The sequence below is a fragment of the Thamnophis elegans genome, chromosome Z (assembly GCF_009769535.1).
Source record: "Thamnophis elegans isolate rThaEle1 chromosome Z, rThaEle1.pri, whole genome shotgun sequence".
NCBI lineage: Eukaryota > Metazoa > Chordata > Lepidosauria > Squamata > Colubridae > Thamnophis > Thamnophis elegans.
The window spans coordinates 85,180,558-85,252,646 of record NC_045558.1 but is presented as its reverse complement, the minus strand read 5'-3'; the positions used below and the strand labels follow the sequence as shown (position 1 = coordinate 85,252,646).

The following is a 72,089-nucleotide window of genomic DNA, read 5'->3' as shown; positions in this document are numbered from 1 at the left end:
AAGTCTTTCTCTCTCAGAGATGGCAGTGGCTGCCTCAGCTGCGGAGGCTGCCACTTTTGCTCCTCCTGTAGGTTCCGGGCAGCCGTTTGCCACAAGTGCAGAAAAAAGGGCCACATTGCAGCCGTCTGCTGCTCCGGTCCTCCTGAAGTGAGTGCGACTAGATTTCCTGCTTCTAACTGCCGGCCTGCCTCAAAATCCTCAACTGCGAGGCAAGGGTGTTACGCCATCGCGGAACCTGGGGGGCCAAACCCTGACAGAATGGTGGACTCTGCCTCTACTGCTTTGGGGGATCGTGGTAAGATGCACCTCCGCATCTTCATTGAAGGCCAGCCCTGCACCATGGAGCCATGGCTCGGCCCGCTCCATTATGTCATGGGACACGCTTAAGACTTTACTTCCACGTCTCCGCCAGCATCAACTGTTCCCCTCCAAGTGTCACCTCCGCGGTTATCAAGAGAACCCTATCCCCATTGTGTGCTGTGGCATCTTTATTGTACAGTATGGCCGTTTTAAGGGTCCCCTGCCCCTCATTGTGGTCCGCAACCCTTTGGCTTCCTTGTTAGGGCTCGACTAGTTCCGAGCCCTGGGTCTATCTAGTGCCGGCATAAATTCCCTTCGCCTGGCCTCTGACCTTGACTCCTTACTAGCCAAATTTGTCAATGTATTTGATCCAGCTTTAGGCTGTTACAACGGCAACCCTATCTCCCTTAATTTGGATCCCTTGGTGGCGCCTATCCACCTTAAGGCCAGGAGAGTGCCTTTTTGCGCTTCGGGAAAGGGTCGACGCGGAGCTAGACAAGCTGATAGCACTTGCGGCTGTCAAGGCCCTTTTGACAGCTGCCCCGTGCTAATTGAATACAATGAGCGCCTTCCCCTTCTCCTTGTTTGTGATGTCTCGCCCTTCGGTGTCAGGGCCGTCTTGAGCCACTCCCTTCCCGACGTCTCAGAGGCCACGATCGCATTCTACTCCTGCACCTTGTCCAAGACTGAGCGCAATTATACCAGCTGGACAAGGAGGCCCTGGAGGCCGTGGCGGGAGTAAAACATTTCCACCACTGCCTCTATGGTCGCCTTTTCACCCTTCTCACCTACCACAATCCCCTGTTGGGCCTTTTGGTGGGAGACAAGCCAACTCCTCCCATTATCTCCCCTCACGTGTCTGAATTCCTAGCTTCCTACTCATACACCCTACTCTACCGGCCTGGCAAGCACATGGGCCACGCGGACACATTGAGCCGCTGTCCCCTGCCCCAGCTTGTTTCGGACCCGGCTTCCACCGTTTGCCTTATTGATGATCTGCGCCTGCTGCTATCCGTGGCTGACATTGTGCAGTCCTCCCTTAAGGACCCTGTCCTCCATAGGGTTATGGACGCAGTTTGCAGGGGCTGGGCGACGGACACTCGCTCTGCCATGTTCCTGCCATACTTCCGACGCCGTGATAAGTTATCAGTTTTACAGGAAGCCTTTTGTGGGGCTCTAGGGTTGTTATTCCCTCTGTGCTCCGCCATCAAGTCCTCACCCGCCTCCACGAGGGCCATCCAGGCATTTTGTGGATGAAATGCCTAGGCTGCAGTTATGCCTGGTGGCCCTCTATGGACGCAGACATTCCTGGCTGGGTTCAGCGGTGCCCTCCGTGCCAAAGTGTTCATCCTGCCCCACCCACTGCCCCTGCCCAGGAGTGAGACACCCCCTCTGCCCCGTGGAGTCGTCTCCACATGAACTTCATGGGCCCCGTGAAGGGACATACCTTCTTCATAGTAGTTGATGCTCTATCCAAATGGGTCGAACTTTTCCTGATGCGCTCGACCACATCTGGCGCAACCATCCAAATTTTAGACGCCCATTTCACAATGCACGGCCTTCCGGACATCATTGTTTCTGACAACGGGCTGCAATTCACATCTGAAACATTCCAGACGTATCTGGCCTGTCTAGGCATCCGCCATGCCCAGGTTGCTCCGTACCACCCCACAGGGAATCGGTTGGCCAAACGAGCTCTCTGCTCGGCCAAGGAGGCCCTCGCACAAATGCATCACCTTCCCTGGCCAGCCAGAGTCCAAACGTATCTCAGGGGCCAACACACCACTCCTTGCCAGGCCACGGGCAAAAGTCCTACCGAGATACTCATGGGCCATCACCTCCATACCACACTTGATTGTCTCCATCCTTCTTACTCCCTTTCTGCTTCCCCGTTACAGGGGCCCCTAAGGTCTTTTCTTGGGCGGTTATGGATGGGCGAGCTATGGATGGGTGAGCGGAGGGGATGCAGGAATGTAGGGCGCCTGACCTCCCGCTTTGGACCTGCTTCTTCCTCTCCCAGTTCTCTCTGCATGCCCATTTTTATTTCCGCAAAACATGGCATCAACCATGAGGAAGAGAAACAGGGTGGGCGAGAGCAATCGCAGGTCCAACCTCGAGAGGCAGCTGAAGGGGACGCTCACTTAGGCAATCTGGCTTGTTTTCCCATCTCTCTAGCAGAAGGTTGACCTTCTTTTCCCCTTCCCTCTGATTTCTCCCCAGCCACGCTCACCTCATGCCGCAGCAGGTGTGTGTGTTTGTGTGTGTGTATATGTGTCTAGGGTGGCACGAACCGTTCAGCGTTGTAGAAGCAGTGGTGGCGGGAAGAGTGAGGCTTCTTTGTTAGCCTCCCAGCTGGCAAAGCAGAAATTTTCACTGACTTGTTGGGTGTGGGTAGGTGGGGCGGCATTCGACTGAGTGGGCGTGGGCGTGAGTGATGTCACGTTGGCCATGCCCACTCGACCACATGCCTATCCATGCCCACTGAACCAGTAGTAAAAAAAATTGAAGCCAGCCTGACACACAGATACATATACATACACACACACACACACACACACACACACACCTTGGCGTCATCCAAATGAAGTAGGAAATTGTAGTTTGGTGAGAGTATTATCGCAGAGAGTTTCCTGAGAAAAATTAGACAATTTAAGTCAAACCAGATTAAGAACTAGCATGCATAAATACTAGATCTCTATTTATTAATGTGAATTAGCAGCTCAGTGCAGTTAGAACAAAACAATCCTATTTATTTAATTTAATTTTCATTTTCCCTGAGTAGCCTTGGAAAACTCAAGCAGTATATTAAATAGGAATCCAGATTTTTGGCTCTTGCGAACGAAAAAGAATAGTTTTCAACTCCAAAAGATAATTGACTTTCAATGCAAGATAATCATGTTTTCTCCAAACAGGAGGAAGATGATTTGTTTATTGAAGCTGAGGTACAGACATCTAATGTGGAAATTCCAGAAGGAAATAGATGGCGGTGGTCACGACTACATAAAGAAGTTGAGTTGCAAACTTCGATTATTTCAATACCAATTGTAGAAGCAGAATCATCATCTGAGGCTGATGTTCAGATCCAGACTACATTTTCAAGCATACCCGTAGAAGCTAATGCTCGTGCACAAACTTCATTTGTCCCCCTGCGGAGCACAACCCCAGTTGATACTGATGCCCAAATCCAAACTTCATTCGCAGAATTAAGAAGACTCTGTGATGCTGAAGCTCATGTGCGAAGATTGCTTCTTTCTTTACCAGAAGAAAAGAAAGTGCAGGTGCAAACATCTTTGTTATCGTTACATGGAGAAACGGAAGCGCAGGTGCAAACTTCGCTGATAACGGTACCTGAAGAAAAGGAAGCCCAGGTGCAAACGTCGCTGTCTTCTTTACCTGAAGAAAAAGAGGTCCAGGTGCAAACATCGCTGCTGTGTTTACCTGAAGAAAAAGAGGCCCAGGTGCAAACATCACTGTCGTCTTTACCTGAAGAAAAGGAAACCCAGGTGCAAACATCACTGCTGTCATTACCAGAAAGAATGGAGGCTCAAGTACAGACATCACTATTGTCGCTACCTGAAGAAAAGGAAGTCGAGGTACAAACCTCATTTACTTCCATATTAGATAGGGAGCCTGCAGAATTTTTGTCAGAGTTTATCCAGACCCAACCTTTGTATCTAGAATTGTTAGAGAAGATTGCATCTTTGCCAATATTAGTTGAGGCTAAAGTGCAGACTTCACCTACTGATTTGTGCATTCCTTCACAGACAGACATGCAAGTACAGACTTCATTTTCAGATTATATGTTAGAAAAGGAGGATGCATCCTCTATTGTGAATGAGCTCCAGAATGAGCTCCAGAATAAGTTGTCATTTTCCCAGTCATCACTGATGAAACCAAGCAACTTATACCCTGCATATATTAATGCTGAAGTCCAGACTTTACCTGTGGAAGCACCTCCTGGGAATGATTGGCGTACTGCTCGATTGAATGCTGAAGCCCAGGTTCAGACCTCATTTACTTCAGTGATAGAGTCACCTGAATTCCAGATACAGCCATCAGAGCTTGAATTAGAAAAAAAAGAGTGGGGAGCTCCTTTGCTCACAGAAAAGAAATCTCTCCCATTTCAATTGACTGAAGCTTCTGCACAGACATCTGACACTTTGATTCGGCAGTGGGACAAGTGGCGTTTATTACACCCACAAGCTAGTGTACAGGTCCAAACCTCAGCTATTGAATTGTTAAAGAAGCTTTCTTTACTAGCACAGCTTGAGACCATGGAACCATTTTCTGATGCTGAATTTCTAAAGAAAATGTCTTCACTATCAGTGGCTGAACCCCAGTTGCAAACGTCAAGTCATGAACTAATGCGGAAGGCTTCCTCTTGGTCAGATATTGAAACCCAAGACAGAATTTTCAGTGATGAGCATTTGAAGAAGCGTCCCTTTTCAGCACAAGAGTTACCAACCTCAGACTATGAATCTGCAACACCATCATTCAAAAAAGAAGCTCAAGTGCAAACATCCGATTTGGAACTAATGAAAAAGCTCTCTTCTTTGTCACAGACCAAACTCCAGGAGCAGTTCTCCTCTTTATCTTTGGTTGAGGCTGAGGATGAAAACCAAGAGATAACAGAAGGAAAGGAGTACCTTATTACCCCACAAGTAATAGAAGCTCAGATTCGAAAATGGTATCAAGAGCTTCCAGAATTTCAAACATCAGCTTCCCAGACTCCTTTCCAAAAAGACCATCTTTGGTCTCCAGGAGTTGACAATGAGGTACAAACATCAGATGTTGAAATTCCATTTGGAAATAGGTGGCGGGCATCGCGCCTGCAAGCTGAAACTGAAATTCAAACTCCAGGACTTGAATTGACCACAGAAGAAATAGAATCTCTTTCTCCAAAACAATCAGAACCTCGGAGACAAGCATCCTTGCTTGAAATATGGCAAGCAAGAGACTTAGCTGATGCCCAGATGCATACTTCAGTATCAGACTCACCCAAGACAGTGGACTTAACTCCTCCATTAGTAGTTGATAGTGAGGCACAAACATCACTGTTTGACATCTGGAAAGTAAAAGAACAAATGGATGCTCAAGTGCAAACTTCTGCAAGTGAATTGTCAAAGCAAGGAATTACATCTCCTTCTGCAGAACACGTAGACAATTTGACTCAGACCTCTTTTATTGATATATGGAAAGCTAAAGAATTAGTTAACATGCAGCAGCAGACATCTGAAACTAAATTAGAGGAGGCAAAAGTGGCACATTCTCAGCAGCTGAAATCTGATTTTGAAATGCAGACATCTTTGACAGATATATGGAGGAAAAAAGAACAACTGGACACCCAAGCACAAACTTCCTTTGTTGATATACTAGAGGGAAAGGAAGAATGCTCTCTTGTATCTCAGACTGGTGACGCTCAAGTGCAAACATCAGAAGCTGATATTCCTTCAAATTTGCATGCTGACTTTCAGCAGCAGACTTCACTTGAACTAGATGTGTCAGCCCCACCATCACAAATGGATATCCTGCCACAAGCCTCTCTACTTGACCTATGGAAAGCAAAAGAAGAGGCTCATCTAGTGTCACAAATGGATGCTCAGATGCAGACCTCAGATGCTGACATGGCTCAGGAGGATTTGTGGCCTCCATTTCATAGGTATGCGGATGTTCAGCAACAGACCTCACTTGAACTAGAAGAGGCAAAAATTGAAGCACCACAAACGGACACCCAAATACAAACCTCTCTCCTTGACATATGGAAAGCAAAGGAACTGAATCATGCGCAGTTGCAAACATCTTGGATTGATTTGCCAGGATCTGCAGAAAAAATTTCTTTCCCCTCTGAATCTGAGATCCCAGTTTACCCATCCCTGGTTGTAAAGGCAGAATCTCTTCCTCCAGGCCAAGTCACTACCCAAGTGCAGACCTCCTCTGACGATATATGGAAGACAAAAAATCTAACAGACACTGAAATTCAAACTTCCCTATCCTATTTGACACCAACTACTGAGGTATTTCCTGCCTCACAACAGACTGAAAACTTAAAACAATCATCTACTCCTGAAATATTGAAGGTGACAGAGCCAGTGGAAGACCAAATAAAAACCACTATTACTGAATTTCCAGATATCAGTGCTAAAATCTTCCTGACTGATAAGCATGCTCCAGAGGACCTTCCAAATGCCCAGAAACAATCTCCTGGGAGCCCTCTACTAAGTTCCCCATCAGTCATAGATGAGTCATCCACCCAATCACATATGGATGCATCGCATCATCTTTCACACACAGAGGTGTCTTCTCTATTGCACATGGAGTTACCTCTTGTTCCATCACACATGGCGGTATCTCCAGCTCCTGTACACAGAGATATATCTCCTGCCCCTTTGAGTACTAAAGTGTCTCCTGCACCTTTGAGCATTGAAGAGTTTCCTACTGGGTCACACATAACTGAGTCTCCCTTTATTCCATGCATAGCTGAGTCTCGGGTTCCATCACGAACTTCCAGTCCGAGGAGACCATCAACTCCTGCATCAGGATTCACAAAAACTGAGACTTTCCGCCTAGAACACAGTAGGGCTCTGATGCAAAAATCATTGCTCGAATTATGGACCATGAGAGAGGAAGCAGTGCTTCAAATGCAAAGTACCAGTTTTGGCCTGTCTTTTGAAGAAGATTTGAGATTATTTCCAAAGCTAGTAGAGGGTCCAATGAAATTTGCAGATGTTAAAATACAAGAAAGGGAAAAATTAGATCAAATTTCTACAGTGGAAAGGAAGCCAAAACCTCCTCTATTTACTGAAGCTCAAGTTCAGACCTCATATGTTGATATACCACGAGGAAAAAAATGGCGTTCATCTCGCATATGTACAGAGGCACAGGTGCAAACCTCTTCACACGAAATCCGTGTGAAAGACAGGATTTCAACTATACGTGATCATACAGTAGCCAAAAGGTTAGGAAAGGGAGACTGTTTTATTATAACTTTATGCCATGCATTACATTTTTAAAACATTTTTCTAGGACTAACAGATACATAGATGAACAGAAGCCATAGTATGGCTTGATTAAATGATTTGAGATTGCAGATCAAATATTTAATGTTAAGGCACTTCTATAAAAATTACTCTTAGTGCACACCAAGCTAAAGAGAAAGATTTTAGATACACTTCTGATTTTTGTTTTGAATGTGCAGACAGTTTTATATGAGCTGTAAAAGAATTTATAAGAAAATAGGGGTTCTTACATTTTATATGGCATTGGATTTTTCCACTCCCATTCAGTCAAGTCCTGTTCTTGGAGATTGCCTGGATAATCCTCTGCAGTATTTTGGCAAGATTTTTCAGAAGTGGTTTGACATTACTTCCTTCCTGAGAAGATGGTTAGAATGCAGTACTGTTGGCTACTTCTGCTGATCACCAGCTGCCAGCAGTTTGGCAGTTCTGGTCTTACTGGCTCAAGGTTGACTCAGCCTTCCATCCTTTCAAGGGCGGTAAAATGAGGACCCATGTTGGGGGCCATATGCTGACTCTGTAAACTGCTTAGAGAGTAAAGCACTGTGAACAGTATATAAGTGCTATTGCTAAGACACAGAGACAGTGACTGACCCAAGGTCACCCAGCTGGCTCCGTGTGCCTAAGGTGGAACTAGAGAGTATAGTTTCTAGCTTGATGCCTTCACTACACCTGATTCTCTATGGTTTGGGTGGATAGGAAAGAATTCTGGATCACTGAATGTGGCCCTTAACTGAGTGATGAAGTTTTCAAACACAGGTATGATACTCTATTTTCCTACCCAGTTGCAAACTCCTTATCTTAATTTCTCTGAAATCAAAGCACAGTGAGGGAAAACACATATACTTTTATCTTCTGGAGAAAAGTAATAATCTTCCCAGTAGCTCTGTATTACTGTGCGGTTGGGATACCACATATTTTCAGAAGTCTCATGAGAACATGTTAGCTGTTAAGTAGATTGTATAATCCCTGATTCCCTTTCCTGCAGATTTAAATTATGCAACCCAGAATCATATTCAGATGTTGATCAATGCTACATGTTGATGTAACAAAAAAGTAGTGTGAAAAATTCCTGTGAAGTTGTTTTCTCGATTCATATGTTAGAGCTGACCCAACATTTCATAGTCCATAGTCACTAGATCAGAATTATGAATAATTTGAAATTTAATTCAGATCTTCCTGGCCTCAGTTTAGTATTCATTAACTATGGGCTATTTAATATGTCTGCTGAATTACTTTTGAAAATCTCAGTTTGTTTTTGTCCAGCAAAATCCTCATAGGGTAAACAAAAGTAGTATTGAGCTAAGTGTAGATCTTTATATTTATTGTGAAATTATCTCAATATGAAAGATAGTAAAGATGCTAAGAAAGCATATTATAGTTCAGTGATGGCGAACACTTTTGTAAATGCATGCCAAAATTGTATGTGTGCGTGCAATAGCGTGCACGTTCCCCACACCCACAATGCAGGGCACCCTGCCCACCTGTGCATGCACGCACGACTCCCCTTGCATGCATGCATGACCCCTCCGCTGCACAGAGGGGGAGTTTTCAGACTTCAGGAAAGCCTCTGGAGCCTGGATCCATTTCTAACTTCCAGAGGGCTGGAGAGGCCTTTTTCGCCCTTCCCAGGTTTCAGGAAAGTCTCCAGAGCCTGGAGAGGGCAAAAAATAGGCCCAACAGGCCAACCAGAAGTTTGGAAGAGGGATCTAGTACAATAATGTAATCTTTACTCAGACTAATAATTTATTCTTAGATTTCAATGCAGTATGATAAATGAGACACTTATATTATACATAGGAAAGTTTTGTTCAGAAACAGGTTTGTTGAGTGTGGTATTGTTTCAAAGCAGACAAAGCTTGTTTGATTGAAGATGAGAAATGAGCATAGAACATAGAAAGTAGATTCGTTCTAATCTAATTTTAGATTTACTAAGAAGTGGTTTTTTTTCATTCTAAGACATGAAGGGGACTAAACAATTTCTTTTTACCCCCCCCCCCCCCCCCAATTTCTGGAACAGCAGAGTACCTAAAGGACCAAGGCAAGCACCACCACTGTCTGTGCACCTACACATAAAGATGGCGTCAAAGCATTAACCTAACAGTGAAAAAAATAGTGAATACTTAAATTTAAAGAAATAAAAGATTACCAAATACTACAAGCGTAAGCAGTGATTTTGTCTGTAGGCAATGTGCAAGCTTACATTTTTGTGATGCATGTGAAAAAACATGAATGTTTGAAATTTTTAAAAAAATCATATTTGGTGATCAATATGTGAAACAAAGTTGCCAGTAGAAAACTGAAGTAGCATAACAATCTCTGATTCCCTGCTGACTGCTTTACATCACACTTTATACAGGAGACAGTGCAGAATTGTCATTTTATATTACCTGAGGACGAAGATCGAACAGTTTGCAGTTGGTCGACTTTGTCTGATAAGAAAGCCAGTTACATTTTCATTCTTTCAGTTTATCACGTTATTATTCCCATCACTTTGATGGGCTGTGTAGGTGCATTAGCTGATCTCAAACAGTGGGTCATTGGTTTAAAACTGTAACCAGACTTTCTACTCTACCTAGAAACACTTTCTTGAGCCACTGTGCACATAATCTCCAACCAGCTAAGCTACTTCTGCATCCCAAAATTAAGGACCGTATCCTTACCCATATTCAATGCCAACAGTCATTACTAAAGGAAGATGCCAACAAAATCCAGAGACTGGGTCCATGTGATGGAGGAATAATCAAATTGATAAAACATATTCTGTATCACCCTTTCTATTCACATTCAAGGAATTATTTTCATTCTTTACTAAATATCTTGGTCATTTTAATTTGTTTATCTTAAAATGTTGTCATTTTTATAAGATCAATCTGATTTTATCTCCTTAATTATTGTTATATAGTCTTACATAATATTCACAGAATATTAACACTATTAATTATTAGCATTAATAATATTAATAGTAATTTTTTTAGATATATTATTTTTCCTTTCATCTTAATTAATTGTGATTCTTGTGTTTTATAAACTGGTCTATGATAGCCAGATACCTTGATTGCTATGCTGAAAATATTCAGGACAAAAATAGTCCCAATGCTGACCTACAATGCAGAATTGTAGATTAATGAATCTACCCCACTTGAACAAATTCAGACCTATTTTTTAAGATGCATGCTGGGAATGGATAAGAACATATCTGTTCTTGCAGTTAGTGTAGAAACAGGTAATTCCTTACATAGTAATCTAATAAAGTTTTCACATATTGACAGAAAACATTTGATCTATTTCTGAAAACATGCTTAAAAGAACAGATAAGTATGGCCCAGGCCAATTCCGAGTCAACCAACTTTTTAAAGTTATTTTACAACATAGATTTTCCAATCAGCATCTACATCCAATGGCCTCCCTACTCAAGAGGAAGATCTGAATTCTTGGGCTCCATGGCCAGCTATAGGCTCCTTTCATCACTTGTCATATATTGAGAGAACTTGCATCTGCAGTTCAGTCCAATTCATTCCATATCTTTTAATTCATCATATGCCTCCATTAGACTTAAATATTTATTACCCCTTTCAGAAGAAACAGTCCACTGGGATCTCAACTAGAAATTGTCATATTTTCCAGTAGAATCGAGGGAGGGGTTATGCGTGGGTTTTGTCACAGCGTGATTAGTCCATAAACTGAGGGAAATTTCTTTAATATTCTGCCTTTTCCCACTGGCTCCCAGTTTCCTCTCAGGCTTTTGGTCCAAGCACTGCTTTGGCTCTTAGGTAGGAAAATTACTGTTAATTGACTATATTTAATTAATTGATTCGATAGATTGGATACTCTAAATTTTAAATTTATCTCAGCTGCGGCCCTAGGGGCAGTCTTTTCTTCCTTGTGCAGGATAGGAGAGCCCCTTGGGGCACCTTCCTCCTACTGTGCGGGCCAGAGCCCTGTCTGATTCCCGGGCCAGTGGGGGTGATGGGCTTCAAAGCACAGCTTACTGGGAGCTTGCTGTGAGCCCAAGGGAATAAGCCGCATATTTAAAAGTAGCAAACCGCGGCTTTTTTTCTGGTGCTGACAGCCTCCTCATGGCGAACGGCACTTCTTTGATCATTCCGTTCCCCTATTACTCCACGTACTCACTGCCTTCTGCTGCACCGACCCCGCTCAGCATAGGAGCCACAGTGATTAAAAAGACAAGCCGCGGCTGTTCCGATCCTCCCGGCAGCGTGATCAGAGGCTCCGGTGGCCATTTTGAAAGTGCCACGTGGAGGCGGCCATTTTCTGAACCACGTGGTCATCTTTAGCCCACTGCATTGCGGCCACTGATCGAGGCTGGCAGGACTTTAAACTGAACGCAGGCTCACAGCTCCCACGGGCCCAGGCACCGGTGGAATCTATAGTGTCCTTGATACCGGACACGTGAGTGAATAAGATGGCAGCAAGATCTGAGCTTCCTCAGGCCCCATTAGAGGACCCTAATGGAGGCAGGGAAGACCAATTAGAGAGGCCCAGAACCAGGGCCGCAGTTTCAACCCCATGGCTGATCAACGCCCTTCCAGAGCCGCAACAAGAGATGAGCTTAGACAGAGGGCTATGGAGAAAACTATGCCCGGGCAGAAAAGCAGGCCCAGGTCACTATGTCCAACTTGGCCAGCAGTTCTAGATCCCCTATCAGGCCCTCATCCCTTCACTCAGGCTCCCCCAGAGGTTTCAGCCCTTCTTCCCCTTCAGTCTCCTCTACTAGATCCCACAGGTACTCAAGCCAAGGAGCTTCTCCTTTCCCTTCTATCTCCGGCCTTCCATCTTTTCAAATCCCTGCAACAGCGATTGCCACTTCTACGATGTAGAGCAGACCTTTGCTCAAGCTCTATAATTGCCAGCTATCGATACCTCAGTAGCAGCTCTGGTTTCTTCCTCCTCCATAATCTCTGGGGACGCAGCTGATAAGATGAAGCCAGAGGACAAGCATGCGGAACTTACCTTACATAAGAACTTTAATGCTTCCACCTGGGCATCAAATCGGTGGCAGCAGCTTCTTACTTTAACCACATGACGGTCATGTGGCTCTGTCAACTCCAGAACTGTATTCAGATCCAGGATGAGCGACTGCATCAAGATATAACTAAAATCATAGCAGCCTCTCAATTCTTGGCCAATGCAACCTTAGATGCCATTAAATATTCCTCCAGTGCTCTAGCCACATCATTAACCCCCCCGACAGTTGTTATGGTTGCGCAGTTGATAGATGGAAAACAAGGCCAAATGGAATCTGGTGGCGGCCCCTTACACAGGCAATCTTTTTGGGGAAGCACTAGATCCTATCTTAATAGAGAACAAGGATAAGAAAAAGGTTCTTCCCTGCAGAGTCTCTGAAACCGGCGTAGGTGTGCTCAGTGACGGCGGGTCGCCTGGCTTGGGATTTCTGCAGCCGGTGTGGGTGTGCCCAGCAGCAGCTTCCCACTACTCCCCTTGAACACTGTCGGCTCCCCCCCCCCCGGTGAACATGTCATCTTGTTCCATCTCCACGTGATGTCACCCCGTTTGGTTGATGCTACACTCTCCTCTATGCTATACTTAGACAGAACTTTATTCCCTTTGGGAACTCCCCCTTTCCCGGAGATGGCCTTTTTGCCTATCAAGACACTTCCTTAATGATAGATCTTGGGATCCCAAGAGGTGGCATGCGCAGAAAAGACTTCTTAGGGTTTTTTTTTTACAGGAGTTTTTAAATCAGATTTTAAAGGGGGCGGGGGGGGGGTTTGATATGGATTGCTCAGACAGGCTTGGCGGGGGGGAGTCTGCCAGGGCACAGGCCAAAGCTAAATAATGAGCGTGGGTCAGGAGTGCTGGGAAGGGTTGGGATTCCGGGGGAGACATTAAGCTATTCCATTGGGGGGGGGGGTGTTTCACCATCTCTACTGTTTGTGGGGGCCGAGGGCCAAATTATGTTCGGGGTACATGGGTCCGCTGTTTAAGAGCGATCGCGCATTCTGACCCTCATCACCCTTCTCACACCCCTGGGTGCTCGGGATTACAGGACCCTGGTCTCCGGCTGGTGTCGCTTAATGCCAGGTCCATGGCACATAAGGCTCCCCTCATTTACGACCTCATACAGAGGGTAGAGCGGACCTGGCGTGCATTACGGAGACCTGGTTGGGCCATGAGGGGGGTATTCCCCTTAGTGAATTATGCCCACCAGGCTTCCAGGTGTTTCACCAGCCGAGAGCCCAGGGCAGGGGAGGGGGGAGTGGTGGTGGTTATTAGGGAAAGTCTCAGACCTCAGGAGGTCACTGTGCCTCAGATAGGTGGGTGTTAGTCCCTTTTTGTGAAATGGGGCCTTGGAGTTCAGGTGGGCCTTTTTGTTATGTACCTGTCTCCCTGCTACGTCTCATCAGCTCTGCCGGAGCTGCTGAATGTGTTAGCTGGATTGGCGGTTGATTTCCCCAGGCTTATGATCCTGGGGGATTTCAATCTGCCTTCCATTGGCGAGACATCCGAGTCACCTCCAGAGTTCATGGCTTCCATGATGGCTATGGACCTAACTCAGTTAATTCAAGATCCCACCCATAATGGGGGACACACGGTCGACCTGATTTTTGTCTCTGGGCAGTAGATGAATGATCTAGATTTAGGGGATATTTCTATCCAACTCTTGTCATGGTCGGATCATCTCCTCATCAGGCTTGACTTCCATACTGCTACCCCTCACCACAGGGAGGCGGAACCAACTAGATGGTTCCGCCCCAGGCACCTGATGGACCCTGAAAGGTTCCTGATGGAGCTTGGGACTTTTCCTGAATCCCTTGCTCACAACTCGACCGAAGCCCTAGTGGAAGCCTGGGATAGGGCGGCCACTGGAGCTTTGGATCGTGTTGTGCCTTTGTGGCCTCTGACCCGGTGTCGATCCTGGGTAGCTCCCTGGTTTACCGAGCAGCTCTGGGAGATGAAACGCCGGAAAAGACACCTAGAGAGTGGTTGGAGTGCCAGCCGGTCCAAATCTGATCGAATACTAATAAGAATTCATATTAAATCCTACTTAGTGGCAATAAAAGCGGCAAAATTGCAACATTTTTCTGCTCTTATCGCGTCTGCAGATAACTGCCCAGCCGCCCTGTTTAGGGTGACCCGCTCCTTACTTAACCAAGGAGCTGGGAAAGACCCCTTGCAGGGTAGGGCTGAAGAATTTGTTCAATATCTGCAGGATAAAATCGCTCAGATCCGGACAGGCTTGGACTCTGACTGGGTAGATTCGGGTGAGTCGACGGGGATGAATCTTGTGGAGATCATCTGGGATGAGTTTGACCCTGTGACCCCCGTGGGCATGGACAGGATTATGGGGAGACTCAGTGCTGCCACTTGTGTGCTGGACCCGTGTCCCTCTTGGTTAGTCTCGGCTTCCTGGGAGGTGACAGGAGACTGGCTCCAAGCGATTACCAATGCTTTGTTGAGAGAGGGGTTCTTTCCCACTGCCTTGAAGGAGTCGGTGGTGAGGCCCCTCCTTAAGAAGCCTTCCCTGGACCCAGCTCCTTTAGCCAACTATCGTCCGGTCTCCAACCTTCGCTTTGTAGCGAAGGTTGTCGAGAGTGCGGTAGCCTGTCAGCTTCCTCAGTCCCTGGATGAAGCTGTCTACCTGGATCCGTTTCAAGTTGGGTTTCAGACCCAGATATAGCATGGAAACGGCATTGGTCGCGTTGGTCGATGATCTCTGGCGGGCCCGGGACAGGAGTTGCTCCTCTGTCCTGGTCCTATTAGACCTCTCAGTGGCTTTCGATAACATCAACCATGGTATCCTACTGCGACGACTCGGGGGGAGTGGAGAGCACCGTTTTATGGTGGTTCTCCTCCTACCTGTTGGATCGGTCGCAGTTTGTGTTGACTGGAGGGCAGGGATCGACCCCAAGGCACATCACTTGTGGGGTGCCCCAGGGGTCGGTTCTCTCACCCCTCCTGTTCAACATATATATGAAACCACTGGGTGAGATCATCCGTGATTTGGGGGTACAGTATAATCAATATGCTGATGATACCCAACTTTTCATCTCTATCCCAAACTACCCAAATGATGCCCTCAACGTGATGTCCCAATGCCTGGAGGCTGTGCAGATCTGGATGGGGCGGAACAGGCTCAAGTTCAATCCCTCCAAGACTGAGTGGCCGTGGTTTCCGTCATCCTGATTTGTGCATCCTGTTCAATCTTTGATGATAGGGGGAGAAATTTTAGCCCCCTCAGAGAGGGCCCGCAATCTGGGCGTCCTACTGGATACGCGGCTTAGTTTAGAAGAACACCTGACGGCCGTGACCGAGGGGGGGACTTTTACCAGGTTCACCTGGTACGTCAGTTGCGCCCCTTCCTGGATCGGGATGCTCTGTGCACAGTCACTCATGCTCTCGTCCTTTCTCGCCTGGACTACTGTAACGGTCTCTACATGGGGCTGCTCTTGAAGAGCTCCCGGAAGCTTCAACTCGTCTCTGGCTAGAGGCCCTGAAGATTGGTTCATGAGCAGAGAGACACTTGGCATCACTGGTGTTGGAACACATCTTGGGCAAGTCCAATCATCAGGCCGACTGGCTGAGCCGAGCAACCCTCAACAATGGCAAGTGGCAACAACTCCTGCTCAAGTTGTTCCAGAAAATCTGCCGGCAGTTAGGCACCCTGCGAGTGGGTTTATTTGCTACCCCGGCGAACTCTCAGCTGCCGAGGTTCTTCTCCTGCTTCCATACTTGAACTGAGGAGGGTGCAGACGCCCTCAGGAGCAGATAGCCGCCAAGCCTACTTTATTCCTTTCCCCCTATTCCGCTTATCCCCGGGACCCTCAGGAAGGTAGTGACAGAGAGGGCGTACATCATCATTCTGGCCCCCAATTGGCCCAGGAGGTCCTGGTTTGCGGACCTAGTCCAACTATCAGTTTCCCTTCCATGGAGGATTCCTCGGGAGGAGATTGTCTTGTGCCAGGGGGTCCTGATCCCCCCGGAGCCCCAGTGGCTCCACTTGACTACCTGGCACTTGAGCAGTGACTTCTGAAGAATGCTAACCTGTTCTCCAAGGTCATAGCAACCATTGAGGCCTCAAGATGCCCGTCGACCACTCGGATCTACAACTCCATGTGGTTGGCATTTGTCAAGTGGTGTACACCGCTAGTTATCTGCCCCACCGAAGCCTTGGTGGTCCAGATTCTCGAGTTCTTACAGAAGTGGTTAGATGGAGGCCTCTCCCATAACACCCTGCATCACCAGGTGGCTGCATTGTCATCTGTTCTTGGGGGGGGAGGGTAACTCCACTTTCTCTCACCTCCCCTTGATTAAGTGGTTCCTAAAGGCAGTGGCAAACCTCAGGCCTCCCCCAATACACAGATTTCCCACCTGGGACCTCCCCCTTGTGCTCAAGGCCCTGACAGGAGCACCATTTGAACCCCTGCGAACGGTCCACCTTAGATTACTATCCCTCAAAGTGGCTTTCCTAGTCGCAGTTATGTCGGCCAGATGCATTTCAGAACTGGGCGCCCTATCATCCAGGGATGATCTTTGCCAATTCCATCAGGACAGGGTGGAACCCACATTTCTCCCAAAGGTAAACGCTCCATTCCACAGGGCACAAGAAATCATTTAACCTAATTTTTGTCCGGCTCCTTCTCACAAAAGGGAGTGCCTCCAGCACCGACTGGACATTCACTGCGCCTTGCACATCTATCTTAGGCAAACGTCGGGGGTATGCAAATCCAAGGCTCTCTTTATCTCTTTTCAGCCCAGGTCCTTAGGAGCCAAAGTGTTCTCGGCCACCATTGGCAGGTGGCTGAGGGTGGCCATTGTAACAGCTTATGAGGCATCTGGTCAGGCCCCTCCCATAGGGATCATGGCCCATTCCACCCGGAGTGCCGTCACCACGGCGGCGTGGGCCACCAGGGCCCCATTCGAAGACATTTGCCAGGCAGCCACTTGGTCATCTCTGACTCCTTTTATCCGTCACTACCGACTGGATGCATTCGCCTCCGTGGAGGCGTCCTTTGGCCGCAGGATCTTGCAGCGGGTGGCAGCTGCCCCTCCCCCTGTATCCTAGTTTTCCCCTCCCTGGGACTAAGTTTGGGTATGTCCCACGAATAACCCCTCCCTCGATTCTATTGGAAAAAGAATGTTGGTCCTTACCTGAACGTGTCTTTTCAGTAGAATAGAGGGAGGGGTTACAACCCACCCTAATTAGTGTTAGAGATAGGACAGGTGGAGGGTCTGGAGGTCCCTTGGCCTTCTTGTGTTTTTGCAGGTGCAGTCCATCGACATCGAGGAAACTGGGATCCAATGGGAAATGGCGGAATATTATAGAAATTTCCCTCAGTCTATGGACCAATCAGGCTGTGACAAAACCCATGCGTAACCCCTCCCTCTATTCTACTGAAAAGACAGGTTCAGGGCTGCAATGCATAGATTTACATAGAATTGCTAAGTTTATAACTAAGAGAGTGGTTCTATGAAGCTGATACAAAGAACAAGTTGAGGTACACAGTAAGGGAGATTTATTTATCCAATTACTGTCTCTGCATTAACTCTCTTAGTTATAAACATTTGTATAACTCTCTTAGTTATAAACATTTGTATTTTATCAATTAATTTCATCCTATCTTATTCCAAAAATAGACTATGCATTTTATTTTATTAACACTACAACACTAATCAATAACTGGTCTTTGATCAAGTAAAGAGTAATTTGATATGAATGCTGTAAATGCTTCAATTTGCTGGATCATTTTTTTTTAATTTTTTTTTATTTGAGAAAAACTATAATTTCAATTGCTGCAATATTTCCTGATAATTCTACTATGGTAGTTAATATATGTTTCAAAATAGAGATGGAATATTGCATTACATCAATACATCTTAATTAAATTGTAACATTTGCCATTTACTTATAATTGAACATGTGCTCCAGACAAAAATAAAAGAGTAGTGAAAGAGATGAAGTAAATTGAAATGTGTAGCATACTTATTTTAGATAAACATATCTAGAAAAAAGTTACAATCTTCTTTCATTGAGTTTAAGAGAGATTACCATTAATTAAATAATGAATGAAACAATCCATAATACACAGTTTATGATTTTTAGTGCTTAATTTTTTATTTTGAGGGGTGGTGGTCATCTTTTGTGCTCTAGTTCTTACAGTGTTGATTCATCTGTAGCTCAGTGATTTTTTTTTGCCAAACTCCTCTCTACCCATTGGTATTTGTCATTGCATGTCTATTTAACACACTTAAAGGAAATTTTTACTCTAGAAAACTGTGTTGGGTTTCCTGGGTTTCTGCAGGGTGAGGTGGAAAAAAATGCACTTTATTTATTTAATTTTAAATTGTTTGCCACCCATCTTGCTGCAAGTATGATATGCAAATGCCATAACTTAATATATTTGTATTGAATGGGCATGAGTTTATGACCATGTTATCAATGCATGAATCCCTTGCTAGAAGAAGTGACTTTACTAAGTCAATTTGTGCATACAGTAATATACAATGAATATAAAATTCCTATATGGATGCCTTTGGTATTTGTTCCCATTTATGGTTATCAGAAACATGTGAGGTTTATTTTGTTCTTCTAATCATGCTAATCCAATCCACTTTAAGAATGTAATCGCAGTCACTAAATCAATGAAGCATAGCATATCATTATATCCTGGTGAATATTCTTTTGTCCAGTTCTCACATTTCTCATTTTCCATTTAAGACCTCTATTCATAACAAATCTTACTTAAGTTTCTTTTTTCCTCTGCACTGTGGGAAAAAAACTGTCAGAGAGGAAAGAAGCAAGGAGGACAATGAAGAATAGGTAAATTTAAAACTTTTGTTTTAAAAAGAGTTATTGTTTGTTAATATGGTTTCAATTAAAGTAAAAACTAGCTACTTAAAATTTTGTACTAGTATTTTAAAAGAAAAATATATATCTTGTATATATGTACTTGATAACAAATATTCACATCCTGGCTTTTTGTCTTTGTCTCTGGATTTGTGAATTTGGATGGGGAAAGAACATCAATTGAGGGAATAAAACTATAGATGGATTGATGCAGATCATGGAAAATAGCTCTGGAACTTCAGCCTTTCAGAAGGTGAAATTCACTAATATTTTAGCTAGATCCCGAAGATTAAGAATTATTCTATAAATTAAACTAAACTAACCTGAAATGTTTTTATCTAATCTGAGCCATGTCTAATGTCTAATCAAAGCCACCTCATTCCAAATGTTTAGCATAGCAAAGAAAATTTTAGGAATGTGGATTCTGATAGACATCAAATATTTAATATGTGTGTTATTTATGTATCTATATAGTCTTGCTTATTTGTCTTCTTAATAAAACTAAAGTCTCCTGTTTCTATATAGCAAGAAGCCAATCTGTAGACATGATTGAATTTATTCTGGTTATTCTTATGGTGCAAATTTGGCACATTCAGTTTGTTATACTGGGGTTCCCCCCCCCCCCGCCCCAGCTGTCATTGTATGTACTTTGGAATACATTTCTCCAGATGGGCATTTTTGTTTGCAAGTTACATTTTGTCTAATTTAATTCATAAGTTTATACTCCATTTTTAAACATTAAAACATTTTTGTATAGATTTTTCCTAGCTGGGTAATCGGATTTTGGTAGAATGCAAGTTTGGTGAATTTTGGATATGACTGATAATTAAACATCAATTTCCATTAAATAATTAGACAGATTTGCATTTCCAAATGTATAAAATACTTCCCCCTCCATCCCTATATCTTTCTACAGTTTTTTTTTTTAAGAATAAGCAATCTTGATTAATTCTTCCCACCCCTTCCCCAGTTTTCATAAGCAAGTAATTCAAATAGTCAGTTGCTCTGTGCTTTCCCAGCTAAGGGTTACACTCATTACATGCATGGGGATGCTTTTTCATTGCCAATGCTTGAGGCAGGAATGTCCCCATCCATAATTTTTGCAATTCAAAAGTTTGTACAGCTTCAACATGTTAGCTTTAGTAGACAATCTTGTTTTTTTCATGTTCATAAATTATTAACTTCTTTCACATTTCAGACTAAAGCCAAGGATACTATTAGACACATTTATTTTCAGACAATATTTCTTTAATATCTGCTGTTATTTTATAAAACAAAAACAATTTTTTGAAAAAAAAACCTTCAAACATTCATAAAAATTCTTATTAGGTTTAGGTTAGATAATCACGATTCTTCTGATGAATTGGGATTTGTTTGCCATTTATTAAAACCCCTTGAGCCCACTGCTGGGCCATGGCCTGTTGGCAATCAGGCTGTGCAAGCGGCAGGTAAGTGTGTAAGAACACAAAGGTGCATTTGCGTGAGCAGCATATACACAAAACCATCTTCTCTCCCCCCCTCTACTCCCCCAGCGGCTGCTGCTGCCAGGTCACAAAGACAGAAAGGTTGGAGACCGCTGATTAATAATACTATTAAATAAGGTAGTTGTGGGTCAAGATGATAGCTTCCATCTTCTTGTAAAATCTATAAATCAAACTTCCATTGATTTTTTTCTTCTTTTTTTCATGTTGTACTTTTTTTATTTGTATTACTTTACATTTCCAACAAACAGTGTGAGATCTAGGTACAATTATTTAAACAATCATAATCTACATATTGGTTATTATATTCATCACAATAATATTAATAGTATAACTATATATCAATATAGTTTCAATAATACATAACATCTTCATCATCAAATTCTCTCCACATTAACATTTCCTTTTTTTAATATCTCGTCCTTTCTAACTTCTGTTTCTATTGTCTAATCATTGTAAAGTACCTCCTATGTCAACAATATTCAGTTTCTTCTTTATTCTTAATAATGAGAGTTAATCTGTCCATTTATGCACATTCTAATATTTTCTTAATTACACTCTCATTTGACGATATCTCATCATTTTTCCATTGTTGCGCACATACAATTCTAGCTGCAGTTAATATTTGTAAGACCAGATATATAGTTTTTTAATCATATTTTTCCAGTAGAATCACCCAACAGAAATATCTCATGTTTCAAATCAATATGCTGCTTTATCATTTTTTCCAACCAAGTATGTATTTTTATCCAATATTTTTTAGCTTTTGGGCAAGTCCATCACATGATAGAATGATCTGAGTGGTTGATTACACTTCCAACATTTGGTAGATTTATTTTTATGCATTTTAGCCAATCTTGCCGGTGTAAAGTACCATCTATAAAGCATTTTGTACAAATTTTCTTTGTATGCAGTGACATAGTCAATTTAACATTTCTATCCCATAGTTTCTGCCATTTGTCTAATACTATTGCATATCCAAAGTTTTTGGCCCAGGTAATAATTGTCTCTTTTACCTGCTCGCTTTCAAGTTTAATACTGAGTATATAACCATATAATTTCTTTATCAGTTTATCATCTGTTCCATTTCAATAGTAACTATCTAATTCTGTTAAGTTTATTAAAACCATACATTTTAGCATTTTTCTCATAGTGCGATTGTATCTGCATTTGTGGCCACCCTGCGATATCTATCCCTTGAGTACTAAGTTCTTGTTTAGTTTTTAATTCCTCTTCATTATTCAAAATGTCTCTGTATCTTACAATTTTTTCTATATTAATAACATTAGGATGTACCAATGCCTCCATAGTGGAAAGCCAGATTGGTATTTTCGAATAGTGTAGTTCTTTTATTTTAATCCAGACTTATAACAATACATTTCTAACATGTCTCTGTAAATAGCTATGTATCTTATTCTTCCCATACCATAAAAAGACGTGCCAACCTAGTTGAAGATCATGCCTTCTAATGTTAATAATATTGTATGCCTCAAACTAATCCATTCTTTCACCCATGTGAATATCAAGGCCTGGTAGTATAATTCCCAATCTGATAGTCAAAAACCCCCTCTTGTTTTGGTTTCTTGCAGTATTTTCAAGCCTATTCTTGCTTGCTTTCTTAGCCAAACAAACCTTAATATTATTTTATTTAATTCTTCAAAATATTTTTTCTCCATCTTTATTGGTATCATTTGAAACAAGTATAGTATTCTTGGCAAAATGTCAGCTCAGACACAAGGAGAGAAATGAGATACACGACAAGAGAAAGAAACACTCTCTAATGGCCATCTATATAGACCTCTTAAAAGGGTAAATGACTTGTGTGGACCCCATCAGAGTCTTAAAGAGATGATACATGTATTGCAGGGATGGGTTTCAAATTTTTTAATAACGGTTCTGTAGACGTGCCTTGTTTGGTGGGTGTGGCTTGATGGTCATGTGATTGGTTGGTTATGTGACTGATTGGTCATGTGACTCGGTGGGCATAGCTGATTGGTCATGTGACTGGGTGGGTGTGGTCAACTTGATGTCATTCCCATCAAGGAGCACCTTGCCTCGCCTCAACGAGACCCCAACGAGATACAGTTTCTCTGTCTATTTATTTACTACTAAACATCCAAAATACACTATTTAATCCTATGTATATATGCCATATGTGTACATACATATTATATAGTATAGAGTGTATATTATAGGCAAACAAAAAGATACATTATCTACTATATATACTGTTTGTGTATGTACACACACAAACACAGACACACACAGAGAGCTCTTCTAAAACTATACACATTGAACCTCACTTGCTGCATTTGGAAAAAAAACACCCAAAGTCCACTTTCTGCCACAAATTTAACTATAACTTCTGTACATTAGAACATTACACACACCTTCAGATGTTATTCCCTAGCTTGTACATGACTGATATGTGGTGAAAATGTGAAAACTTACTTAACAACACTCTTGCTTAGCAACCAACATTTTGGACTCAATTGTGGTCATAACTCAAGGACTATCTCTGCCTTTCTCTGCACGGCAGCCTTGTCCTAGTAAACTCTTTCCCCTTTCTGGCAATTTTCCTCTCTGTTAGAGGCACAAAAATAATCCTGATGATATAAGGTTTCCTGCTGGGGCAGGAAGTTGGACTAAATGACCTCCGAAATCCCTTCCAGCCCTGGATTGCTGTGCTGTTTCAAAGTGTCTTCTAAAGCCAGGTCTAGTGCCAAGGTTAGCAGTACTTCCTTCCTCTCCTTTCTCTCTCTCTCTCTCTCATCCTTCCTTCCTCTTTCTTCCTCTTTCTTCCTCTTTCTTTTTTTTCTCTTCCTTTCTTCCCCCATTCCTTTCTTTCTTTTCTCTCTCTTTTTATTTCTTTTCTCTCTCTCTCGCTCACATTTTAGGAATCACATCTAAAGGCCCTCTAGAAGTCTTATTCAAAATTGATTACACGCCAGGCTGCCATTACTACCGGTTCAGAGAGGTATGCCGAACTGGGCCGAACAGATAGGAACTCATCTCTGATGTATTGCTAAATCATCCTCATTGTATCAGCTTACAGTTTACAGCTTACAACATTACATCATCAGGCAGCTATTAAATCCTTATTACCTGATACAAACAAATCTTAATATTATTTTATTTAATTCTTCAAAATATTTTTTTCTCCAATTTTATTGGTATCATTTGAAACAAGTACAGTATTCTTGGCAAAATGCTCATTTTTATAATTGCTATTCTTCCTGATGGTGACAGTTGTAAGTCTTCCCATTTCTCATCAATTTCATCACAATTTTTATCTTTTGATTAACTATTTTATTCTATTGGTTTCTTATTTCCCCTGTTTGTCTGTTTACATTTTTAGAAATGTAAAACTACCTCATTGTCCCTCACTGAATTAGTAATCCTAAAATTCAGGATGTTTGCAATCCAAAAAGCTATTCCCCTGGCCTTAGAGCTATTGCTTAAAAATATTCTCCACAGACAGTGTGTATGGGATTTTTAACATAATTTCTTTTTTTTATGTTTCCTGTATCCTTATGCTATCTGATTTATTAGACTTTTACTATTTCTCTTGCACATAATTATTGATCTAGTCCCCTTAAGATTCCCTTTGGTAGTATTCAAATTAGCCATATTTCAAAAATCCATAAATATAAAACAAAGAATATGTTTGAGAGAGTATAATGCTTACTCTGGAATTCTGTGGAGAGTAAACAAAAATTTCAAAAGAAAAGCATACATATTATAACAATGAATTAATAAAAATAAAAAGAAAGTAATTTTTGTTTTTTTCTAATTTAAAAATGTTTCTTATTTTTATTAATCATTAAAACAAATATCTCTGTCTAATCTCTCTGTAATTTCGCAGTCTCTATGTAATCTCTATTTCATTATGTTTCATTATTTTATCATTTTCTTTTGTATTTAACTTTGTCCTTAAACAACAGAATTTGACTAGAAATTCTTAAAAACTGAACTCATCCACCTGGTTAAGGACAGGAAGCTTTCTGCAGAAATTATTCATTGAGGAAGAATCTGTGAAGAAAATATGACTGCCCAAGAAAAGCTTATAGTGACTTCAAAGTCAGTAAGATCAACTGCAATAAAACTTGTCATCCCCTTGTTGATGGTTCAGGTAATGCTGGTAGGAAATGTTTTGTGTGGGCATGTGCTTATTTGGCCAACAGATGCCAGCCATTGGCTAAACATTAAAATAATAATTCAGGAACTGATAAACAGAGATCATCATGTCAGCATCCTGATTCCAACAACATCTCTCTTCATCAGACCTGGAGATATTTCAGCTGCCAATTTTGAAGTATATTCTGTTCCCTTTACAAAGGAAGAGTTTAATTCTTTGATCACGGATTTCATAATGTTATGGTGGAATAACAAACCATCTATTACAACCTTTTATAGATTTTATCAGGAACTAGGGAAATTGATGGAGAAAGTAAATAAATTCAATCGGAAAATGTGTGAAGCAGTTTTAGCTAATCAAGAACTCATGTCTAAGCTGAAGAACGCTAAATATGATGTGCTTCTTTCTGATCCTGTGATGCAATGTGGTGATTTGATTGCTTTGAAGCTGAACATCCCATTCTTATATACGCTGAGGTTCTCTCCAGCCTCAACAGTGGAGAGACATTGTGGAAAAATGCCTGCCCCTCCTTCTTATGTTCCAGCTATTTTATCTGGGTTCACAGACAAATTGTCATTTGAAGAAAGGATAAAAAATATTATCTCTTACTACATTCAAGACTATATTTTCCAAAAATATTGGGGGGAATGGGATTCCTATTACAGTCAAGTTTTGGGTAAGTCATTTTTATTCATTTATTTACTTCTCAAGTATCATTGGTGTATCTTTTAGTATTGAAGGAAAACAGTTGGATTAAAAGAATTTTCATAAAACAGAATTAGAAAAGTCTCATTCTGAACATATAATTAAATATATTGCTACAGGTTAGAATAGATATGCCTGTCAATCCATATTGGCTAGGGTTGATGGAATTGTAAAAGATCTGGGAGAAAAAAAAACTGAGGTAGATAATTTTCCTACCTGACAGTAATTTCATTTGAACAAGTTTGGTATTTTATGTATTCAAAAAATAGATGAGATAGTCTTTTTCTTTCAGAGGTGCTTATGAGGTGAAGTCAAAATTGCATCTGTGCTGATATGTTCAAAGCTTCATTTGTGTTACATATGTAAAACATATAAAAACATGCAGATCCATCAACTCATTGTAGCTACCATTTTGATCTTAAACAGTTATACATCCAGCCTCCTTTTGTTCCTTTTGTTCTCTTTGTTTTTTATTCTTCCATTTATCTAGGATCTGTTTTTAGCCAAACATGGCAGCGAAGTTGTCATATTTTGTTTGCTGTTCCACAGATCTAGAGATATGATTCTTATGGAAATTCACAAGTCCTATAAATTGGATGTACCATCTCACTTTAAATTTGCATTCTGCATATTTGTTTACTGTTTAATAAATAAAAATAAACATAAAAGAGAAGGCCAGCTGAATGTAATGTATTTAGTAACAGGTATAATTTTGCTTTCCTCCTATATAAAAAGATAGCACCTTGTTATTAGCACCACTAGTTCTGTTCTGAAGTTTTCTGAAAAACTGATAAATTATGGATAATCTCATACAGAAAAACAAGGTGTCCCCATTTTCCTCAAATATTAGTTGTATTTATGTTAATAGTACTTTGCTTACAACACAAGGTGAGCCTTTAACTCCCTGTATCCCAGAATTGGGGTTGGGGTATCACTCTTCAAATACCAGTTTAATCAAAACAGCCACAGATTATTAGCAGAGTAATTGGGCAGACAAGAATTGGAATTCAAGAACAACTAAAGGACTAGAGACTATCTGCCTTTGACCTGGGGAGTTCACTTCTGCTTCTGTCTCTAGGATATTTTTCCATGGCCGTGTTGGAAATAAACTTGCTGAATCTTCTTAGGAAGGAAAAAAGAGATTTGAACCTTCAGGTCACTAAAACCTATCCAAATATGAAGATATTTAATAGGATTTTAAAAAACACATGGTACTGCTGCACCAAGAACAAATTCACCTGTAAATTGCAGGGATGAGAAGCCTTCCCAAAGAGACTCTCAACCCTTTTAAATTATTGGGATTTTTTTTTTTTTTGCTAACCACATCATAGTGCCTAACTCTTCAAACCAGCTGTTCTTTGAGCCAAACAGATATGAGAAGGATACAATATATTGAGCATATTTTGTTTTTGTGACATTAGGAATATCTAGTACTAACCTGCTATTTAAAATGATTGCATTTTCAATTGAGGGAGTAAAGCATGCCCTTCTGTTAAAAAGTAACTACATAATCTGCAACTAAATACTTTTATTGTTCTCCCTCCCCACTAATAATTATTGATATTCTTGGCCACCATTATGGTTAAGAAAGAAATGGGCTAGCACGTTAAAGAAATAGTTCAGTTTTGCTGTTGCAAGCGCCCAGTTTAACAGGATTCGGGTTTTTCCATCCATTTCCCATCCTAGTGAGAAACCTGTTTTTTTTTTGTTTTTTTTTTTGCATTCTTTGGTTGGATCCTGATCCAGAAGCAATAAAGATCTGACCTCTGTTGCCATTAATAAACTTATCCAGTTTATTCATAAATAAATAATAATTTGAAATACTTTTTTTACTTGTACTGGAATATTCAATGTAAGAAATTCTTGGTTAGATATTAAAACTTTGGCTCCATTTTTATTTTACACTTCTAAATAATACTGGAAGAATTAAATGAAACAACTTTTTCTTTATGCACAGAATACATTTTTTTCTATTAACTTGAATTTATGAATCCATATGGATCAACAGGGAAACTGGCTCATAATTTCAATTATTTCAGTTTGTACTAGCCAACTTATCTAAATAACGAAATCATTTTAAAAAGGGCAGCAACAAAGATTACACACATGTCTAGGTTTGTATAATTATTTATACCTGTGGATTTCTGGGAATAGATATACTTAAAAAAAAAATCAAAGTATAGGACCTGCATATCTTCTGTTCTATCTTGTATTGATCAAATGTTTTGATTTTTATTCGCTGCTTTCTTTTCCTCCTATGTTCCCAGATAACTGGGCAAGAACCTGACTTGGGCATCTCCACAGAACCTGCAATTTACACTACACATTCAATTCCATTGTAGCTTTATAGTTTGTATTCCATGTGATTCAGATGACTCCCTGCAGATTAACTTTCAGAACAAATATAAGTTCTAATTCACCAAATTGAATTTTTTAAAAAATGAATCCCCCCCATCCCATCCACCCCCGGGTTGGCCATCTGTTTCAGTTGCTGTTTCCTTTTTAGGTTTATCCATATGGTATGTGAATTCAGTATGCTCATCATAGCTAAAGATTGTTTTTTAAATTATTACCCAATGCTAGTGGAAGATTCCCCATCAAGAAAGTTGATCTATTTTGGCCCTCCAGTGAACAAATGCATGGTTTTGGGAAAGTTTTGCTCACCCTTGATAACATGTTTTTTAAAACTGTTGAGTAACATTCAGTTGAAAACATAAATGTATTGATTTTGAATATTTCTGAAATCAGTATCACTAAACCTATTAAGTACCAATGCAGAAAAAACAAGCAGTACATAAATATATTTGAATATAAGCAGTACATAGCTCTATTACTTTCTATCTGAAGGGAGACCCACAACACTGTGTGAAATAATGGGTAAAGCAGAAATATGGTTAATCCGAAGCTACTGGGATTTGGAATTTCCACGACCTTTTCTACCAAACTTTGAATTTGTTGGAGGTCTGCACTGCCAGCCAGCCAAGCCTTTATCTGAGGTAATTATATCCTTCGTCATTGATCTGGTAATAATAAAGCTTTTTCAAAGGAAGTACAATGGAAAAAATGCCTTAGAAGCAGCATTTTTTTGTGGATTTTCTTCTTTGTCTCAGATAGTTTGTGGAAACTGAAAATAAGGTAGCCATAGAATGAAGATGATCTGAAATTACAGTAAGATTTGGGGACAGACACGTATTCTTGAACTGTAGCTTGCATATTAATGATTGAAAAACAGAAATGGATTGGTGAAAAAAGATCTCAGTAGGGAATCAAAATGAAGGAAGGTCTTGTTCAATAAGAGTTCTGGAAGACCTCTTGAAGACCTGAAAAAACCATGTTAGGGACAGATCATCATAGAAAAAAATCTATTTATGTGATTGCTAAGAGTCAATATTGATTTGATAGTACATAATCCCCCTTTTGCTTAGATTCAAAGAATAACATATTCTCTGTGTTAGTAAATCACAATGTCCACAAGGCAAACTCTGATCATCAGTAATCCCAGGGAAGCAAATCACAAATTACCAAACAAGTATGCGGATTTTGCAGATGTATTTTGAAATGAAGAAGCGGTAGTCCTTTCATCACACAACCTGCAACAGTGCTATAGACTTAATTCAAGGAGCTAAAATACCTTCTAAGAAGCAGTTTCCCATGTCAGCTAAGGTGTTATTGGTTTTTGACCAGTGTTTGGAATCTAACTTGTAGAAGGACTTAAATAGACCTTTGACGTCACCAATTTCAGCAGCTACCCTTTTCATCCCCAAGAAGATTCTGATACCACAAACCAAGTGGTGAAGTTCCCTTGTGAATTGTTCATGACTACAAATGGTTGAATTCTGTGATGGTGAGACATTATTATCCATTACACCTAATATTGGATTTGCATCTGATGTTATTTTGTGATGCTTTATCTGAATGACATCCTAATCTACTCGAAAGACGAATCTCACATGACCACCATGAACAGGAGATTTTCAGTAAGCTAAGGGAAAATCATCTTTTAGTTAAATTAGAAAATGCCTTTGATTTAAAATAGTACTACATTTCCACAAGTAGAATTGAAATGGATCTTCAGAAAGTCCAACAGCAACCCGCCTACACAGTTAAGTATGTTCAGAACTTCTTAGGTTTTTGCAAACTTTTATAGAAAGTTTATCCCATGCTTTGCCCATAAACACAGCTATTGAAAAAAGGAGTCAAATTTGCTTGGACACACTCACAGCAAACTGAGGAGTTAAAACAACTTGTGGCATGCCAACACCTCCTTCAGTATCCTGAACCATCACTCAGACTGATGCCTCTCATGCGGCTGTCAGGGCTGTTCTCTTGCAAGAGGACTGGGAGGGGGAAAGTGCTCTTCGTCTTGAGTACTTTTCTCAAGGTCATTGACCACTCTAGAACAAAACTATGACATTTTAAACAAAGAATTATTAGCAGTCAAGCCAGCCTTCTAATAGTGGAGACAATTTTTGGAAAGCGTGCATTGGCCCATCAAAGTCAACACTGACTATAAAAACCTAGAAATGCTGCAATGATCCAAGGTAAGTGAGATGTAGTCCATTCTTCCTATTTGACTTCTATATATAGTATGTCCAAGGTTTGAAGAATTTTATTCCAGACAAGCTGTCCCATAAACCAGAGGACTCACATTATTCCAGAGCTCAATAGGTGCCAGCATCATACAGCCTTCTAATTTCAATTGCAAACCTGACGAGCGCATGCTTCATTTTCAGCACAGTGCCGAAAAGATTCGCCATTACTGTCAAAATTCTTTGATTTCTTGTCAGCTTAGCTGTCTTGAATCGCAATGAATAAATCGTTACTATATAATGGTTAAAACTGTAAATTGAAAGCCACCTTGTTTTCAGTTCAAATCTTCAATCCAATGTAAATAAATATAAATATGTGCTCTTAGTTTACCCTGCTGACAGCTGGCCATTTGCATTCTTTCAGAGAGTCATTGAGGCCACTTGGAGGTTTATCTGTGTCCTCTGGGTCACTTGCTTAGTGCAAATGGGTATGGAGTTTTCTTGGAACTGTTGAAAGGACTATATTGTAGACTACATATAGATGATGTCATATCCCTCACCTTCTGTCAAGAGAGGGTTGTTTCAATTTTGACATAGATGGTGTTTTTGACCCACCCTTTCAAATCAGCAGTCCTCTTTCCAAAATGTGAACTTTGCTGTCTTCAAAAAAGTGGTCTTTGCCTTTTAAATGTAGATGGACTACTGAATCTTGTTCTGATGGGTTTGTTCTCCTATGTTATGCCATGCGTTTATGAAACAGTTGTTTTGTTTCCCCAATGTAGAGCTCTGCATATCTCACTGCATTGTGCTCTATATACCACAATGCTGTTTGTGTCTGGGTGCTTTATCCTTGGGGTGGACACGCTTCATTAAGGCAGACACCCATTTTTCTGAAATAGTATAGAGTCCCCTGCTTGAGCAAGGGATTGGACTAGAAGCTCTCCAAGGTCCTTCCAACTTTTTATTCTGTTTCTTCTGCTTCTTTCAAATGCAAATGACTACATGCTGTTTTTTCCTGGTCCATCATCTGCTTGCATTATGATCAAAAATTATGTGATTTGAGCACACTAATCATGGCCAACCAAAGAAAATGAAAAATTTCATGCCATGATAAAGAGGTCTGATTCTTTTTTTTCTTTGCTAACAGGAAATTGAAAATTTTGTACAGAGTTCAGGTGAACATGGTATTGTAGTATTTTCCCTTGGTTCACTGGTTCAAAACTTAACAGATGAAAAAAATAATATAATTGCATCAGCACTCAGCCAGCTTCCACAGAAGGTCAGTGTCCTAGGTGTAAGTATACACACAAATTTCTATGAAGGAAAACACTTTATGGATAATCCAGAAATCTTCATTTTCTTCTCCAATAAATTTCTGACTTAGTGATTTACAAAAGATTTCATAATTTTCATTTAATTGAACTGTGTCTAATTTTTTTTTATCCTGATAACTTTTAACTTCTTTGGAGTTTGACAATTTAGAACATATGCATTTTCAATTGATTTTATGTAATTTACTTCTTTCTGAAAATTCCCACAATACTAAGGGATTGCAAATACTGTTAAAACTCATATTTTCTATTAACTTTATGATAAAAGACACAAGAAATACATTCTAACACATCTAATTCTGGTTATGCAACATGTTTTAAATGCAAGAATTTAAAACAAAAATTACTAGTACGAGTTCCCCATTTTATTGTTATAAAAAAGAATGGCATGTAATTTTATTTATTTATTGCATTTAAATTATCTTGGAATCCTTGGAATTTCAGCAATTTTACAAAAATGCAACATTAAAAGTTCCATGACCCAATTCAATCACCCAAACCCAAACAAACTCAAAAATCTAAAATTCATCAGCCAGGATAAATTCTAACATTGTTTGCAATTTGGACTACATGGAATCGTTTTCCGATTATTTTACCCTAGGTTATCTGGAGGTATAAAGGGAAAAAGCTAGAAATGCTTGGAGCCAATACCAGGACCTATGATTGGATACCACAAAATGATCTTCTTGGTGAGACACCTTATGCTTCTTTAGACTGAATACAACAGTCCCTATGTCGTATCTTAAAGGATTTTGTCAGAACATTTTCATTTTTTTATTCCAGGCCATCCAAAGACCAAAGCATTTATAACACATGGTGGAACCAATGGAATTTATGAAGCCATTTACCATGCAATTCCCATAGTAGGGATTCCCCTATTTGCAGATCAGACTGATAATATTATCCATATGAAGGTGAAAGGAATGGCTGTGGAACTAGATATCCACACAATGAAAGCAGATGATTTAGTAAATGCTGTGAATACTGTCATTCATAATGATTTGTGAGTTGTTTACAAACTCTCTTCGGAATATAGATTATGTCTAAGATATTAATAGTAATCAATTTGCTGGTTTTTTCCTTTGATGTCATGATTATTTTAGTAATTCTGGTTACTTTACCAGTTATTTTATCTCAATTAGGCCCAATTTTCATATATCTATAAGGAGGTAACAGTAGAATATGTACTTTGAGCATTTTACTGGACTGGATTCCTTTCCAATTATCTGTGCTACTTAGGACTAAATAGAATTTGGAGCATTATCCTTTCCCCCGTATAGAATGCATTTGTGCTTTGTTCAGTATACCTAAATTCATTGTTCAGAAAAGGATCTTAAAATTCTAGCTAACTTTTTGATATTTTTTATATATGAAAATGAATAGAATGCAAGTGTTATTGAAGATAAAATAGTATTTTAATGGAGTATAAATTAGCTAGCGGTTATAATAGTAATGAACTGACTTTGGGTAAGAAATTTTTAACAGGCACTAAGCTAGTTTGAATTGTTTGATGTAAAGTCTATAAGTGCTTGAAGACTGAAGTTCTTAAAAACAATAGAAAGCAGATTTCTGACTCTTTCCTAATTTATTCTTTTCCTTGTACTTTAATTTTTCCAGTTTTAAGAAAAATGCTTTAAAAATATCTCAGGTCCATCATGATCAACCGATAAAGCCGCTGGACCGGGCTATCTTTTGGATTGAATTTGTCATACGTCACAAAGGTGCCAAACATTTGCGAGTAGCTGCCTATCACTTGACTTGGTATCAGTATCACTGTCTGGATGTCATAGCCTTCTTGATTGGCTGCACAGTAGTTTTTGTATTCATCACTTTTAAATGCTGTTCATATTGCTTTGGGAAATGTGGCAACATTTTACAAAAATCAAAAACAGATTAATTTTTCTGGGACTGAGTCCCCAACACTGATTTATATTAAAATGTTTCCATATAATTAGATTCCATTCATAACATTAAATTTTATTTTTATGTGTAAAGGGTTAACAAATTTAGTTTTGATTTGATTGGTAGTTAGGTGATTGAAGTAGAAATTGAGCTCTAATGAGAAATAATTTTTTGCAAATGCTTCTCTATAATTTTCTCCAAATCAAATTGTTACTTTATTTAGAAATTCATATGTAATTTTTTCCTCAAAATCCCAATCACTTGTTTAAAATTGTTTATGGAAGTATCTAGTACAGGATAATTATATTAGACTAAGTGATGTACTTATCTTCAGCAAACACATACATGAGGAAAAGTCAGATTAAACAGTAATCTATATATAAAACTTTTGATTGTGTTGCATTGTAGCTGTTCGGATGAATACATCTTTGCTACTGTTATTAAGAGTAACAAGAGTTAATGAGCATCCAAAAGTTGCTGCTTTCACAATAGTTTTTATAACTTCTATCAGAAAATACTATGAGGCCAAAAAACCCCAAATATCTTGGAGAGACTTCACTGGAATTCACTGCTTGTCTTGTGCAATATTTTTATCAACAAATGGGCTTTACAAGCTGTAAAGGGTTAAAGGGAAAATTCCAAGATTTGTTTTCTCAAGATTTAAAACATTTTTAAATGGATTATGCATCTATCATGGCTACCATTCCCCAAGCCAAGCTTTGCACATCTGACAGCCTGACACTTGGGGTGGGAGGTGGGGAGAAAAATCTAAGCATGGCGACTAAGGAATGAAAAGCAAACACCTGCTCGCCAACATCACCCATCGGAGTGCAAAGCAGAAAAGTCCATCAAACCAAAGACCCATTACCCAAGAGATACCAGTACCTGATTAAATGTTTGCTGATAAAAAGGGGAAATGGCCAGGGAAAAGGGAATGTTAATTGTGTAGTCTGCACCAAAATGCCAGAACTAGCTTCGTTAAACTTCTGTAACCATTTAAGCTCCAGTAGAGTATACTCTTGGCAAAACAATGGCCCAGTATCTTTCTTTGCTGGGTGAATAAATGGGATGGTTGACTGCATCGTTTTCTTACAATTGTGAATAAAATGTTTAAAACAAGACACAAAATCTTTTGCCTCCAGCAACCAACTGGTTTTGAATGTAATCAATTTACAATTAATTCTCACAAAATTATCTTTTCTGTGCAGAGGAAAAAATAAAAATAGTGCATTTCTTGATATACTGTCCTTGAGAAAGGACAACCCATTTCTATCCTCTAGAATATTCTGTTGTCCTGCTAGCATGACTAGGCTCCAAGGGATGGGGTGTATGGAGAGAAAAACAGTCTGTCTATTTTCCTCTTCCAGATAGGAAATACTATATCTAGGAGAACAGTCAGTCTGTTCTCCTAGATATAGTATTTCCTACCTGGAAGAGGATCATTTTAAATTAAGGTGTCTTTTTGAGTACATGCTATATTAAAATGAGTTAACCAATGGCATTACTTATTCTAGGCACCGTTAATATAAAATTCCTCTTTTTCGCCTTTTAATGCTTTTATTCCATAAAAGAAGAAAACACCACAAAAAGTTAAAAGAAAACACTATTTTTAATAGAAATACAAGGGTTTTGAAGTCAGAATATTAACCCTTTAATTGACATCAATGCATTTTCTATATAAATTATAACTGATTTCTAATCTCTGTTTCAAAAATACCCAACCACACTTTCAAATTGGTTAATCAATTATTGTTATATTAAAATGATTTTATGAGCAATTATACATAAACTGCATTATATTCCTATGTTGACAAAATAACAAGATTGGTAAAGAACACCAGGTATTGCCATTTTTTGTTTTATTTTAGAATAGGAAAAAAGAAATGTTATTTGTAGAACCAAAATGTCCAGAAACTTTATACCTCTAGCCTTTTCATTAAAGAATGACTATAATTTACTAGAATATCAGGCTATTCCTACTATAATATCAGATAGAGAATTTGCTTCATCTCAGGTATGAACAAGCATTCTTACTGGCAGCAAATTGCAATAAATAGCATGGGAGTTGGTTAAATAAATTAACATGGAACTGTTCACTGGCCACTATTTTCCAAAAGTTTCCTTTTTCTATAACAAAACTATGCACTTTCCTGAGTCTGAGATTCCCGTACTTATATTTTTATGGAGTTATTAATAGATCTGCCACAATTTAAATATATTGGATAAGAATGGAAATTTATTTGAGTTATCATTACCTAGAACAACCCTGACAATGCCTCTTTTTCTGTCTCATGCTGAGGCCTGAATGCCTGAAATGACATTGACAAATTAATCATTAATCTTTCTTTTTTAGAAGCCAGAAAGCATCAAGTCCATGGAATTTGACTATTAGCAATTTATTATAAAAAAAGAAATGATAGCAATGTAGAATACAACAGTATTTGTGCTCACGCATATATGCACACACACATACAGTGGACATTCTAAACAGTATGGTTAATTTGGAGAAAAAAGGGTGCAAGTGAGGTGATTAGACGAGCATTAAACAAAATACAATCAGAGCACAGGTTCAATAACATATTACTATTGCTTTCATTATTGAACAAGCTTTGTCTTTACAAAAATTAAAACAGAAACAGAAAAACAAAAGGCGACGGCTTCAATACTGCCATACAGCCAACTATCACACACCCAGTATTTTTGCGTACTTGATAGCAGCATTCCACACTTACACCCCCCCCCCCCAAGAAATATTAAAAGCTACATGTAAAGAAAAACAGCAAAAATCATGGCAGCTAGTAACTTGTATTCAAAGGAACATATAATTAAATTATTAAGATAAACATGTTGGGAAAATTCATCTACATTCTTAAAATGTTTGTCTTCTAAACTGCCGCTTAAATGAAAATATCAACTGAAGAATCAAGCTTCGCATGTTTTTGGCCGAAATAAGTATTTCAGTTCACAGCTTACAGCATGCTTGGAACGGGGCAATTATAAATTCATCTACACAATCAAGTATGATGACTTAGGAAAATAAAAGTTTACTACTTGTAAACACGCAAATATACAAGCCTTTGCTTCCTTAAGTAACTCTAGTTTCACAATACATTATCTTCTGTATCTTCCTCTTTCCCCTCTGTCTCTGTCCCGATCACATATTCTTTCCCTCTCCCTCTCCCTCCCTCGTTCCCGATCTCTGTCTCTTCGGTTATCTCGGGGCCGATCTCGTTCACGATCCCGCTCTCTCTCTCTTGGCCTGCTTCTCCGGCCACTGACAACTGCTTGTGTCCGACGTAGAAAGTCATCTACCCTCATGTCATAGTCATGCTATGGAAGACAGAATAAGTTTAAATATTACTAAGTTTAAAATCACAACTTCTATCAACTTGGGAGTTACTAAAAATACTTGCATCTACCGTATATACTCGAGTATAGGCCGACCCGAATATAAGCCGAGGCACCTAATTTTACCACAAAAAAACTGGAAAAGTTATTGACTCGAGTATAAGCCTAGGGTGGGAAATGCAGCAGCTACCGGTAAATTTCAAAAATAAAAATAGATACCAATAATGTTTTTGAATATTTATTTCAAAGAAAAACAGTAAACTAGCGGTGTATTCAATGAAATACTTCACTCACCTCATGATGCTGATGTCCCGCTGTGATGATGATGTCCCGTGCAGCCGCGGGAGCGATGTCCCGCCTCCTATGACACACGGCACAGTGATTCCTATCATTGGATCACTGTACCAGAGGAGGTGGGACATCGCTATGTGGCTGCTTGCCATAACAAGGAGGAGGTGGGACATCGTTGCAGAGCGGCAGGAGGGGGAGGAAGGGGAATCGTAAGACAGCCCTGCATTACATTAGAACGTGAGGAGGGGGGATGGTGCGGTGCGCGCTGCGCAGCAAACTGACACAGAGGGAGGGGAAACTCACAGGGGCACTGGGCCATTCACGAGTGTCACCCAGCGGCATGGCCCCGCCCCTTTTTCTCCTCCATTTCGGGCAAATTTTTCACTGACTCGAGTATAAGCCGAGGCGGCTTTTTTCAGCCCAAAAAGTGGGCTGAAAAACTAGGCTTATACTCGAGTATATACAGTAAAAGGTTTCCAATTATCCAGCAATAGTTAATTGTTGTAATGTTAACGTATTTAATAAAAGTGTTAGTATATACTAAAGACCACTTTGATTTAGGTAATAATTTTGCAAATCTGAATTGTGCTACTACTCTCTTTTATAACCATGCGATTTAGGAAGATGTCTGTCAAGAGTGGTTTCCACATATTTTCTACATGTCCTAGACTTAATTTATATTTATTCTTTGGTAACTCCTCCACTCTCCCTCAGGGCCATCCTCTTTACATTCTGCAGCTTCCACGTGCTGATCTTTATTTTTTTTTTACTGAAAATTTGAAATATGCTGCCTGCAAACTTTACCTCACTGAATTCTACAAATATGTAAATACGTCCCCCCCCTTTCTTTTCAATTGTGTTTGATTATAGAAGACTGCCTGGACAGGTCCCTCAGTACTTTTGCAGTTTTTGGAAGTGGTTTGCCATTGACTCCTAACTAGAGCTGAGAGTGACTATTCCAAGTGACTATTCACTCACCTGGCTTTCTATCTAAAGTGGAATCAGAACTCATGATCTCCCACTTTCTAGCCTGATGCCTTAACCACTACATCAAATTGGTTCTTCTGTAACTATCTAGTCCTAGAGATTAGCCGTAAATATTTTATAATGAATATAGTGATTTTCAATGAAATCTGATGTGTACATTTTCCTAACTTGGAAAAACAGTGATCCAGGCTACACTTACCACTCGCTTATCCCTGTACCGTGCATCATGTGGCATGGGATGGTGTCCTGAGTAAGGAGGGTGAGCCTGTGGAGGAGGAGCATGGTGTTGGTAGTATGGGTGATGGGGAGGCTGTTCTATACCTGGGTAAGGAGGCTAAAAAAAAAAAAAATCCTTGTTATTCCAGTAACCTGCTACCCCAGAACACAGCAGCATCAACAGGAAAATATAATTCAATTTGAGCAGTACTTCAATATATATATATATATATATATATATATATATATATATATATATATATATATATATATATATATATATATATATATATATATATATATATATATATATATATATATATCTAGGATGGTATTTGAGTTCTCATCAACAAATACATTTTCATAACTGATCCCAAGAAGGCTGAAGTTATTTAGAGCATTTTCTTATAGCTACTGCTAATAAAAGATACTCTTAAAATATTTTTTTTGTAACAAGATAGAATAGGATTCAATAAATAAGATCAATTGTCCAATAAAAGTTTGAACTGAACACTCTAATCATTATTACTGCATTAGGACTGTGCATCAACCACAAATTTGATTTCAGACCAATTTGACATTCCAATCAATCAATTTTTATTATAGCCACAGACCAATATTACAAATAAAAGCATTAAGAACAATAATAATAAAAATAGAAAAGCATACAAAATAATATATTAAATTAGTGATGGATTAATGGACAGCTAGAATCTGACTAATTTTGCATGTAGTATAACAACATTTGGCTACATTTAGAGAAACTACTTTGTGCTGATCTGATAACAGTAGTTACCATATTTTTCGAAGTATAAGACACACCAGAGTATAAGACGCACCAAGGTTTTGAAAAGGCAATTTTTTTAAAAAAGTAGAGAGAGAGGGAGAGAAATTTAGTAGGTAGGAAGAGAGAGAGAGTAGGTAGGTTGGTAGGTAGAGGGATGTATGTAGAGAGAAATAGAGAGAAAAATACAGTAGATACGTAGGGAGAGAGAAATATAGTAGGTGGTTGGGGAGAGAGAGTAGGTAGGTAGATGGAGAGGGAGGTAGGGGGAGAGAGAGAGATACAGTAGATAGGTAGGAGTAGGTAGATAGGTAGATGTTTCCAGGTGTATTTATCCATGTGCTGAGAAGGAAATTGCTGACAATCTGCAGCACCTAAGACTTTGTTTCTGCTGGCACAGCACTTGATCAATGTAATTCTTATCAATCAGTTAAAGAACTTTCCAAAAGGGGGAAAAAGTTTTTGCCCTCTGCAAACCTCCCAAAAATGGGCCCATTTTTTTTTAAAAAAAGGCACGGATAGCTTGGGTGTGTGTGTGTGTGTTGCAGAGTGCTCCTGGGGGGGGTCGCCTCCCCCCAAAAAACAGCCAATTTTTTGTCAAAAAAATTGCATGCATAGCCTTATGGAGGCTTATAGAGTGCTGCTGGGGGGGGGGAAATGACCCATTTTTTGCTCATTTCTGCCCTCCCCAGCCCCCAGGAACTCTCTGAAAACCTCCATATGTAAAGTAGTTTATTTCAGGTCAATGGATAGTGCCCAGAATGTTTCTCTGAATCTGCAAGCATGGAGGCAGGAAAGCTAATGCTCAGAATGAACTAAGTCTTGGAATGGACAGAGATACACATAGCTAAAACAAAATACTGACCAATAGCCCAAACCTGCAAGGATGGAATCAGAAAATTAAGGATGAGAATGAACTAAGATTTGTAACAAATGCAAAAAATATTTTTAAAAGATTTTTCAACCTGTAAACAAGAAAAAAAGTCAAAGAAACAATAGATCTATTAAAAGAGAAGATGGCAAGATAGTGAAGAGGATCAAGAAAAAAATGGAACTGCTTAATTCCTTCTTTGCATTTGTCCACATGCAAAAGGAAAAATTAGTCCAATCTATCAAAAATAGCAAGGTGGGAGACAGAACAGGAAAGGATAAAATGGGGGGTGGGTGGAGGGAGAATGACACAATAGTAAAGAAAACATAGTTCAAATCGCAGAACCAGAAGTATTACATCCCAGGATTCTGAAGAAAACAGCAGGTTGATCCCAGAATCACTGAGTTTCTGGAATAGAGAGTCCCTTCCTGCCCTATGATTCAATTATAAAAAAATGCATATTGAATAAACATAAATAATACATTTTTAGAGAATGAGAAATATGTGTTGGTGATATGTAAAGAGAGATAGGGAAAGAAAGGAACTAGGAAGATGGAAAAAAAGATCAATGGTTAGAGCAGTTGGATATATTGCACTTAAAACTATATAATACTGAGAATCTGAAAAATTATCACTAATGCCTGCAAGGGCTAGGAATAAAAAATTATGAATAAAAAAGATGTGTGTGAGAGTGTGTTTATATCAAAATTTTAAAAATGCATCAAAAGATGATGGATAACAGATGTGAACCATAACAGAAAATCTGTCTGGGAGGTATTTTGGAATATTTTATCTTTAGCATAGCGTACCTAAAGGTGATGACTAGATTTTCATACCACTTGGTATATCAAAATTTTAATACTGTGAAAAGTTCAAGAAGGCACATGTATCATCCCCCCTAAATTAGTTTCAGTAACTGTCCTAGAAACGACTACATTGCTACTTCTTTGAGATATAAATGCTAGTTAATCAGTTAACAAGTATAAGATACACTTGAAAACCTTTATTGCAACCAACCATTTCAGTTATATTGCTGTTATCTGACCCATTGGAGGTAGCTGACATGAATTCTCAGCTGGTCTTAACAGGAAAAACTTTTAAAGATTTTTTCTTTTTAGAAATGTATCACAAAACCTAAAATACTAAAAAAATCTAAAAAAATATTTTTATATATATTCTTGTAAAACCCAACATCTGTGTTGAATACTATAGGTCATTTTCAATTTTAGAGGATTAGCTTCCCCAAGAAAACAACTGGATCATTCAAGAACATCTGGAGAAGAAATGGAATATTCTAGAAATGTTCTGGAATAACATAATTTATGTCAGCTTTCTGACATAATCCAGATAGGAAGTGTATCCAGATGAACTAATTCTACTTTATTATAATTTTAGAGTTCACAGAATTTTAAGAACATTTTAACATTTCTACCCTGGTGCCTAAGGGAAGCTTTGTTCTGAGACATTTTCCACATTCCTGCTACGTGCTAAGCTACCTCTTATCCAACTGTACTCCGGCTGAATCTCTCAAGGTCATTTATACATACCATTGCATCTATAGCTTCTTATTGTCTAACAGAGATCATTTTTCTTTCTCCTCATACTCATCTGAAATGTTACTATTTCTGTCATAGCATTTCTTTGAAGAGGATTTAAACCTGTGTTTAAAGTATGGGTTTCATTATAGCTGGTTTGTATGGCTAAGTTGCTTAACAACCCATCTGCATTTATGATGGAACAGGCGGTTTTAAGGTCCATAAAGCATCCATTTGTAAAAATATTGTGCTGCAATTTGGTCACATGACCACATGTTGGGCACTTGGCGAACTGTCAGATCTATGAGCACTCATAATGTTCCATGGTCAAGTGATTGTGATTTGTGATGGCTACCAACAAAAAAGCCCAATGGATTCACATTTACAACTGTGGCTTTGCCTAATGAACCCTAGTAGACTACAATCACTTCTGTTCATGTCAGCGCTTGAACTTATGACCAAAATTACTTATGACCAGGTTTCCATGTAGCCATAAGTCAAGGATTACTTGTATTGCTTTTCCTCATTTATTTGCTAATCATGGTATAATGCCGTGATGGCAAACCTGTGGCACACAGAGCCCTCTCCACGGGCACATGCCATCGCCCAGCTAAGCTCTATTGTGCACGCCTCCTGCCACCACCTGATTTTTGAGTCTCTGTCGCGCATGTGGGAGACCCGTGCGCATGCACAGGGGTGGGTGCATGTGCATGTGGTGCACTGCATTATAGGTGTGGGCACACATGTGTGCAATTTCAGCACACAAGGAGAAAAAGGTTAGCCATCACTGGTATAATTCTTCCATTTTGACAGTGTAAGCTGCTTTAGTTCAGTTTTTCTTTTCATCTCTATTATACAATTATGCAGCAGAATCTTTTCTGAAATGTGTTGTGGGTTGAGTGTGTAACTCTAGATTTTCATGGGAATTGCTTTGTCTATAGTTTGACAACAACAAAAAATCAGTTCAGTATAAGGAGCTTTAATTTCCATTTACTTCTTAATCATTGTTTACTGCTTAGTTCAAGGGTACACAAACAAAGCCTCCCTTCCAAAAGCCCAAGGGACAACACAGAGTGCTGTTTCTTTTGCTCTGGAGTGTGGTATGTCTCTGAGTGTAAGCATTCCACAATAACTTATGATGATGCTTAAAACACTCATTTTAATTCCTGAAATCTTGTCATGGAGTGCTCCGTTACAGTCCTTGAGGCAACAGATATTCTGTACCCCTGATGTAGTTCTTTCCCACTAAGATAATGTAATTTTCAAATAAACTATGGCATGAAAAACATGTAAATTACTACTTGGATCTTACTGATTTCATTGATGAAAACTGCTATGCCAAGAATTTTTACAGGTACTACTTCTTGATCATGCTTGTCTAAATCATTTAACTAAAATTAGTAATTAAAATTAGGAAGTTACACCATAAAGATTTACTGAAAATCAAGCCAGCCTTAAAATCACAGCAAAATGCTGTGTTCTACATAAAAGCTGTGTTTAGCAATATTCCCTTATAATACTGTGGGTGTACTAAAGTCAAAAGAATACAAAATTACAAACCATTCCTTGCCAAGGCGGTGGTGGTCCCATGTTATGAAATTCTCTCACATAATCATTGTAAGACTACAAAAAACACATATACAAGAATGTCAAAATCAAGCAATATTAAAATCATCTATGGTTACTGCCTATGAAAGACTATAAACTTACCCCATTTAAAAAGACATCTCTCCGGACTCCTGAAAATCGTCTGTTGAGAATAAGATTTATTAAATTAGACATAAATACTCAGATATCTTAGATTAGAAAATGCCATTGTTAGACATCTCTTACCTGTCTATATCTTGATATCTGGGGTCTTTTAAATACCCTGTTTAAAATCAAGCAGCATTACGTATCACATTTATTATATTTGGCAACATAAATAGCCATTACCATCTTTATTTTAAGCATGCTACTGCCTTGCTACTCATAGGAATGACTCTCCTCTTCCCAACTGGCCCATGAATTTCAATTTTAAAATAACTATGTAATACTTTATGGCAAAGGTAGTAAAAATGTTTTCCTGCAGGAGGCTGAAGCTCAGCTAATACCATCTTGTATTTTTAGGCAGACTGCCTGGAACTGTTGGAATTTATTCAGTCATATACTATATGAAGGACAACTGTTCCTATGCTCCCTCCCCACCACACACCAAGACATTGTGTGAAATTAAATGAATGCTTGGACTACTCAGAATGCAAGGCAGTTTATGTAAACTGATTCCTTTTTCTAACTTTTGGTTTGACTTACAGATTTACAAGAGCTAGTCCATTCTCCATATTACACACCTCTATTTGTTCCAAAGTGGCCATGTTATTGCATAACTATTAGAATCTTATTAGTGATAGTTATTCCAAGAAAGTCCCCTTACTCTTATATGTATTGCTACGTTCTCATATTTCAGTTATCTTACTCAAAGCCTTTATGACCTTAATTTTAAATAATTTATTATTCACATTCCCACGACTATTGTAATACACAAATCTGTAAATTTGTGCATATGCATTTAAACAGTAAAATATTAACCTGGTCTTTGGTGAAACTCAGAGGGATAATCAATCCTTGGTTTCTTTCTGCTGTTATGAATATCATAATCCTCTGGTCGACGCCTACATAAATTAGACAATAATTAAGAACTGTTTGGAACAACTTACGTAAACATAACATCTTTAGAAGGACTCACCGGAACAGCTCACAATTTTTTGGAGATTTTTGTGTGTATGTTTTCTGTAATTCTCTATATGAGTTTCCCAGAATTTGTTACAAGGAATTTGTATTTGTGGTAGCAACAAAATGTATATTCTTAACTAGATATTATGAAAATTTTAGATTAACAGAGAGCTTCATCCAACCACACCTAGTGTAAATCCAGTCATAATATGAATTCCGTTAACAGTCCCATTGACTTTTTGTGGTGGGTTCTCTTTTGTCCATAAAAATTGCAGCATGAAATCTATTTGATACTTACACAATTTCTACATTGAAGTTTACCCTGAAAGCATAAGCTACATACTTTGTGAATACCATTTTATACACTTGACTGATTAACTGTCTTACTTGGTCTGTAAAAAACTTGATCAATTTCCAACATGCAAATCCCATCCTGCATAGACACAATTACTTGTTACTGTACAGGAAAAAAAATGTTTTAAGGCATAAATATTTTAACAAAATCATAATCTTGGAATCAAGAGCCCATTATTGTAGGTTTCTATACATTTTAATAAAATGAATTTTAAATTGTTTTTAATGATCTTTCATATTTCTTGCTCTAGTTTGCTTTTGACTCTTCATTAGCAAGTTACCTGGTGTTCCCTTCTAATGCACCTTCACAATTTCTATAACAAGGAAACATGAATAGACTATAAAATGATTCCTCCCGCCTCCCCATTTATTATTTAAATTATCATTAAGAATAAGTATCACATTCTGAGAAAATAAAGCAACTGTACGTACAGCAAAAAAGAGTTTTAGAAAATAGCTGGTGTAAAAAATAAACATACCGCTTTCTTGTAGTTTGAGTGTGCACTTACGACCGGTATAATATATGATAGTAACAGTTCATATAGTAGTCCAACTACTGACTTTAAGCTGAAAGCCACATATATAAATGGAGGCCCTGGCAGGCTTGAGAAGGTGTGATGGTGTTATAATGTATAGTTTGCAGTCCATTGCAAAACCTTCACTTGTAAATACTTTATTGCACTGGAAATCTCTTAGGGCTTAACTTCAAAAGCCATCTTGGTGCTCAGTCCTTTTATGCCCAAAGAAAGGGGGGTTGCTGCCAGGATTCCTCCTACCTACAGGTTACAATGTCCTTTAAGAGCAAGGATATGGGGACTCGTTGGATATCTGTACCTACCACAGGACATTTCCACAAACTGGAAAGTCTAACCAAAAAGGTTTCAGCCCAAACCACAGTCTTTAGCAGAAATGCTTTAGATTTATCAGAAAACAAAGTGGCTACACGGGGATCAGGGAAACGTGTTGGATAGGAGGGATTATTATCAGTCCTTTGCAAAGACTCCTCCAATTCTGTAACAAGATATACCCTTCTTTCTGGGGAAGGTTGGTAAGTTCATAGAGTAGTGATCAATAACCATGGCGATCCTCTAAAACAACTTTTAAGTCCACGGGTGCTGCCAGCATCTGGAAAGGTTGTATACATTGACACAGCAACAGCCATTCTTTTTGGTTTGTTGCCGGGTCTCCAAGGGCTACTTCCTTTGGAGAGAACCTACGGCTTCCAGAAGCACAGCAAGATGTAAGAGAATATTTGGCAATGGGCATAACCACAGCACGGTGATACAATTTGAAACAGTCCCAAACACGTTCTTCTTGAACAGCAAAATATTATAAATATTTTATCCTCAATATGAGGCGACCATCTTCTGCAAAATTATAAGTGATCCTGATAAAAGTCCCATATTGACAAGGCTTATCCAGAGATATACCTGAAAGAAAAGGCTTTTACAAGATATTAACACATTTTGGAACACAGACTTGATTTTCCTCCACCTAACCTGGTCTTGAAAAAAATCGGCTTACCTACAATTGACTAAAAATCTAGTCAAAACTAGATTGACATAAACTTTTCTGTGTAAGCAAAATGTCCCCATTTTCCTCTTGAAAGTGACAAACTGGGGGAGAGGGACAATGTGAAATCCTCAATGAAGCCACAAACCCGTCCATGCAGCTTGATGTGAGGATTTTCTCTCTTCTTGATTGCAGGGAAAGCTTTTTGATGAATCATATTCCTCCATCACGTTATTCTGACACATGTGCCTATTATCAGTCCAAAGAATGTTTCTAACCTTCCCACATCTCGGAGTGGCTCTCGACGGGATGGACGTCCTCTTGACCGGGGTTGAGAGTGCATTCTTCTCTTATGACGCATTTTATGAATGACTTGATACAAGTCAATACTTTCATCAGGAGGGAATAGGAGACAAAGTTGGGTTCCACATTCAAGCTCAATTTCCTGTAACAATTAAATAGTTATGTTATAAATTCATAGCAGAGCCCACACAAAGGAATCAATGTTTAATTATACGGTTTCATTCTAAGGCCAATTGAAGACATTTTATGAATGCTAATGCCTAATTTAAGGAAAAGCAGGTCCATTAAGCATATGTTAAATTGCATATGTTGTAGTGACTTTAGTGAAATTAACAAAAGAGATGGATCAAGGCAGGTGTATAGTTACAGGTAGTCCCTGACTTATGACCACTCAGTCAGTAACCATTTTAAGCCATGATAGTGCTGAACAAATGATAATTACAATAATCCTTGGAGTTCTGGCTATCCCAGCATCCTTGAAGACATGTGAGTTCTTGGCAATCCATTTACATTCCCAGTTGCCAAGCCCCCTGCAATCATGTGTTCACCATTTGCAATCTTCCTGCCCAGCTTCTCCAGAAAGTGAATGGGAAAGCTGGCAGAGAAGGTCACAAGCTGCTCAGTTAAGTCTCCTCCTTTAGCTCCTCTGTGCTTACACTATGCCAGCCTCTCACACATCTCCCGATACTCTCCTTGACCTATACTCTCTCCTTAGCCCATATGAAACCTCTTGTACATCCTTCAACCTACATAGTGCTTCTCACATACTCTTGTACATGCCCCTGACCTGCATCTTGTGCACACACACACACCAGATTTCACCAGTACTCCCTTGCCCTTTCCCTCATCTAGCTGCTGTCACTTACCTGTTTGCAAACCTGAAACTTACAATTTCCTGCCAGCTTTCCCAATGACTTTGGTTGCAGGAAGTTGCCTCACCTAATGACTATAGGATTCAGGTAATGATGGCAATTGGAACTTCAGGGATTTCTATCACTAATTGGTGTGGTCACTCTAAGAATGAGTATTACTTAGCGATGGAAATTCCATTCCCAATTATAAGTCAAGGTCTGTCTGTCTATGTTTAATTTAATGCACACCACAACTTAAGCATGCATGCTTAGTAAATAGGCAATTTTCATACAAGTCTCATCTCACAATTTGTACAAAAAAAGAATGCCAATCTATGATATGCTGTGGCTGTGATATATTTACCAGTATTGTTTTGTCATCTTTCTTCCCATCAGTTCAATCACCATTTTCCTTAATTACGAATGCTTTAATTAAAAAGTTGAATGACAATTCTTCTGGCTTCATGCAACCTTCTTATAGAAATCTGCTTACAATGGTATATTTTATTTTAAAAGAACTTGCTGTGCATCCCCAGATGTTTTAATATTTGGGAATGCAATCTTTTTACCATAATGTGACAATATCATATAGACAATATATATAGATAAAAGATTATTAGCAGAATTAGCTGTCAAAGATAAACAACTATGTCATAAAAAAACCTATTAAGACTATTTTAAAATACTGAGATTAATGTTTTGAAGAGCAGTCAAAGGCAGTTGACAAACCTGTCCATCACGTCCAATCTTTACTGGCTTATGTTCATTCCAAGGATTCGTCAGGTGAGCAGATTTTGTGAATGGCAATTCACGCCTAAAAATATGACGACACTTTCTCATATAATGAAATGTAACTTAAAAATACGAGAATCCAACTACCAATGGGTCTAAAGAATGAAGCAGACCTTAGAGGCAATCCCAAGGGATCATAATGTTTACCTCACAAAGCAAATATTACAATCTTCAAAATTTGTTCTCAGATCTGATTAAGAAATTCTAAGGCAGGTCAGTTAAGCTTTTCTTTATTTTTTCCTTCCTATCCAATTTTCACAAATCCCTTCATCCATACCCTTGTTTTGGCAACAAAGGAAGCAGTGTGATAAAAATGTAATTTTCCCTATATGAATTACATAATAATGGTGCTGGAAAACTTTTTGACCCTGTGCTCCTCATATCTGCGATTCTACAAAGTTAAAGGATGGAAAAGAAGAAAAAAAAGGAGTCTGGAATAGAAAAGCAAAATTGGATGTTATGGGAGAAGCCAGGAAATTATCAGTGTTATTCTTCTCTCAATCTAATCAATCAGATTGATTGACTGATTATGTGCCATAAAATTAACTATTAGTGAATTTTCTCCATAATAATAAATAAGATAGGTTAATCATCTGAAATAGGATCGGGTTTGATTCAATTAGGTTGCACTATTTTCATTTATATTTCTAATATGAAAAAAAATGATAGTGATTCCAGGCTTTGGAACAAAATGGTAGGGATTCTAATCCTTATAAAACTGAAAGGGATAAAACACTCAATATTTAGTTTTTTAAATAATGTTTCTTAAAATCTCAGTCATATTTCTGACACGACTTCCCACTGGAGGAGAAAAAAGCAACTCCTGGCTTCTCATTTTACACAATGTGATTTCAAAATCCAAGGAAAGGAAGTCATCCATCATCAACAGAAGACACTTAAGACTATAAGAATGATAAGAAGAAAAGGCAGTAATTCAGAATCTGTAAATATCTTAAAAGAAAAACTACAGCAGAAGAATTATATGGAAGAAAGAAACATGAGATATGAGAATCTCTACCTTTGATGCATCAAAATGTGGACCTGCAGGCCATTGAAATAATTTTACCTTTTAATACGACACTCAATGTCAAGTCTCTCTTGACATAGGCTCAACTCTTGGCACCTACGTGATCGTATCAATATTGTTTTCTTGGTATCAATACAGATACGATTCACACTGCTGTTTTCTAAGATGTTTCTCAACTTTCCATTTGATCCTATAGCCCAGGGGTAAGCAATTAATTTTTCCAGGCTGCCACATGAGAAACCTGGACTGTTGTGGAGGACTCTTGATACCACCCCAATCCTGATACTGCCACTGCCCCTGCCAAGGTCTGGACAGGGACTACTACCAAAAATCCAGGTCTACTATAACCCTAAGATGTCCTGGTGGGGTCTCATCATAATACTAACTAGAACTGATATTACTGGGTTTTGGTTGTTTTTTTAAGACAAGTCAAATTTCGATGGGGTCTCAGGCATGCAGATACAACTTGCCACATAAACATTATACATCTGTTCTATACAGATCTGTTCTTATACATCTGTTCTATCTATAGCCTATCCAACCACACTTTTATTTTCTAATTTCCACCCATTTTACCTGCATATCCAATCTATCTTAAATACTCCTCCCAGCATTTTTGCATTCATTCCTGCAGGTAGCACCCAATGTATGGGAGACCCTCCATGATGAGATTCAGAAGCAAGCCTTGCAAATCCTGTAAGAATTAAAAAAGTGCAATGAGGCCACTTATCCAAATAATTTTTGATTTATGAATGCAAGTATTCTTTTTACAGGTAGCTCTTGACTCATAACCATTCATTTAGTGACTGTTAGAAGTTACAACAGCACTGAAAAAAGTGACTTATCACAATTTTTCACACTTACAATAGTTGCAGCATCCCATGGCCACATAATCAAAATTCAGACCCTTGGCAAGTGGCTCATATTTATATTGGCTGCAGTGTCCTGGGATCAAGAGATCATTTTTCATGACCTTCTGACAAGCAAAGTCAACAGGGAAGAGATTGATTTAACAACTGTCTTACTAATTTAACGACTGTGGTGATTCACTTAGCAACACTGGCAAGAAAAGTCATAAAATGGAGCAAAATTCACTTTAATAACTGTCTTGCTTAACAACAGAAATTTGGGACTCAATTCTGGTTGTAAGTCGAGGACTACCTACACTTACCTTGGAATTTTCCACTCTCTCTTACAGAAAATATCAAGATCACACTTCTTGCTGATCTGAAGGCAGCATTGAGCTTTTTCTCATTGACTGGAAGGGTTGACCAAACACCCTATGGAGAAATGAGCAAATAATTTACAAACCAAAAGCTATCTGACATGTTCAATAAGATTTTGGAATATATTCAGCAACAGCATATATTTTCTATGAAGAAGGCCTCAGTTTCTATTCCTGCAATTTCCAGATCCAGAAAACAGATTCAAGAGAGATATCTGAGTCATAAAAAAACAATTACCCAGAAGTGGAGACAATAGTATAATTTCCAACTAAGAAAGTTTTATATATTAATGCATGCAAAACAAAATTTGGAGAAAAAAAATCAGAAATATTCACATTCTGAGTGATCTACAGATAACATCCACCAAATTAAACTCATTTTAAACCAACATGTGATATTCCTCTTTCCTTCTGCGGGCAGGGGTTCTCAACTCCCGGACCATGGAACAGCACAGATGTATGTATTGTTAGAATGTGGTTGCAAAGCTGGAGGTGACTGACGGGTAAGTGAGTGAATCCGAAACAGTTCCCCCCTCCCTTCAATCCATGGAAAAATTGTCTTCCATGAAACCAGTGCTATAAAAGTTGGGAGCAGTTGTTCTATACAACTTTAGCATTCCTCATGGAAACACATATATTTTTAGGATTTGAATTCTAAGATCAAAATTGTGATTTTTTAGCAGTACATTTGTAAAGTGTAAGTTCTAATATACATGCATTATGACTCTCAGAGGCTTAAAGCATTAATTTTGCACAAAATCTACAAAATATTAGGGGTGGGACAAACGGGAACAAAACTTTCGTTATTACCCATTTCAGTGACAATAACTCCAAGTTACCATGATATTTAGTGGCTGAATATAGTAATTTAATACATGTGGCTGGGGAAAAATGTAACTCCCATTTTAGATAAGGCAATGAACCAAAAAGAAATAATAAAATTATTTACAAAATAAAAATATATTTTATTTTGCATTTATATTTTAGTAATTATATTATATTTAATAAAATAAAATAATTAAAAAGAAAAGCAATTAATCTTATTCCATACATTGCACATGTAATTGACTTTACAGAAATTCAACATACCTTAGCTTTGGCAAGGGAGACATTTTCATGGTTGTTACTTTTTATAAGAAAAAATCGTGCATCTTGAAGAATATATTTAAGTTTGCTAGTTTGATCTGGAAGGAAAAAACAAAATAGGTAACAGTATTGGTAAACTTTACTTGCCAAAGAAACTTAAATATAGGTAGTCCTCAATTTACAACCATTTGTTTAGTGACTGTTTGAAATTACAATAGCTGACAAATGTAATGTCTGACCATTTTCACACTTATGACCACTGTAGCACTTCCATGTCACCTGATCAAAATTTGGATGCTTGTCCATTGGCATGTTTATGACTGTTGCAGTGTCCTGAGATCATGTGATCAAATTTCATGACTCTCTGACAAGCAAAGTCAATTAGAAAGCCAGATTCAATTAAAAACTCTGTTAGTAATTTAACAACTGCAGCGATTCCCTTAACAACTATGACTAGAAAGGTGGAAAAGGGGGCAAAAACTCATTTAACAACTGTCTTACTTAGCAATGACATTTTTTGGCTCAAATGTGGTTGTAACTTGAGGTCTCCCTATGTTTATAGGATGTGGAGTACAAAGTCTAGCTGTTGCAATGGCAAAATTGGCTTCTAGTAGGGCATATGCAGTTTAATCCCATGAATTCCTTCTTAATAAAAGGAAGCTCTATAATTCAAGCAGACAATCTGCTTTTCAAATGAGTGAATGGCTCAATTCCACCAAATTCAGATTTCCATACCATGCAGTGCTAAACTTTAAAAGCAAAATAAGTTATTCAAGGTAGAAGCCAATGCAACATTAATAATGTTCCGATTTTTTTATTTGTAATAGTCAACATAAAGCCTTAACCAGAGAAATCTTTTTGTGAAGTTTGTCTGTGAAAGGATTAATTGGATTGCTTATTTGCCTGCTGATTCAGTGATTAAATATTGTTTTTCCATTAAAAACTTCATGCAAATAATTTTAATTATTCACCAGTATGTATTTTACTGTACATCAGAACATTATTTTATTTGCTATATAATCAGCAAACTCAATACAATAGCTTGCAATAGATGCATGAATTAAAAAGTTCAAATTTAAATTATACCTTTTTGGACAGCACGAACGGAAGATGATAATTTCTCATGCTTCTTTTCTGAACCTGTATTTAGCCAAAGTACATTTGTTCAGATTGAGCCTTAATAGAGATACGATACAAATTCTACAATCTTTTCACATACTATTTTCATTCATGACAAATTATTCCTCCTATAGGCACCCCCACACACAAAATTTGCACGAGGATTTGAATTTGATTTGTTTTTTAGTTGTCCGTTTTTAGGTTTCATTTGTTAGACCAGTTTTCTATAGAGAAAACTAGTCAATGAATCATCATCTTCCAAGTTTAAAAAAGTGAAATTTCTATTTAAGCAACATAATAGAATTAACATAAGAAAGCCCACTTTATCAAATTATTCACACACAACATGCCAGAAAACTAACTATATCATTTCAGCTATGTGTCTCAAGCCTATTATGGTCTACAGTTTATTTTCACCGATGCATTTCAAGAGTTTGCTACAGATCATATTAATGAAGATAAGCAATCACAAAATACCTGCATATGACTCTGATGCAGAGCTTCCACTTCTATCAAAAACAATTGGAGAGATGCCTCTAGCTCTTTTCCTGGCCTTCTTTTTCTCATCTAAAATCATCAAAATAAGCAATAGCAGTAGTTTAAAGATTCAAATGAAAAATTAATATTTTTTAAAAAATATATAATTTGAAATATTTAGTGTATAGTTGACTATATTGGGCCAGAATTCAGAGAACTGTGACAATAGTTCCCAAAGTATCAGAAGTTTAGACAACTTGGTCTGAACAGAAAGTTTGTCTGTCAAAGCTATATTTGAAGCTCAGAGAAATTTCTAGGTCTATGTGAAGGATGCTGCTCAAAGTTTTAAAAAAAGAGCATTAACCTTCATTTGGAATATCAACAATGTTTCAGTCATAAATGTAATGCATTTAAGTATATTCTTATTTATAAACATAGTTACAAACCTAAATTAGGTCCCAATCTATACATATTAATTTACTGTAGTTGCCTCATTTGCATGACTGAAAGCCTCAATGGTAAAACCTGAATAACATAATCACATAGGAAAGTCCTATATCATTGCTACAGATTCTTCATCAGAAATATTTAACACTCAGAACAAAAGAGTGCATGGCAGATGTCTATGTAACCTTTCCACTGTAAACATTTAGATATTTTCTCTCCAAAGCAAAATTAAAGATTGATATATTCAACCTGCACTCAAATTAGTTGAGACTAAACCCCGAGAAATACAACCAAATCATTTATCATGTCTGGTTATTCCAATCATATTGTTTATATAAAATAGGAAGAGATAAATGCATGTACAGAACCAAGTATCTAGTAGTGCTCACTTAATGATTATAATTATTTCAAAAAATTATTTACTTTACAAACAGCTAACAATTTTAAAACAGCTAGATCTTTGCTATTTGCTTTATCTTTATTCTCAAGGAAACCTTTACTAGTCTGTTTACTGGTGGAAAATGTAGGTTTAAGTTCCACTGCTAGCAATGCAGTGGTAAAGTGTAATGTCATTTGATTGCATTGCTTTGTAACAGGAAGCCAGGTAGTTCCCATTGCTATCATTGAGTATCACAGGTCGTTAAACAAGGATTTCCTTATAATTTCCTGCCAGCTTCCAAGACACAAAATCAGTGGGGAATGTGGTAGGAAATTGCAAGATGGCTTGCAAGCAGCTTGATGGATAAGTATGTGGCTGCTGCTGGGTAGGGCAGGGTTCGTGGATGACTGGCAAAGTATGGTATGAACACAACCAGAGCTTTGGGGATCAGTTATACTATTGTTCAGCACCATAATAACTTCAAACACAATTTGCTGAATTAATGATCATTAACTGACTGTTACATGTATGCCTAACAGCCTGAACAAATCTAATTGATTCAGGATTAGATGTTCAGAAAATATTTAATGCCGTTCTCCTTGGGATCTTGTTAATGCACCCCTCCCCCAAATTTACAATCTAGTGGCTTCTGGAAGTAAATCCTCCAAACTGGAAATAGTTCTGATGACCTCGAGAAAATGTTCCAAGACTACACAGACCTGATTTAGGGCCAGACCTACCCCCAGGTCATCTTGGAACTACTTTAGTCTCACTGAAATCTTTACTAATTTGTTTACTGTGAAAAAGCTCACTTTGTCTGTTATAGTATTCAAAATACGGACTACCTTCCGATTTGAAGAATTTTTCTTGCTAATAGAAATTCTTAAAAAGATAGAATTATGGACAAAATAAATAATTGCACCAGCAGAACCTTATGTTTTATGCTTCAGTTCTTCACAGACTCCAGCCTGTAGATCCAGCTCTAGGATGGAAACTACTGAAGTCTGCCATTGTGTTATCCATGTTTTTCTGTCCCTACTATTCATAATAAACCTAATATTGACATAGGACAGAAAGAGATAACAGCATTTCTTACCTGATATATCTGAGCCTGAACCAGTTCTGACTGACGCATCAGTAAAAGATGCAGATTCAGAATCAGAGTCACTAGCTTCACTTCGAGTATCATAATCATTTCCCTCCTTCTGATCTCTTTCATCTTGATCATACTCTTCTTCCTCATCATCTCCATCTTCTTCTACTTCCTCTTCTTCCTCTCCATCATCATCTTCCTCTTCTTCCTCCTCCTCCTCTTCTTCTTCTTCCTCCTCCTCCATTCCTTCCTCTTCCTCCTCCTCTTCTTCATTTTCAGTATTTCTGGCATCAGAGGAACCACTACTACCTGTTTCATGATCTGAATCATATTCTTCAGAATTTACTTCTTCTTTTGAAGAATGGCTTGACCTGCTTGGTCGTCTCTCCACATCATGCCTTAGTCTCTGTTTATAGAAAACAATCAGCAATCAAGACCAATTATTTTGAGAGAGCTCTAAATGCTTGCTTTAAACACTCATTTAATGTAACTGCAATATGTTATTCATTCAGGTTAAAAAATAAATTTCTGTTTAAACCTAGGAGAACAAATTGAAAATTAAAAGCCAAATACCAGTATTGCTTAAACTAAGCAAGGAAGTGAAATGCTGAAACTGATAATAAAAAGCAACACACTACTGCAGAAAAGATCCTATTTATTTAAGTACAGACAGATTTACAAGCCATTACTTACTGCAGAAGCATCTGGAGTAGAGGACTTAGCTCTTCTGTCAACTTCCCTTTTCCTCATACATGCCTTTTCAGGCTGTCCCTTATACGGATCTCTGGAGGTGCTACTTGATATACGTAGCTTTCTATCACTTTCTGGACGCTTACTTCTGTCAGACCTTCGATAATCCTCATTCTTGTATTCTAATGCTGGCTTTCCTTTTGTGCTCACAATCCTTTTGTTGTTGCTAACAGAACAGCTTGGAGGTTTGGGTAAAATTTGCCTTGAGGAATGTACAGATGGTTTTTGTTTTTTAATTTCAGCTACTTCTATCCGTTCACTTTTCCTTTTGGATCCTTAAAATAAATAAAAATTATTAGTTACTTAAATGCTAAAAATATGTTGCAAACATTTTCAAAAATTTTTTTTATTTAGCACAGGTCAAAGCATAAAGAGACATTTAATCTAAATTTTTGATATTAGTAATTCTGCAACTATTAACTTTTAGCCAGATGATGAAAAATCCTAGGATTAAAGCTTGGGAAGCTAAGACATGAATGTAAAAATTACTGGATAAAGATGAAAAATATAGGAAATATCTGAAATAGAATTTTACTTCTTGTTTCCATTTCATAACAAGGGAACATTTCCTATTTATCTGCCTTCTAAGTCTTCAAATTATTAGCTATATTTGTTTACAAAACAACAGTAATTACTTACAAGAAATAGTTTATTTTATGTACTATTTTGCATAAGTCTGAATAACCGTTTCATATCTGTTAAAGATATGAAGAAAGAGGATTGAGATATCATATGCTAAATACTGTAAAGCAATGTTTGAAAAGCCAGAAGTGATGGGGAGAGAAAATATTTCACAGGGAATTTGCTACACAAATTACTTTTACTAAATGAAGAAAAACAGAGCATTCAGCAAGAACCAGCAAAACTTCCTGCATACTGAGAACAGTTTCAAACTTGTCGAGCGGCCACTTGCAAGGCCTTTTATACAACAGCAAATTATCTAGTAGGTATCATATCTAATTCAGCTCCAAAATCCAGTTACACAGCTCTCCGGAAATACAACCGATTTGTAAAGTAGCATACCTTTTTTTTCATTTTTATCTTGTTCACTATCAGGGTTATACAATTCATCGTCATGATCTGGTGCATCAGTCAAGATATCATCAAGCACATTCAATTCACCATCTATGAAGAAACAACAAATATTATTTAGAAATGATACAGTTAAAAAAATGAATGAAAAGTAACGCAAGCCAATTATCGCAGACATTTCAATTAGTATCATTCCTTATCTATTCTATTCATGGTTGTCTAGAATCAAAGTGGAAATTGAGTACTAAGTTCTTTCTTTAAATAAATATGTTGAACAAACAAGTGGTAATATAATATAAGCAAGAAAATAAGCAATTGCATAAAACTTCCAGGGGTAGTGTATTTCCCTGTCCTTGATAATCTCATTGGCAATATCGAGCTATGGCAGCGAATAAATTCTTGCTATGCCTAGAACAAGAATTCGAGCTTCTTTTGCACAAGGTTATATGGTATCTGATTAATACTTATTCTTTAGATTCCATAATTTATTTTTTTCCAATAAACTTTTTTATTTTCCATTTTCATAACATACAATCACATGTATACTATTACATAGCCAGTATCCTATTGTATTAAGTAGTAATTACATCAGTTCCTCTTGTCATCAACGCCAGAAAGATAAAAACTCATTATTAGCTCTTCTGCTCTCCATAAACCTCTTTCTTCTACCTTTCTCCTACCTCCTTCCTTCCCTCCATCATCCTTTCCTACTCTACTTCCCCCTCCTTTCTCCTTCTCCTCTCTAAATTCCACTCCTCCTTATCCTCCTCATCTTCCCCCCTTATCCTCTCTCCTATCCCTCTCTTCCCATCTTTCTTCTCTCTTCTGTTTCCCACTCTTCCTCTCACTGGTGTATTTCCACTTCTGAGCAAACTCCAATCTATGTTGATGGTATTTATGCTTCCATATCCATAGAAAGTTTTTATTTTCCATTTTCATAACATATAATCACATGTATACTATTACATAGTCAATATCATGTTGTATTATTAAGTACTTACATCAATTCATCTTACCATCAACTACCAAAGAAGAAAAAAGAAGAAAAACCCAGTTATTGGCTCTTCTGCTCTCCATACACCATATTTATACCTTATCTGACACTTTCCTCCTCCTCTCTCCTCCTCCCTTTCTACATCCTGTCTTCCCTCCATCATTTTCTACTCTACTTCCCCTTCCTTTCTGCTTCTCCTCTCACCCCTTACCACTCCTCCTTATACATCTCATCTTCCCCCTTCACCCTCTCTCCTATCCCTCTCTTCCTATCTTTCTTCTCTCCTCTGCTTCCCACTCTTCCTCTAATTCACTTGGTGTATTTCAGCTTCTGAGCAAACTCCCTTTTGTGTTGATGGTATTTATAATTCCATTTCAATGTACATAAAAAAGAAAAAATAGCAGTATACATGTAGAATCATCCAACATCCCTCCCCCAATTTAGTAAACTCCACTCCCTCCCACCCAACCCCCAAAACCTTCCCCCACCCTGACTTCCCAGAACCAATACAAGGTATAAATCTTTAACAAAAACAGTTTAAAGTATACTTAAAGAAAAAGTAGAGTTAATAACATCTTTGAATTGATCTTAGCTCCTCCTTGCTAGGCTAACTATAAACAATTTGTATCATTTCTGATCTTAATCATAAGCTATCTGAAATTTCCTAGACCCATACTTATTTTGAATATAGTCAATCCATTTTTTCCAGTCTCGTTTATATCTCTCGTTTGAATAGTCCTTAAGATAGCCATCTCTGCTAAGTTTGTGACTTTCAATGTCCATTCTTTGATAGCAGGCAAATCTTCCTTCTTCCAGTATTGCGCCACCAACAATCTAGCTGCAGTTATCAAGTGCAAAATCAAGTTAATCTCTACTGCTGTACAGTCAGTAATTATACCTAACAAAAATAGCTGGGGGATAAACTTTATCCTTTTTTTGAGAACGCTGGCTGGGGAATTCTGGGAGTTGAAGTCCAGACATCTTCAAGTTGCCAAGGTTGAGAAACACTGCTGTAGATAACAGTCTTTGCTGGCAGCCAGGCTTTAGAGCCCTGGATATGGCAGTACTCAGAGTCAATGCAAGCAGGAGTTTCCAGAATTATTCAGATTAATTGTAGCAATATAGATCAGAGATGAAATGGATAACACGGCCATCCCAGAGTGGACTGAGTCGGAAACTGGGTGGTACCACTCATGGAGGTGGGTTATATAGGGGGTTAATTAGTTAGTAATCAGACTCAGTCCAATCAGAGCACAGACAGTGTCAACCCATGCGTGGACGCTATCTCCACCCTTATTGAAAATGTGGAGTTCACTGTCTTTTAAATGCAGATGGACTTCTGAATCCTGTCCTGAACAAACCCATTAGGACAAGATTCAGCACCGTCCAGAGTTTCAGAAGCTTCTTCAATGAGAAGCAAAACATCTTCAAAGAAAAACAAAGCTCAATTGCCTCCTGAAAAAGCATCTTTGGGACAACCATGACCTGGATGACTGAGATCTCCATAGACAATCCTTTCAAAAGTTCCAAGAAGGCTCTAAAATAATGCAAATGAGGTGCCTGCAAGGAATATAAATCCTTCCATTCCCCAAAATCCAGTCAGAGCTGAAGAAACATCTTGGATGTGAAGTGAAATGTCTTCAAAGGAAAACAAGAAAGTCCAGTTGCCTCTTGAAAAAAAGCATCCTTGGACATTAATGTGAGGTTTTAGTCACTGGAGTTTACTTAATGAACCAATTAAAACAAACCATGATTTAGTTTAGTATCTCAGTTAGTGGTAAAACATAATTTGATTTGCAAGAACAATTTTTTAAAAGTATGAAAATTCTGCCATTTCCATTGCTGAACTGATTTAATAAGCGTCTATACTAATAGCTGACAATTATTTATATCAAACCAGTACCAAATCTTGCAAAGAAAACTACAGGGACTTGTCCAGGTAATTGTCACTGACTTGAATGCTTAGAAAAATAAAACAAAACCCATAATCTATACCCACCCAGAACATGGCATAAGGTAGCAATAAAATTGTAGGGGAAAGTTACGATAATTAATCAATGTGATTATTTAAATAAATGAAAATATAAATTAATGTTTTTCTCAGCCCTTTCTGGTTTGGGATGCATTAGTTAAAAATAAAGATGTCCTTAGTTTAGGGGAAAAAAACCTCCATTATCTTTTAGGTAGTTTAGAGGCATCTAATAGCTATAATCATATCATCATCATCATTAATGTGAAATTACAACTGCCAGTTCTTTAGCTGATATTAGCTTCATATGAATTAAGTTCTAGAACAGTGGTTCCCAAAGTGGGCGGTACCGCCCTCTGGGGTGACCTAGGGGGGCGCTAAGAGGCAAGGGGGTGGCTGGGGGCGCTAAGAGGCAAAGCAGGCAGCAGGGGGGGGGCACTAAGAGGCAAGGGAAGTGGCAGAGGAGTGCTGGAGGTGTTCTGCTGTACTGTATTCCCGACTTGCCTAGCTTAGCGCGCAGACGTGGAAGGGAATGCGATGGGACCAAAAGCGAAAGTCCTTCCCTGCGCGGCTTGTGTGGAGGTGATTACTGACTCCAGATTACTGAACGTGGTGATTTAAGACTCCTGCTAAGTGACTTAAAACCAGACATTGGGAAAGTAGTATCACTTCATCAAGCCTATCCATCACATTAAGAATTTACTGAACAGTGAAGTAGTTATTGAATTTCACTGAGCTTACTAAGTTACTAGTCACTAAGGTTGTTGATAAATGACTATCAGACTTTGAAAACCTGGTATCACTGGATCATGTTCAACAATTTTGTTGAATGAACATTAACTAAAAAAGATTTTTAAATTGGATTTTGAATAAATGTACAATTAATTGTTACAGTTTTGAATTTTATTGTTACTATCATCCTTCTGTCGTGCAAACAGTCCAATCACATGACCCCGCCAGCCACGCCCACAGAAGCGGTAGAAAAAAATTGAATTCCACCACTGGGTGGGGGGCACTGAGGATCAATTTGTAGCACCAAGGGGGCGGTGGACTGAAAAAGTTTGGGAACCACTGTTCTAGAAGGTAGGACATCATAATGTATCAGCATAGTATATATGAGAATCCAAGCAGTGTGGCCATTTGTAAATTGACTATTGTTTATTATTATACAATTGTATCACAGCGGCCAGTTGTTTCGCCGGATTTGGCATTGGTTACTAGTCGGGCCCCATCCAGGGGCCTAGGACGTCGTAACGTATTTTCGTAATATGCGTGCAGATCCAAGCAGTGCGGCTTTTTGCATTTGACTGATGGTGATTTTGTCAATTTTTAACTGTTTCAAATGTAATTCCAGTGCTTTTGGAATAGCACCCAGTGTGCCAATTACCACTGGAATTACCACTGCTGGTTTGTGCCATAGTCGTTGAATTTCAATTTTTAAGTCCTGGTATTTTGTGATTTTTTTCATGTTCCTTCTCAGCGATCCTGCTATCACCTGGTATTGCGATGTCTATGATTGTGACCTTATTTTTCTCAACCAGTGTGATGTCTGGTGTATTATGCGCCAGTATTTTGTCTGTTTGTATGCGAAAATCCCACAAGATCTTGACCATCTGATTTTCGGTGACTTTTTCAGGCTTATATTCCCACCAGTTTGTTGCTGTTTTAATATTATAATTTTTGCACAAATTTCAATGGATCATTTGTGCTACTGAATTGTGCCGCAATTTATAATCAGTCTGCGTGATGATGATGATGATGATCATGATTATTATTATTTATTCAAAATGTTTTGATCATGAAACCCTCTGATCTTAAACATTTCCAGTATTCTAGCTATGAAACCAAATACCTGTGGTTTAATAATTTTTGTTTTGAAGTGAAACCAAACGTGGTTGTTTCAAACACAATCATATTGAATGCTCTGACTGTTCTGAGGATTGCAACTAAGCTGCTATTTTGTGGCTTGTGACTGGGTTGTTTTCAAGCTCTGTCCACCCTAGCTGGTAGAGAAGCAGAGAGCAGTCATATCTCTGCTGCTATTGGTTTGACTGTATGAGGTGATGTGAGAGATTGTTAAAGGAAAAGAACATTGAGGTACATGGCAATAAAAAAGAATGCTTCCAGCTGTACACCTATGTGGTAAGTTACTACTGTTAGTTACTTTTAAAGAACTATTTAAAGAACTATCAGTTCATCACATAGACTAACTAACATCTTATGCTATATAGATAGTCATCAACCTATGTCCAAAATTTATGTTGCTAAGTGAGAATTTGTTAAGTGGGTTTTGGCCAATTTTATGACTTTTCTTGCCAATTAGTGAATCACTGCAATTGTTAAATTAATAATACAGTTGTTAAGTGAATTTGGCTTCATCACTGACTTTGCTTGTGAGAAAGTCACAAAAGGTGATCATATGACCCTGGAATATGAAATCATCATAAATATGAAGCAGTTACCAAGCATCTGAATGTAAATCACATGACCATAGGGATGTTGCAATGGTCATAAGTGTGAAAAATGGTCATAACATCACTTTTTTCAGTGGCGTTGTAACTTCAAATGGTTACTAAGTAACTGTTGTAAGTCAAGGATTACCTGTACTTTATTTTGCAGATAATATTAAAGATATACCGCATATGCAAATATTGCTGAAGCTGTTAAGACTGTATAAAATGAAGATTACTACTACAGTGTTGTTTGGGATGGCTTGTTAAGCTCTGGATGTACTCTGTGCACCCTCATGTAACCTTCTGTGTTGAGCTTAAAAAAGCATTGAAAAAAAATCTAAGTATGGTTTGTTGAAGATAATTGATTTGTTGAGCTTTTGCATGTTTATCATCCTGCCTTGTTCTTCTAATTCTAATATTACTTGTGAAATTAGGAAAATCAGAAATCACTCAAATAGGCAAACAGAATATGATCTCCAATGAACATCATTATTGCTTCTGCTAAATCTGGCACAGATTGCAAAAATAGAAGCTGCATAGAAATTAAATCTGAAACTAGAAATAACCTTTACCTTAATTTGATCACTAGCAAGATTTGGAGGTTTAATATAATGGTCATATTTTTACTTTGATGAATCACTATCTTTCTATTTTAAAAATAGGACAAATAGAAGCGTCTATTGACTTTTACCTACTAACACCAGATAAAGCTCCTCCCAGCACATAAATTCAAATGCAAAAGATGTGACTGTTATCACAACCCGTTAATCTACAATTCATAAAATTAATGTCCTAGAGGCAGTAGAGACAGAAGATCCACAGAAAGATAAGTATCATTCTTTCTAGCTTTACAGTGAGCAGTATTCCAGGAAATTTAAAAATGCTGGCTGGCATTCAGTGAATAATTTAATAACTTTTAAAGAAGGAAGATTGAGATTATATCTAGAATTTAAATCACTTGGGGAAAATATTGACTGTCCACTATAATGTTTAAGTGTAGGACGGAACAGCTGATAAACTCTTTTTTGCACTAGGCTGTATGGTTAATATCTCATTAATTGATAAAGTGGTTAAAGATGCTGAGCTTGTCAGCAGGAAAGCTGACAGCCTGAGTTCCTAGCACTGCATCATGGGTGAATTTGTGCTCCTGCCCATCCTGCAGTTCAAAAGCATGCAAATACCAATTTCATTGTATTTAAGTACAATGACAATAAAGATTATACTATAAATATTAATAGATAAATAGATACCACTTTGTTTGGAAGGTTAACAGCATTCCGTGCACCTCAATGGGTAATCATGCTGGCCATATGACAATGGAAATGTCTTTGGACTACATGGCCCCCCTCGGCTAAAAAACTGCTTCCTCAAGTTGGACATGACTGGATAGAGGAAATCTTTACCTGGTTTTATCAATTCTTGGTAACTTAACAAAGAAGTATTTTGAGCATACAACTATCTGTTATAGCCTATCATAAATTTGTCCAGGCAAAGAGAACTGACTAATTTCTATTCCTGAATATAATTTGCAATTATTATATTATTTTGCTTGAAGATTTCATTATCGGTGATAATTGTATTGCAAACTTTTAATTCTGTCTTCCCTCACTGAAGACCAGGTGATAAGGTTTCAAAGCAAAAGCTAGTACAGATAGAGATCCGACAGGAAGTTTTGCAGCTGGACAGACATGGGGGGGTCTAAGAGTCTCACATGAACCCTGTCTAACAAATCATCTCCGAGATCCTTTTGGATCAGAACTCCCACTGGAGGTGGGGGCTAAGAAGGGCAGCGTCTCATCAGACCCAGAGGGAAGCAACAGGCCCTCGCAGGTCAGAGATTTGTCTATGAATCGGAGTCGGAGCGGCAGCCTTCAACATAGCTGACAAGATGCTGGCTTTTTGTCAAAGCAAATGGAACAGGAGGGGAGTGGAAGAGATGAAAGACTGGGTAAGAAAATTTATCTAACCCAAAGCCATAAATTAAACCTGGAAAAGGCAAAGAAATCTTGAGAACATAAATAATATTGATGGTCAGATCGGGGCTTTCTTTTTCCAAAAGAAAAGGAATAAAGGAAGGTAGAGTGTTGTAACCCCAGTCCCTCCAGAAACTCCTTGTTTGAAACGCTTTCGGACAGAAGGATAGAAAGCAGAGAAGTGACAAACCCACTCAATTATAAACTTTAAATTTGGTTTTGGATTTGAAATAGAAACCAATATCTTGAAGGGTTTACTTTTACTTTGTTTGAATTCCTTCCAGCTAATATAATCAAGAAAAAAGCAAGTCTTCTCACTGATAATGGATAATCTAACATTGACTATGCGGGAAGTTTTAATTAACCAACTGCCATAAATCAGAATTTGGAAAAGCAGGAGGCAAAGAGAAACTTCTGGCTGATTGCAAGTTTGTTACAAGTGATTTATTTTGAGCAATTATCAAAGCAAAGAATAAATATGGACTCAAGACCTAGGAAATATGAAGGGTTTTTTTTTCTCCTCTTCTTTTTTTTTCTCTTCTGCAAAAGATTAAGATGGCGTCAGCTTCTCTTCTGGTTTCAAAGTAGTTGGATTAACTAAATTTAAGGTGGACCAGAATTTTAAAATAAGATTTGTATAACTAACTGTAATCTTGGAACTGGATATTAAGAAAGAACAAAAGTCTACAACGGCTCACATTGCTTTTCCCCACAGCAGTTGAAGTAGATAAACTTAAGGTGGATTAGAACTCTGAAACAAAAATTGTATAACTAACTATAACTTTGGAACTGAAAATCATGGAAAACTGGAAATTAGAAGAACTATGTGAAATCATTCAAAATCAAGCCTAAATAGAATTCTGAACCCAGGAAAGCAGAGATCTAAAGAAGAATTCAAAGAAGGGGGGGCAAGACAACAAAGGAGGAGAAATGGAGGGAAATAAAAAGCAGACAAAAAACTCCATCAGTCTTGGCAGTGGTAAAAAGAGGAGTGTCCCAACAAAGGGGAATAAAAAGCAGACAAAAGTGGTTTTGGAGGTTGTTAGTGGCATAAGGAAAATTGATGTAGAATACTATGCCCTAACAAAGAGAAATATAAAATACTCTTGTGAGGATGGCCTGGGGAAAATTGATGGAGTGGAGGTGAAAATAAAGAAAAGGGAGAAGATAGGAGCAGAGAAGTGGGACAAAAGACTTACTAGGACATAATAATGAAAAGATAATTTTAAAAGGCCAAAATATATAGAATATGGATAAATATGAAACTAACATGGAGAGGTTGTAAAGCAGAGGTTTGTGATTCACTTTTATACATGATAATTAAACTGAGTTGCGAATTGACTGAAAATGACAACATGGGTTAAAATATATGAACATGGATATAGACAGAACTTTTAAGATGATGAATAAAGTGAGATGTTTACTGTTTGTTATTTTACATAATAGATTAAGGGAATTGTAATGAACATTGAACAGTGAGGTTTGTCATTTATAGACAATTTAAGGGTAATCTAATCCAAGATATAAAAAATGGAGAGGGAACATGGAATATATCTACAATGGGAAACTATTGAGATTTAAAGACAGAATCACAAATTGGGGGCATGTAAGGATGTATAATTAGGTTCACCGACTAAACCGCGTCGCTGACGTCATCAACAGGGCGACAACAGCACCGAGACAGAAGCACGCTGTAAACCCTAAACCTAAAATTAACCCCTAAACCTAAACCTAACCCCCCTAAACCTAATCCTAAACCTAACCCTAATCCTAACCCTTAACCTAACCCTAACCCTAACCTTAAGTTGAATCGGCTTGCTTTCAAAGCGCTATTTAAAGCGCCCTTCTTTCTCCGCACTGGCTGTTGTCGCCCTGTTGATGACGTCAGTGACACGGTTTAGTCGAGCGCGGTTTAGTCGAGCGCGGTTTAGACGGGTCACGGTATAATTATATAAAGATAAAGATGAGAATAGCTGGGAATTGTAACCAGGTCTACATCTCAACCAAAATTAGGCTGGGGGAGAGGGAGTTAAAAGCACAATGACTATATATATATACTTGTTTGTTCTGTTTTTTTTTAACGAAAGGAGAATATATGTTAAAATTAAATATATATATATCGAAAAGGATCTATAAATACCCTCAACATAAAATGGAGGTTGCTCAGAAACTGAAATACACAAGTAAATGAGACAAAGAGTGGGAAGGAGAGAGGTAAGGGAAGGAGAGAGGAATAGGAGAGTGGGCAAGGAGTGGGGAAGAGGAGGAGAGAAGTGAGGAGTGGAAAGGGGGGAGAGGAGGAGAGAGGAAGGGGAAGTAGAGTAGGGAAGAATAATGGAGGGAAGAAAGGAAGTAGAGAGGAAGAAGAGAGAGAGGGAGAAGAAAGTGATGGATAAGGACAAATATGGTGTATGGAGAGCAGAAGAGTTAATAATTATGTTTTGGGAGTTGATGGTAAGATGAATTGATGTAAACATTTAATAATACAAAATGATGCTGGCTATGTAATAGTATACATGTGGATTATATGTTATGAAAATGAAAAAATAAAAAACCTTACCACAAAAAAAACCTACTACAGGTAGTCCTCGACTTATAACAGTTCATTTAGTGACTAAAGTTACAACGGCACTAAAAAGTCACTTATGACCATTTTTACGATCTTTGTAGCATCCCCGTAATCATGTGATTAAAATTCACATGCTTAGCAATTGGTTCACATTAATGACTGTTGTTGCAATCACCCTTTGTGACTTTCTGACAAGCAAAATCAATGTGGAAACCAGATTCACTTAACAACAGTTACTAACTTATCAACTGCAATGATTCACTTACCAAGAAAGTGGCAAGAAAGGCTGTAAAATGGGGCAAAACTAGTCTATCTATACTGTATTAACTAATTCTGTAATGTCATTGAAATAAATGTTGACTCTTCCACTAATCCTGATCTTCAAACACAGGCATATGAGTGACTTGTTTATGTAGAAGCATATTTATTTTATTCCTATTATTTGGTATGCTTTTTCTCTCACCTTTTCTGCAATAGTTCAGTGCAGCTCTGTCCATTAATCCTCACAACAATCTTGTGAAAGAGGCTGAGTTGAAAGAGTGATTCTCAGAAAATCACCTCATGAGCTTAAGTGGACAGAGCTAGTCTTCAAGCCGGGCCTCCCCAGTCTTAGATGCAGTATATAGATGTCTTTCCCTATGTTTCAGGTAAGCTCTTTCCTACCATATAATTATTGAACATTAACACATGGAGTGAACATTTGATGTTTCTCCAAAACATTATGTTTCCCCAAAAGCTGTATATGAAATCAAAAATCTAATATATCACAGCAGCTGCACATGCAAAGTATAAACTCAAATTCTTATGTTCCAAATCAACCTTAAATAACGGCTTTATCATTTCAGCTTCAGTTGCACACCTAGATAATAGGACAGGCTCACCTTGAGGGCGAAATGCGATTATCAAAATAGGACAGGTAATAAAAACCGGAATCAATAATGCGGCAATAAAAGTGGTTCACGAAAATTACGTCCTACATATTTTTAAGGGAAAATATTAATTCTTTCGCAATCCATCCGTGCTCGCCCCAGGCTAGATCCCATGCAATGAAATCAAACTCTTTTCAGTCTTCAATCTGGTTTCCTGACCTGAGCTTTAAGATCACTGTTAAATGGCCAAAACCTCCCTTAGCTTGACTCTTACAGGAGACGGAAAGCAGTAATTAGCGTGAACTCTTAAACCCCTGGCCGACACTTTTTCGTAAGAGGGAAAGAGGTGGTTTTACTTCAGGGAAGGCAAGGACCGTCCATCGTGGGCCGACTGCGCGCCACTCCCACCGCTAATCGCGCTTTCTCACGTACTTACGGGCAGCCCCGCTGCCATGGCAGTATGCGGTACAGGAGGAGGAGGAGGAAAGGGACCCATTCCATACCTTTTTCTTCCCGACTCTCGGCCGCCATCCTTTTCCCGCAGCCGCTCCTGGATAGAGCGATCGCCGCTCAGAGAGGCAACCCCACTTGGTGACGAGGAACGAGGGAAGCAAGTGGCAGATGAGATGCAGCAACGGTCCAGCAGGAATATATATGTATATATTCTCAGTGGCTACCCAGCCAAAATGGAGGCTTCCTTCAGAACCCACTTTTTCCTCCTCCTCCTTCCTCTTCCTTCCTCTCCTCCGTCCTGACTTCCTACGCGACAATTCTCTCGCTCCCACAATGCCCTTCGCGATCGACGCCCCAAACGTCACAAGACGCGGCGTCGGCGGAAGTGGCGGCTCGCCATTCCTAGAGAGGGAGCCGGGCGGCCTCTTGTCCCAGCGGAGGCCCTGAAAGCCTGCAAAATGCTCCTGAGAGGAAGCGGGAAACCTAGGGAGATCATCACGCCCAACACTCTCAGGATAGGTTGGGCGTCATTGGGGCTTTGAGGCGGGGGGGTGGGGGAGAGCAGGAGAGAATGACCTCAGTCTTCTCCCTCCCGTCCCAAAGCAGCGCTGGCAGTTTCCGGCGCTCCTGCTCTTTCGACCCAAAATTGTCTGGGTTTGAACTGTGTGCTTTGTGTCGCGCAATTAAAAAGCCGTTTTCAAAGGCAGTGGATTGCACCTGCCTTGCAAGAGCTACCAAATTAGTGGGAGCAGTGGCCTAGAAGGGGAAAGGCAAATTATTGTTGCAATAGATAAAGGAGCTTCAATAGATACGCCTCAATCTGGCTTTGAATCCGACACCTTTGGAGCAGAATGCTTGTTCAGTCACAAGTATATTTAGATGTTCTCTCGGGGGTGGGATGGGGGCAAAAGTTTCAGAACTTAGTCTCACCATTTTCATTTCATTGAATAGAATAAAATTAGAGTTGGAAGGGACCTTGCAGGTCTTTTAGTCCAACCCCCTACTTAGGCAGGAAATCCTATAGCATTTCAGACAAATGGTTAGCCAAACTCTTCTTAAAAACTAACAGTGTTGGGGCATTCACAACTTCTGGAGGCAAGTTGTTCCACTGATTAATTAATTGTTCTAACTTCCACGAAATTCCTCCTTAGTTCTAGGTTGCTTCTCCTTGATTAGAGTTTCCATCCATTACTTCTGTCCTGCCATCAGGTGCTTTGGCTAATAGCTTCACCCCCTCTTCTTGTGGTAACACAGATACAGGAATACTTCTATCATGTCTCCCCTAGTCCTTATTTTTATTAAACTAGATATACCCAATTCCAGCAACCAACTGTTTTAGCCTCCAGTCCCCCAATCATCTCTACGCTCTTTCTAGTCTCAACATCTTTTTTACAAAACTGGATGCAGTATTCCAAGTGTGGCCTTACCAAGGTATTATAAAGTAGCATTAACACTTCACATGAACATGATTCTATCCCTCTGTTTATGCAGCCTTCAATTTTTTTGGCACCTGCTGCACACTGCTGACTCATACTTAAATGATTGTCCTCTAGATCTCCCAAGATCCCTCTCACAGTTACTACTATTGAGCAAGGTACCACATACCTATGCATTTTGCTTTTCTTGCCTAAATGTAGAACCTTACTTTTTTCACTTATTGAATTTCATTCTGTTCAATAATACCCAATGTTCAAGTCTGTCAAGATCCTCTGTATTTTAAGCCTATCTTTTGGAATGTTTGCTATTCCTGCCAGCTTGGTGTCATCTGAAAATGTGACGAGTTCCCCATCTATTCCCTCATCCAAATCATTGAAGATGTTGAAGTGTACTGGGCCTAAAACAGAGCATTGTGGTACTCCACTGCATACTTCCCTCCATGTAGATGCAGTCCCATTGAGGACTACATGTTGAGTGTCATTAATCAGCCAGTTACAAATTCATCTGGTGGTAAGGCTCTCTAACCCATATTTTTCTATTTTACCAAGTAGTAGGTTATGATTTATCATTAGAGGTGTCAAGCTCAAGGCCTGGGGGCGGAATCTGGCACCCAGCATGCTTAGATCTGACCCCGGGGAACCTCCCTAGAAACAGCAAAGGGCCTCCCCTGGTGCCTCTGCCACCAAAAATGCAGCTCAGGAGGGCAGTGCACAGTCCTCCTAAGCTTTGTTTTCGGTGCAACTGCCTCTTGCTCTGCCAATGAAAACAGCTTGGTTTTTCTGGCAGAGCATTTGGGCCACTACAGGTGCCTCCAATTTGATTGATGTCAAGCTAGCTATGCCTCCCTGCCTCCCTCAAAGTCAGACATAACCCGGATGTGGCCCTCAATGAAATTGAGTTTGATACCTCTGATCTACTTTTATCAAATGCCTTACTGAAGTACAAGTTGATTAAATCCACAGTATTCTATTAATTTTGTCACTCTGTCGAATAATGCAATAAGATTTGTATGGCATGATCTGTTTTTGACAAACCCATGTTGCCTTTTAGTTATTACTTTATTTTCCCCTAGGATGGTGTTCACTAATTTGTTGCTTGATTATCTTTTCCAGAATCTTCCCAGGTATTGAAGTCAGGCTATTAGGTCTATAGTTTCCTGGATCTATTTTTTTTCTTTTTTGAAGATGGGAACTACATCAACTCTTTCCCAGTCTTATGGCAGCTCCCCAATGATCCAGGATCTTTGAAAGATCCAGTGGTTCTGAGATCACATTCGCCAGTTCCTTCAGAACCTTGGGAGTGTAATGCATCTGGTCTTGGTCATTTGAACTCATCTAGAGTGGTCAGGTGCTCACTTACCATTTTCTTTCCTATTTTAACTTGTGTTCCTGATTTTTTTTTTTTTTTGTGGTGCTGTTTTTGATAGGGTGGACTTTTTTTTTTCCTTTCTGTAAAGACATGCAAAAAATGAGTTAAGTAGTTTCTTTTTTCTCCCTGTTGCTTGTCACCTTCTTGCCACTTCTACTAATGGACCAATTGTTTTCTTGATCTTTTTCTTGCTTTTAACATGTTGAAAGAAGCATTTTTTGTTATTTTTTATTTTTCTTGCAAGCCTTGGTTCATTTGAGCTGTAGCTTTCCTTACTTCATCTTTGCAGGATCGGACTATTTGCTGATATTCTGCCCTAGTCATGTGTCCCTCTTTTCACTTTTTATACTTGTCCTTGGCTATAAATTGGCTGTAAAGGGAGCAGGTTAAGCACTGGACATGGCAGACCCAATGACGCTCCTGGGGTTTCAGATGTGGCTAGGATGGCAGTTGCAGCAGCCTAGTTGTACATCTTGGGTGTTGCTGTCAATTTTCAGTATATGTAGCCAGGTAGTCTGGACAAGATAAAGCAAAAATAAAAGAGAAGCTTCTAACAATGTCATGTGTCCAATGGGAACCAGAGGCCTGCAGCAGAATGCGGCCCCTTCCCAAGTTTTGGGGGAAATTACTCCCTGAAAAATTTCTGGTGAGACCAATACTCATGCCTTGGCCTTATACTTTGCTGTTTAGTTTTTATCCTCCTTTTGAGAAGGGGGGAGGGTTAACAAAATGCAGAAATTTAATATTTTATAGCAGTCAGATGCATGTTGGGACTGTAAAAAAAAGTTAAGCTAATCACCAAAATAAGCTCTGATCATTGCCTAATTGTCTCATTTCCCAATTTTAATGGTTGTAATAGTTTGTTAGAATGTATAACATTATTTAGTGTTTGATTTTCCTTTAAGATGTATATTTTGGAAGGTTTGTAGGTTACCCTGAGAAAATGGGATTTGAAGAATACTATTTAATAAATTATCATATTATTTTGAATATTTTGCTGTTCTATTTTTTATTGTGTTTATATTTTACTAGTTACTGGCTTCTGAGACCATAGTCTAACAATTTGTTTAAATGTAATCTATAGTTCACACATAAATAACTAAATCAAAATCAAATAAACCCAGGCATATTGAGATATTATGTGAACAAGGCAACAGGATAAACTATACTGGGGGTTTCTGTTGGCTTACAATGTTGTGCAATACCAGCCTGCATTTCTCTATGGTAAGATAATCCTTTAGAACTCATATGCGATAGTGGTTAAGGCATCAGGCTAAAATTTGGAAGACCATGAGTTCTAGTTCCACCTTAAGCACAAAGCCAGGTGGGTGACTTTGGTTCAGTCACTTTCAGTCCTAAAGGCTGAATATGGCAATGGCAAATAGCTTCTTAAAAATCTTGTCAAGGAAACTTTAGGAATTAGTTCAAGCAGTTGTCAGAAGTCAAACAAATCTGACTTGAAGGCATGTACACACACAAAATAAGGTAATCATTTTTCTATAGTGTCAAATGGACATGATTACACCTTTAATTTGAGTAGTAGCAATGCAAACTACAGTTAGCATACTCATTTTTGAAGCATTT

The 72,089-nt window shown here is 38.6% G+C and overlaps 2 protein-coding genes across 4 annotated transcripts; one reads left to right on the top strand and one right to left on the bottom strand.

The window, feature by feature from the left end:
- The first annotated feature begins 24,669 nt into the window (after positions 1–24,669).
- Positions 24,670–33,224, top strand: LOC116521206 (UDP-glucuronosyltransferase 2A1-like). Its single transcript, XM_032235897.1, has 6 exons — positions 24,670–25,438; positions 28,315–28,463; positions 31,144–31,275; positions 31,929–32,016; positions 32,111–32,330; positions 32,945–33,224. The coding sequence occupies exons 1-6, from the start codon at positions 24,670–24,672 to the stop codon at positions 33,222–33,224; spliced, it is 1,638 nt and encodes a 545-aa protein (XP_032091788.1).
- A 2,139-nt stretch (positions 33,225–35,363) lies between these two features.
- On the bottom strand, positions 35,364–68,028 carry YTHDC1 (YTH domain containing 1). Of its 3 annotated transcripts, XM_032235438.1 has the most exons (17): positions 67,751–68,028; positions 56,412–56,513; positions 55,332–55,663; positions 54,642–55,044; positions 52,720–52,809; positions 52,210–52,263; positions 51,127–51,221; positions 49,984–50,092; positions 49,389–49,506; positions 47,723–47,807; positions 46,118–46,284; positions 43,830–43,912; positions 43,095–43,131; positions 42,972–43,011; positions 42,822–42,884; positions 38,055–38,189; positions 35,364–36,559 (listed from the first exon to the last, which is right to left on the bottom strand). In XM_032235438.1, exons 1-17 carry the CDS (start codon positions 67,776–67,778, stop codon positions 36,341–36,343), a joined length of 2,160 nt encoding a protein of 719 aa, XP_032091329.1. In that variant the 5' UTR covers positions 67,779–68,028; the 3' UTR covers positions 35,364–36,340. The 3 variants fall into 3 exon arrangements, with proteins under 3 accessions (XP_032091329.1, XP_032091331.1, XP_032091330.1); XM_032235440.1 differs by lacking the exon at positions 42,822–42,884; XM_032235439.1 differs by lacking the exon at positions 52,210–52,263.
- Between the last annotated feature and the right edge of the window lie 4,061 nt (positions 68,029–72,089).

What these genes read in the sequence shown, in the direction of transcription:
- YTHDC1 (XM_032235438.1), bottom strand. Translation starts at nt 67,778, where the DNA reads ATGGCGGCCGAGAGTCGGGAAGAAAAAG. An exon ending in TTCAGGCTCAGATATATCAG is followed by an intron (nt 52,810 to 54,641) that starts GTAAGAAATGCT and finishes TGATGATTTTAG; the next exon opens with ATGAGAAAAAGAAGGCCAGG. An exon ending in TGCATCAGAGTCATATGCAG is followed by an intron (nt 52,264 to 52,719) that starts GTATTTTGTGAT and finishes GGCTAAATACAG; the next exon opens with GTTCAGAAAAGAAGCATGAG.
- LOC116521206 (XM_032235897.1), top strand. Translation starts at nt 24,670, where the DNA reads ATGACTGCCCAAGAAAAGCTTATAGTGACTTCAAAGTCAGTAAGATCA. An exon ending in TCAGCCAGCTTCCACAGAAG is followed by an intron (nt 31,276 to 31,928) that starts GTCAGTGTCCTA and finishes ATTTTACCCTAG; the next exon opens with GTTATCTGGAGGTATAAAGG. An exon ending in ACCACAAAATGATCTTCTTG is followed by an intron (nt 32,017 to 32,110) that starts GTGAGACACCTT and finishes TTTTTATTCCAG; the next exon opens with GCCATCCAAAGACCAAAGCA.